This window comes from Oncorhynchus gorbuscha, unplaced genomic scaffold, assembly GCF_021184085.1.
Source record: "Oncorhynchus gorbuscha isolate QuinsamMale2020 ecotype Even-year unplaced genomic scaffold, OgorEven_v1.0 Un_scaffold_3066, whole genome shotgun sequence".
Classification (NCBI taxonomy): Eukaryota; Metazoa; Chordata; class Actinopteri; order Salmoniformes; family Salmonidae; genus Oncorhynchus; species Oncorhynchus gorbuscha.
The window spans coordinates 1-57830 of NW_025747416.1; the positions used below are offsets into that span (position 1 = coordinate 1).

Here is a 57830-nt window from a genome sequence, read left to right on the forward strand (position 1 = left end):
TTAGTATGCTTCGTTTCAGTTACGTATTATAGAACAGGAGGGAGAGGGGCATGTTAGGGAGACAAGAACAGGAGAGAGGGGGGCATGTTAGGAGACAAGAACAGGAGAGAGGGGGGCATGTTAGAGACAAGAACAGGAGAGAGGGGGGGCATGTTAGGAGACAAGAACAGGAGAGAGGGGGCATCGGTGGTGACAATAGCAGAGAGAGGCATGGTAGGAGACAAGAACAGGAGAGAGGGGGGGCATGTTAGAGACAAAGAACAGAGAGAGGCAGTGGAGACAGGAGGGAGGAGGGGCATGTTAGGAGACAAGAACAGGAGAGAGGGGGGCATGATTAGGAGACGGAGCAGGAGAGAGGGGGCATGTTGGAGACAAGAACAGGAGAGAGGGGGGGGCATGTTAGGAGACAAGAACAGGGAGAGAGTGCGGGGCGATAGAGACGGAGGAGGAGAGAGGGGGGCATGGTAGGAGCAAGAACAGGAGAGAGGCGGCATGTGAGGAGACGAGAACAGGGAGAGAGGGGGCATGTTAGGGGCAAGAACAGGAGAGAGGGGGCATGTTAGGAGACACAGAGTAGCAGGAGGAGAGGGGGGCATGTTGGGAGACAAGAACAGGAGAGAGGCGGCATGTTGGAGACATGGAGCAGGAGAGAGGGGGGGCATGTTGGGAGACAAGCAAATCAGAGAGAGGGGGGGCATGTTAGGAGACAAGAACAGGAGAGAGAGGGGGCATGTTAGGAGATCAAGAACAGGAGAGGGGGGAGGCATGTTAGGAGACAAGAACAGGAGAGAGGGGAGCATGTTAGGAGACAAGAACAGAGAGAGGGGCATGTTAGGAGACAAGAACAGGAGAGAGGCAGAGTGAAGAGATGGACAGGAGAGAGGGGGGCATGTTAGGAGACAAGAACAGGAGAGAGGGGGGCATGTTAGGAGACAAGAACACGGAGAGAGGGGGGCATGTTAGGAGACAAGAACAGGAGAGAGAGTGGGGCATGTTAGGAGACAAGAACAGGAGAGGAGGCATGTTAGGAGACAAACATAGGAGACGAGGGGGCATGATAGGAGACAAGAACAGGAGAGAGGGGGGCATGTTAGGAGACAAGAACAGGAGAGAGGGGGGCATGTTAGGAGACAAGAACAGGAGAGAGGGGAGCATGATAGGAGACGAGAACAGGAGAGAGGGGGGGGCATGTTAGGAGACAAGAACAGGAGAGAGGGGGGCATGTTAGGAGACAAGAACAGGAGAGAGGGGGGCATGTTGAGGAGACAAGAACAGGAGAGAGAGGGGGCATGTTAGGAGACAAGAACAGGAGAGAGGGGGCATGTTAGGAGATCAAGAACAGGAGGGGGCATGTTAGGAGCAAGAACAGGAGAGGGCATGTTAGGAGACAAGAACAGGAGACGGAGGGGGGGGCATGTTAGGAGACAAGAACAGGAGAGAGAGGGGCATGTTAGGAGACAAGAACAGGATAGAGGCAGATAAGAGATGAGAGGAGAGAGGGGGGCATGTTAGGAGACAAGAACAGGAGAGGGGGCATGTTAGGAGACAAGAACAGGAGAGGAGGGCATGTTAGGAGACAAGAACAGGAGAGGGAGAGGGCATAATAGAACAGAACAGGAGAGAGGGCATGTTAGGAGACAAGAACAGGAGAGAGGGGGGCATGTTAGGAGACAAGAACAGAGGGAGGTGCAAGAGACAAGAACAGGAGAGAGGGGGCATGTTAGGAGACAAGAACAGGAGAGAGGGGGGCAATGTTAGGAGACAAGAACAGGAGAGAGGGGGGCATGTTAGGAGACAAGAACAGGAGAGAGGGGGCATGTTAGGAGACAAGAACAGGAGAGAGGGGGGACAAGTTAGGAGACAAGAACAGGAGAGAGGGGGCATGTTAGAGACAAGAACAGGAGAGGGGGGCATGTTAGGAGACAAGAACAGGAGAGGGGGGGCATGTTAGGAGACAAGAACAGGAGAGAGGGGGGCATGTTAGGAGACAAGAACAGGAGAGAGGGGGGGCATGTTAGGAGACAAGAACAGGAGAGAGGGGGCATGTTAGGAGACAAGAACAGGAGAGGGCAGAGTGAAGAGATTGGAGAAGGAGAGAGGGGGGCATGTTAGGAGACAAGAACAGGAGAGGAGGGGGGGCATGTTAGGAGCACAGGAGGAATAGGAGAGAACAGTGAAGAGGGAAGGAGAGGGGGCATGTTAGGAGACAAGAACAGGAGAGAGGGGGCATGTTAGGAGACAAGAACAGAGAGAGAGGGGGCATGTTAGGAGACAAGAACAGGAGAGAGGGGGGCATGTTAGAGACAAGAACAGGAGGAGGGAGGGGGGCATGTTAGGAGACAAGAACAGGAGAGAGGGAGGGGGGCATGTTAGGAGACAAGAACAGGAGAGAGGGGCATGTTAGGGACAAGAACAGAGAGAGGCAGTGAAGATGGAGGAGGAGAGAGGCATATTGGAGACTGCAGGAGAGGCAGAGTGAAGAGATGGAGGAGGAGAGAGGGGGCATGTTAGGAGATGAAAGGAGAGGGCAGGTAAGAGATGAAGGAGAGAGGGGGGCATGTAGGAGACAAAACGAGAGAGGGGGCATGTTAGGAGACAAGAACAGGAGAAGAGGGGGGCATGTTAGGAGACAAGAACAGGAGAGAGGGGGCATGTTAGGAGACAAGAACAGGAGAGAGGGGGCATGTTAGGAGACAAGAACAGGAGAGAGGGGGGGCATGTTAGGAGACAAGAACAGGAGAGAGGGCAGAGTGAAGAGATGGAGGAGGAGAGAGGGGGGCATGTTAGGAGACAAGAACAGGAGAGAGGGGGCATGTTAGGAGACAAGAACAGGAGGAGAGGGGGGGCATGTTAGGAGACAAGAACAGGAGAGAGGCAGAGTGAAGAGATGGAGGAGGAGAGAGGGGCATGTTAGGAGATACAGGAGAGGGCATGTGGAGGAAGAAGGCAGAGTGAAGAGACGGAGGAGGAGAGAGGGGGGCATGTTAGGAGACAAGAACAGGAGAGAGGGAGGCATGTTAAGAGACAAGAACAGGAGAGAGGGGGGGCATGTTGGGAGACAAGAACAGAGAGAGAGGCAGAGTGAAGAGATAGGAGGAGGAGAGAGGGGGGCATGTTAGGAGACAAGAACAGGAGAGAGGCAGATGGAAGAGATGGAAGAGGAGAGAGAGGGGGCATGTTAGGAGACAAGAACAGGAGAGAGGGGGCATGTTAGGAGACAAGAACAGGAGAGGGGGGCATGTTAGGAGACAAGAACAGGAGAGAGGGGGGCATGTTAGGAGACAAGAACAGGAGAGAGGGGGCATGTTAGGAGACAAGAACAGGAGAGAGGGGGCATGTTAGGAGACAAGAACAGGAGAGAGGGGGCATGTTAGGAGACAAGAACAGGAGAGAGGAGGGCATGTTAGGAGACAAGAACAGGAGAGAGGGGGAGCATGTTAGGAGACAAGAACAGAGAGAGGGGGGCATGTTAGGAGACAAGAACAGGAGAGGAGGCAGAGTGAAGAGATGGAGGAGGAGAGAGGGGGCATGTTAGGAGACAAGAACAGGAGAGAGGGGCATGTTAGGAGACTAGAACAGGAGAGGGGGGCATGATAGGAGACAAGAACAGGAGAGAGGGGGCATGTTAGGAGACAAGAACAGGAGAGAGGGGGCATGTTAGGAGACAAGAACAGGAGAGAGGCAGAGTGAAGAGATGGAGGAGGAGAGGGGGGGCATGTTAGGAGACAAGAACAGGAGAGAGGGGGCATGTTAGGAGACAAGAACAGGAGAGAGGGGGGGGCATGTTAGGAGACAAGAACAGGAGAGAGGGGCATGTTAGGAGACAAGAACAGGAGAGAGGGCATGTTAGGAGACAAGAACAGGAGAGAGGGGGGCATGTTAGGAGACTAAGAACAGGAGAGAGGGGGCATGTTAGGAGATAAGAACAGGAGAGAGGGGGCATGTTAGGAGACAAGAACAGGAGAGAGGGGGCATGTTAGGAGATAAGAACAGGAGAGAGGGGGCATGTTAGGAGACAAGAACAGGAGAGAGGGGGGGCATGTTAGGAGACAAGAACAGGAGAGAGGGGGCATGTTAGGAGACAAGAACAGGAGAGAGGGGGGCATGTTAGGAGACAAGAACAGAGAGAGGGGGGCATGTTAGGAGACAAGAACAGGAGAGAGGGGGGCATGTTAGGAGACAAGAACAGGAGAGAGGGGGCATGTTAGGAGACAAGAACAGGAGAGGGGAGCATGTTAGGAGACAAGAACAGGAGAGAGGGGGGGGCATGTTAGGAGACAAGAACAGGAGAGAGGGCATGTTAGGAGATAAGAACAGGAGAGGAGAGGGGGGGCATGTTAGGAGACAAGAACAGGAGAGAGGGGGCATGTTAGGAGACAAGAACAGGAGAGAGGGGGCATGTTAGGAGACAAGAACAGGAGAGGGGGGGCATGTTAGGAGACAAGAACAGGAGAGAGGGGGCATGTTAGGAGACAAGAACAGGAGAGAGGGGGGCATGTTAGGAGACAAGAACAGGAAGAACAGGAGAGAGGGGAGCATGTTAGGAACAAGAACAGGAGGAGAGAGGGCATGTTAGGAGACAAGAACAGGAGAGAGGGGGGAGCATGTTAGGAACAAGAACAGGAGAGGGGGCATGTTAGGAGACAAGAACAGGAGAGAGGCAAGTGAAGAGATGGAGGAGAGAGGGGCATGTTAGGAGACAATAACAGGAGAGGCATGTTAGGAGACAAGAACAGGAAGAGGGGGGCATGTTAGGAGACAATAACAGGAGAGGGGGGGCATGTTAGAGACAAGAACAGGAGAGAGGGGGGGCATGTTAGGAGATCAAGAACAAGAGGGGGCACAAATAGAAGACAAAGAACAGGAGAGGGGGCATGTTAGGAGACAAGAACAGGAGAGAGAGGGGGGCATGTTAGGAGACAAGAACAGGAGAGAGGGAGCATGTTAGGAGACAAGAACAGGAGAGAGGGGGCATGTTAGGAGACAAGAACAGGAGAGAGGGGGGCATGTTAGGAGACAAGAACAGAGAGAGGGGGGCATGTTAGGAGACAAGAACAGGAGAGAGAGGGGGGCATGTTAGGAGACAAGAACAGGAGAGAGGGGGGCATGTTAGGAGACAAGAACAGGAGAGAGGGGGGCATGTTAGGAGACAAGAACAGGAGAGAGGGGGCATGTTAGGAGACAAGAACAGGAGAGAGGGGGCATGTTAGGAGACAAGAACAGGAGAGAGGGGGGCATGTTAGGAGACAAGAACAGGAGAGGCGGATGTGGAGACAAGAACAGGAGAGAGGGGGGGCATGTTAGGAGACAAGAACAGGAGAGAGGCAGAGTGAAGAGATGGAGGAGGAGAGAGGGGGGCATGTTAGGAGACAAGAACAGGAGAGAGGGGGGCATGTTAGAGACAAGAACAGGAGAGAGGCAGAGTGAAGAGATGGAGGAGGAGAGAGGGGGGGCATGTTAGGAGACAAGAACAGGAGAGAGGGGGCATGTTAGGAGACAGAGGAACAGGAGAGAGGGGGGCATGTTAGGAGACAAGAACAGGAGAGAGGGGGGCATGTTAGGAGACAAGAACAGGAGAGAGGGGCATGTAGGGAGACAAGAATAGGAGAGAGGCAAGTGAAGAGATGAGAGGAGAGAGGGGGGCATGTTAGGAGACAAGAACAGGAGAGAGGGGGGGCATGTTAGGAGACAAGAACAGGAGAGAGGGGGGCATGTTAGGAGACAAGAACAGGAGAGAGGGAGCATGTTAGGAGACAGAACAGGAGAGAGGGGGCATGTTAGGAGACAAGAACAGGAGAGAGGGGGCATGTTAGGAGACAAGAACAGAGAGAGGGGGCATGTTAGGAGACAAGAACAGGAGAGAGGGGGCATGTTAGGAGACAAGAACAGGAGAGAGGGGGGCATGTTAGGAGACAGAACAGGAGAGGGGGGGCATGTTAGGAGACAAGAACAGGAGAGAGGCAGAGTGAAGAGATGGAGGAGGAGAGAGGGGGGCATGTTAGGAGACAAGAACAGGAGAGAGGGGGCATGTTAGGAGACAAGAACAGGAGAGAGGGGGCATGTTAGGAGACAAGAACAGGAGAGAGGCAGGGAGATGTGAAGAGACGGAGGACAGGAGAGAGGGGGGGCAATGTTAGGAGACAAGAACAGGAGAGAGGGGGGACACAAGTTAGGAGACAAGAACAGGAGAGAGGGGGGCATGTTAGGAGACAAGAACAGGAGAGAGGGGAGGGCATGTTAGGAGACAATAACAGGAGAGAGGGGGCATGTTAGGAGACAATAACAGGAGAGAGGGGGGCATGTTAGGAGACAATAACAGGAGAGAGGGGGCATGTTAGAGACAAGAACAGGAGAGAGGGGGCATGTTAGGAGATAAGAACAGGAGAGAGGGGGCATGTTAGGAGACAATAACAGGAGAGAGGGGGGCATGTGGAGGAGGAGAGAGGGGGGCATGTTAGGAGACAAGAACAGGAGAGAGGCAGAGTGAAGAGATGGAGGAGGAGAGAGGGGGGCATGTTAGGAGACAAGAACAGGAGAGAGGGGGGCATGTTAGGAGACAAGAACAGGAGAGAGGGGGCATGTTAGGAGACAAGAACAGGAGAGAGGGGGGTATGTTAGGAGATAAGAACAGGAGAGAGGGGGGTATGTTAGGAGACAAGAAACGAGAGAGAGGGGGGGTATGTTAGGAGATAAGAACAGGAGAGAGGGGGGGGTATGTTAGGAGACAAGAACAGGAGAGAGGGGGAAAGAGAGACAAGAACAGGGAGAGAGGGGGGCATGTTAGGGAGACAAGAACAGGAGATAAAGGGGGGCATGTTAGGAGACAAGAACAGGAGAGAGGGGGGGCATGTTAGGAGACAAGAACAGGAGAGAGAGGGGGGCAATTAGGAGACAAGAACAGGAGAGAGGGGGGCATGTTAGGAGACAAGAACAGGAGAGAGGGGGGCATGTTAGGAGACAAGAACAGGAGAGAGGGGGTATGTTAGGAGACAAGAACAGGAGAGAGGCAGAGGAGACAAGAACAGGAGAGGAGGCATGTTAGAGACAAGAACAGGAGAGAGGGGGGGGCATGTTAGGAGACAAGAACAGGAGAGAGGGGGCATGTTAGTGAGATAAGAACAGGAGAGAGGGAGGGGTAGGAGACAAGAACAGGGAGAGGCAGAGTGAAGAGATGGAGGAGAGAGGGCATGTTAGGAGCAAGAACAGAGGGGGGGCATGTTAGTGACAAGAACAGGAGACATGTTAGAGACAAGAACAGGAGAGAGGGGGGCATGTTAGGAGACAAGAACAGGAGAGATGTTAGGAGACAAGGGGCATGTTAGGAGACAAGAACAGGAGAGAGGGGGCATGTTAGGAGACAAGAACAGGAGAGAGGGGGGGCATGTTAGGAGAGACAAGAACAGGAGAGGGGGGCATGTTAGGAGACAAGAACAGGAGAGAGGGGCATGTTAGGAGACAAGAACAGGAGAGATGGGGGGGGCATGTTAGGAGACAAGAACAGGAGAGAGGGGGGCATGTTAGGAGATAAGAACAGGAGAGAGGGGGGCATGGTAGAGATAAGAACAGGAGAGGAGGAGGAGAGGGGGCATGTTAGGAGACAAGAAGAGGGGGGCATGTTAGGAGACAAGAACAGGAGAGAGGGGGCATGTTAGGAGACAAGATAAGAGAGGGGGGGCATGTTAGGAGACAAGAACAGGAGAGAGGGGGGCATGTTAGGAGACAAGAACAGGAGAGAGGGGGGGGCATGTTAGGAGACAAGAACAGGAGAGAGGGGGCATGTTAGGAGACAAGAACAGGAGAGAGGAGGGGCATGTTAGGAGACAAGAACAGGAGAGAGAGGGGGGGCAGAGTTGGGAGACAAGAACAGAGGAGGAGGAGAGAGGGGAGGGGGCATGTTAGGAAGAACAAGAGGCAGGAGAGAGGAGAGGGGGGGGCATGTTAGGAGACAAGAACAGGACAAGAACAGAGAGGCAGCAGAAGAAGATGGAGGAGGAGAGAGGGGGGCATAGGAGACAAGAACAGGAGAGAGGGGGGGCATGTTAGGAGACAAGAACAGGAGAGAGGGGGCATGTTAGGGACAAGAACAGGAGAGAGGGGGTGTTAGGAGACAAGAACAGGAGAGAGGGGCATGTTAGAGACACAACAGGAGGGGGGCATGTTAGGAGACAAGAACAGGAGAGAGGGGGGTAGTGTTAGGAGACAAGAACAGGAGAGAGGGGGGGCATGTTAGGAGAAACAAGAACAGGAGAGAGGGGGTATGTTAGGAGACAAGAACAGGAGAGAGGGGAACAGGGGCATGTTAGGAGACAAGAACAGGAGAGAGGGGGGCATGTTAGGAGATAAGAACAGGAGAGAGGGGGGGGCATGTTAGGAGACAAGAACAGGAGAGAGGGGGGCATGTTAGGAGACAAGAACAGGAGAGAGGCAGAGTGAAGAGACAAGGAGGAGAGAGGGGGGCATGTTAGGAGACAAGAACAGGAGAGAGGGCATGTTGGGGAGGAGGAGAGGGGGGCATGTTAGGAGACAAGAACAGGAGAGAGGGGGGCATGTTAGGAGACAAGACAAGAACAGGAGAGAGGGGGGGCATGTTAGGAGACAAGAACAGGAGAGAGGGGGGGCATGTTAGGAGATAAGAACAGGAGAGAGGGGGGGCATGTTAGGAGACAAGAACAGGAGAGAGGCAGATGTTAGGAGATAAGAACAGGAGAGAGGGGGGGCATGTTAGGAGACAAGAACAGAGAGGCAGTTAGGAGAAGATGGAGGAGGGAAGGAGGAGAGAGGGGGGGGCATGTTAGGAGACAAGAACAGGAGAGAGGGGGGGTATGTTAGGAGACAAGAACAGGAGAGAGAGTGAAGAGATGGAGGAGGAGAGAGGGGGGTGGTTGTTAGGAGATAAGAACAGTGAGAGAGGCAGAGTGAAGAGATGAGGAGAGAGGGGGCATGTTAGGAGACAAGAACAGGAGAGAGGGGGGCATGTTAGGAGACAAGGGAGAGGCAGAGATGAAGAGATGGAGGAGGAGAGAGGGGGGGCATGTTAGGAGATAAGAACAGGAGAGAGGGGGGGGCATGTTAGGAGACAAGAACAGGAGAGAGGGGGGCATGTTAGGAGACAAGAACAGGAGAGAGGGGGGGGCATGTTAGGAGACAAGAACAGGAGAGAGGGGGGCATGTTAGGAGATAAGAACAGGAGAGAGGGGGGGGCATGTTAGGAGACAAGAACAGGAGAGAGGGGGGGGCATGTTAGGAGACAAGAACAGGAGAGAGGGGGGGCATGTTAGGAGACAAGAACAGGAGAGAGGGGGGGCATGTTAGGAGATAAGAACAGGAGAGAGGGGGGGGGTATGTTAGGAGACAAGAACAGGAGAGAGGGGGGTTAGGGAGACAAGAACAGTTAGGAGACAAGAACAGGAGAGAGAGGGGGGCATGTTAGGAGACAAGAACAGGAGAGAGGGGGGCATGTTAGGAGACAAGAGGAGGAGAGAGGGGGGGGCATGTTAGGAGACAAGAACAGGAGAGATGGAGGGGGGAGCATGTTAGGAGACAAGAACAGGAGAGAGGGGGGGGCATGTTAGGAGACAAGAACAGGAGAGAGGGGGGGCATGTTAGGAGACAAGAACAGGAGAGAGGGGGGCATGGTTAGGAGACAAGAACAGGAGAGAGGGGGGCATGTTAGGAGACAAGAACAGGAGAGAGGGGGGGCATGTTAGGAGACAAGAACAGGGGAGGCATGTTAGGAGACAAGAACAGGAGAGAGGGGGCATGTTAGGAGGAGGAGAGAGCATGTTAGGAGACAAGAACAAGAGGGGGGCATGAGGAGACAAGAGAGAGAGGCAGGAGAGGGGGGGGGGCATGTTAGGAGATAAGAACAGGAGAGAGGGGGGGCAGTTAGGAGACAAGAAGGAGGAGAGAGGGGGGCATGTTAGAGATAAGAACAGGAGAGAGGGGGGGGCATGTTAGGAGACAAGAACAGGAGAGAGGGGGGGCATGTTAGGAGACAAGAACAGGAAGAACAGGGAGAGAGATAAGAACAGGAGAGAGGCATGTTAGGAGATAAGAATGATGAGAGGGGGGATGTTAGAGATAAGAACAGAGAGAGGGGGCATGTTAGGAGACAAGAACAGGAGAGGGGGCATGTTAGGAGACAAGAACAGGAGAGAGAGGAAGAGATGGAGGAGGAGAGGGGGGGCATGTTAGGAGACAAGAACAGGAGAGAGGGGGCATGTTAGGAGATAAGAGATGGAGACAAGAGGGAGAGAGGGGGGGCATGTTAGAGACAAGAACAGGAGAGAGGGGGGCATGTTAGGAGACAAGAACAGGAGAGAGGGGGGCATGTTAGGAGATAAGAACAGGAGAGAGGGGGGCATGTTAGGAGACAAGAACAGGAGAGAGGGGGGCATGTTAGGAGACAAGAACAGGAGAGAGGGGGGCATGTTAGGAGACAAGAACAGGAGAGGGGGCATGTTAGGAGACAAGAACAGAGAGGCAAGAACAGGAGAGAGGAGACAAGAACAGGAGAGAGGGGGGCATGTTAGGAGATAAGAACAGGAGAGAGGGGGGGTATGTTAGGAGACAAGAACAGGAGAGAGGGGGGGGGAGATAAGAACAGGAGAGAGGGGCATGTTAGGAGAACAGGAGAGAGGGGGGCATGTTAGGAGACAAGAACAGGAGAGAGGGGGAAGAGATGGAGGAGGGAGAGAGGGGGGCATGTTAGGAGATAAGAACAGGAGAGAGGGGGGGCATGTTAGGAGATAAGAACAGGAGAGAGGGGGGCATGTTAGGAGATAAGAACAGGAGAGAGGGGGGCATGTTAGGAGACAAGAACAGGAGAGAGAGTTAGGAGACAAGAACAGGAGGGATGTTAGGAGACAAGAACAGAGAGAGAGGGGGGCATGTTAGGAGACAAGAACAGGAGAGAGGGGGCATGTTAGGAGACAAGAACAGGAGAGAGGGGGGGGGCATGTTAGGAGACAAGAACAGGAGAGAGGGGGGGTACATGTTAGGAGACAAGAACAGGAGAGAGGGGGGGCATGTTAGGAGACAAGAACAGGAGAGAGGGGGGGGGCATGTTAGGAGACAAGAACAGGAGAGAGGGGGCATGTTAGGAGAGATGGAGGAGGAGAGAGGGGGGCATGTTAGGAGACAAGAACAGGAGAGAGCAGAGTGAAGGATGGCATGTTAGGAGACAAGAACAGAGAGAGGGGCATGTTAGGAGATAAGAACAGGAGGAGAGAGGGGCATGTTAGGAGACAAGAACAGGAGAGAGGGGGGGCATGTTAGGAGACAAGAACAGGAGAGGGGGGGGGGCATGTTAGGAGACAAGAACAGGAGAGAGGGGGGCATGTTAGGAGACAAGAACAGGAGAGAGGGGGGCATGTTAGGAGACAAGAACAGGAGAGAGGGGGGGGCATGTTAGGAGACAAGAACAGGAGAGAGGGGTGAAGAGATGGAGGAGGAGAGAGGGGGGGCATGTTAGGAGACAAGAACAGGAGAGAGGCAGAGTGAAGAGATGGAGGAGGAGAGAGGGGGGTTAGGAGACATGTTAGGAGACAAGAACAGGAGAGGCAGTTAGGAAGAACAGGAGGCATGTTAGGAGACAAGAACAGGAGGGGGGGGGCATGTTAGGAGACAAGAACAGGAGAGAGGGGGGGCATGTTAGGAGATAGGAGACAAGAACAGGAGAGAGGGGGGGCATGTTAGGAGACAAGAACAGGAGAGAGGGGGGCATGTTAGGAGACAAGAACAGGAGAGAGGGGGGCATGTTAGGAGACAAGAACAGGAGAGAGGGGGGGAGGATGTTAGGAGATAAGAACAGGAGAGAGGGGGGCATGTTAGGAGACAAGAACAGGAGAGAGGGGGGGCATGTTAGGAGACAATAACAGGAGAGAGGGGGGGGGCATGTTAGGAGACAAGAACAGGAGAGAGGGGGGCATGTTAGGAGACAAGAACAGGAGAGAGGGGGGGGGGTATGTTAGGAGACAAGAACAGGAGAGAGGGGGGGGCATGTTAGGAGATAAGAACAGGAGAGAGGGGGGCAGTTAGGAGACAAGACAAGAACAGGAGAGAGGGGGGGGGGCATGTTAGGAGACAAGAACAGGAGAGAGGGGGGGGCATGTTAGGAGACAAGAACAGGAGAGAGGGGGGCATGTTAGGAGACAAGAACAGGAGAGAGGGGGGCATGAACAGGAGACAAGAACAGGAGAGAGGGGGGGCATGTTAGGAGACAAGAACAGGAGAGAGGGGGGATGTTAGGAGACAAGAACAGGAGAGAGGGAGGGGGGGGGGGCATGTTAGGAGACAAGAACAGGAGAGGGGGGGGCATGTTAGGAGATAAGAACAGGAGAGAGGGGGGGGCATGTTAGGAGACAAGAACAGGAGAGAGGGGGCATGTTAGGAGACAAGAACAGGAGAGAGGGGGGCATGTTAGGAGACAATAACAGGAGAGAGGGGGGCATGTTAGAGACAAGAACAGGAGAGAGGGGGGGCATGGGTTAGAGACAAGAACAGGAGAGAGGGGGGGGGGGCATGTTAGGAGACAAGAACAGGAGAGAGGGGGGGCATGTTAGGAGACAAGAACAGGAGAGAGGGGGGGGTATGTTAGGAGACAAGAACAGGAGAGAGGGGGGAGCATGTTAGAACAGGAGAGAGGGGGGCATGTTAGGAGACAAGAACAGAGAGAGGGGGGCATGTTAGGAGATAAGAACAGGAGAGAGGGGGGGCATGTTAGGAGACAAGAACAGGAGAGAGGGGCATGTTAGGAGACAAGAACAGGAGAGAGGGGGGCATGTTAGGAGACAAGAACAGGAGAGAGGGGGGCATGTTAGGAGACAAGAACAGGAGAGATGGGGGCAGGAGACACAATGAGAGAGGGGGGCATGTTAGGAGACAATAACAGGAGAGAGGGGGCATGTTAGAGACAAGAACAGGAGAGAGGGGGGGCATGTTAGGAGATAAGAACAGGAGAGAGACAATAACAGGGGGGGGCATGTTAGGAGACAAGAACAGGAGAGAGGGGGGCATGTTAGGAGACAAGAACAGGAGAGAGGGGGGGCATGTTAGGAGACAAGAACAGGAGAGAGGGGGGGCATGTTAGGAGACAAGAACAGGAGAGAGGGGGGCATGTTAGGAGACAAAGGAGAAGAGGGGGGCATGGGAGACAAAGAGGAGAGAGGGGGGCATGTTAGGAGACAAGAACAGGAGAGAGGGGGGCATGTTAGGAGACAAGAACAGGAGAGAGGGGGGCAGTTAGGAGACAAGAACAGAGAGAGGGGGCATGTTAGGAGACAAGAACAGGAGAGAGAGGGGCATGTTAGGAGACAATAAGAGGAGGGGGGCATGTTAGGAGACAAGAACAGGAGAGAGTGGGGGCATGTTAGGAGACAAGAACAGAGAGGGGGGGGGGCATGTTAGGAGACAAGAACAGGAGAGAGGGGGGCATGTTAGGAGACAAGAACAGGAGAGAGGGGGGGCATGTTAGGAGACAAGAACAGGAGAGGGGGGGGGCATGTTAGGAGACAAGAACAGGAGAGAGGGGGGCATGTTAGGAGACAAGAACAGGAGAGAGGGGGCATGTTAGGAGACAAGAACAGGAGAGAGGGGGGCATGTTAGAGACAATAACAGGAGAGAGGGGGGGCATGTTAGGAGACAAGAACAGGAGAGAGGGGGCATGTTAGGAGACAAGAACAGGAGAGAGGGGGGGGGGTATGTTAGGAGACAAGAACAGGAGAGAGGGGGGCATGTTAGGAGACAATAACAGGAGAGAGGGGGGTTAGGAGACAAGAACAGGAGAGAGGGGGGGCATGTTAGGAGACAAGAACAGGAGAGAGGGGGGCATGTTAGGAGATAAGAACAGGAGAGAGGGGGGGGCATGTTAGGAGACAAGAACAGGAGAGAGAGGGGGGCATGTTAGGAGATAAGAACAGGAGAGGGGGGGCATGTTAGGAGACAAGAACAGGAGAGAGGGGGGGCAGAGATAAGAACAGGGGGGCATGTTAGGAGATAAGAACAGGAGAGAGGGGGGGCATGTTAGGAGACAAGAACAGGAGAGAGGGGGGCATGTTAGGAGACAAGAACAGGAGAGAGGGGGGGCATGTTAGGAGACAAGAACAGGAGAGAGGGGGGGGCATGTTAGGAGACAAGAACAGGAGAGAGGGGGGCATGTTAGGAGACAATAACAGGAGAGGGGGGCATGTTAGGAGACAAGAACAGGAGAGAGGGGGGCATGTTAGGAGACAAGAACAGGAGAGAGGGGGGGCATGTTAGGAGACAAGAACAGGAGAGAGGGGGGCATGTTAGGAGATAAGAACAGGAGAGAGGGGGGCATGTTAGGAGACAAGAACAGGAGAGAGGGGGGCATGTTAGGAGACAAGAACAGGAGAGAGGGGGGCATGTTAGGAGACAAGAACAGGAGAGAGGGGGGGGCATGTTAGGAGACAAGAACAGGAGAGAGGGGGGGCATGTTAGGAGACAAGAACAGGAGAGAGGGGGCATGTTAGGAGACAAGAACAGGAGAGAGGGGGGGGGAGACATGTTAGGAGACAAGAACAGGAGAGAGGGGGGCATGTTAGGAGACAAGAACAGGAGAGAGGGGGGCATGTTAGGAGACAAGAACAGGAGAGAGGGGGCATGTTAGGAGACAAGAACAGGAGAGAGGGGGGGCATGTTAGGAGACAAGAACAGGAGAGAGGGGGCATTTAGGAGACAAGAACATGTTAGAGAGAGAGAGGGGGGGCATGTTAGGAGACAAGAACAGGAGAGAGGCAGAGTGGGAGATGGAGGAGGAGAGGGGGGGGGCATGTTAGGAGACAAGAACAGGAGAGAGAGGGGCATGTTAGGAGACAAGAACAGGAGAGAGGGGGGGGAGGAGGAGGGGGCATGTTAGGAGACAAGAACAGGAGAGAGGGGGGCATGTTAGGAGACAAGAACAGGAGAGAGGGGGGGTTAGGAGACAAGAAAACAGGAGAGAGGGGGGTTAGGAGACAAGAACAGGAGAGAGGGGGGGGGGCATGTTAGGAGACAAGAACAGGAGAGAGGGGGGCATGTTAGGAGACAAGAACAGGAGAGAGGGGGCAGTTAGGAGATGGAACAGGAGAGAGGGGGGGCATGTTAGGAGACAAGAACAGGAGAGAGGGGGGCATGTTAGGAGACAAGAACAGGAGAGAGGGGGGGGGCATGTTAGGAGACAAGAACAGGAGAGAGGGGGGGCATGTTAGGAGACAAGAACAGGAGAGAGGGGGGGCATGTTAGGAGACAAGAACAGGAGAGAGGGGGGGGGCATGTTAGGAGACAAGAACAGGAGAGAGGGGAGTGGGAGACAAGAGGAGGAGAGGGGGGGCATGTTAGGAGACAAGAACAGGAGAGAGGGGGGCATGTTAGGAGACAAGAACAGGAGAGGGGGGGCATGTTAGGAGACAAGAACAGGAGAGAGGGGGGGCATGTTAGGAGACAAGAACAGGAGAGAGGGGGGCATGTTAGGAGACAAGAACAGGAGAGAGGGGGGTATGTTAGGAGACAAGAACAGGAGAGAGGGGGGGCATGTTAGGAGATAAGAACAGGAGAGAGGGGGGGCATGTTAGGACAAGAACAGGAGAGAGGGGGGCATGTTAGGAGACAAGAACAGGAGAGAGGGGGGGGCATGTTAGGAGACAAGAACAGGAGAGAGGGGGCATGTTGGGAGACAAAGAACAGGAGAGAGGAGATGGGGCATGTTAGGAGACAAGAACAGGAGAGAGGGGGGCATGTTAGGAGACAAGAACAGGAGAGAGGGGGGCATGTTAGGAGACAAGAACAGGAGAGAGGGGGGCATGTTAGGAGACAAGAACAGGAGAGGGAGGGAGTGAAGAGATGGAGGAGGAGAGGGGGGGCATGTTAGGAGACAAGAACAGGAGAGAGGAAGAGATGGAGGAGAGGGGGCATGTTAGGAGACAAGAACAGGAGAGGGGGGGCATGTTAGGAGACAAGAACAGGAGAGAATGTTAGGAGACAAGAACAGGAGAGAGGGGGCATGTTAGGAGACAAGAACAGGAGAGAGCAGAGTGAAGAGATGGAGGAGGAGAGAGGGGGGCATGTTAGGAGACAAGAACAGGAGAGAGGGGGGCATGTTAGGAGACAAGAACAGGAGAGAGGGGGGGCATGTTAGGAGACAAGAACAGGAGAGAGGGGGGGGCATGTTAGGAGACAAGAACAGGAGAGAGGGGGGCATGTTAGGAGACAAGAACAGGAGAGAGGGGGGGCATGTTAGGAGACAAGAACAGGAGAGGGGGGGGCATGTTAGGAGACAAGAACAGGAGGAGAGAGTGAAGAGATGGATGTTAGGAGACAAGAACAGGAGAGAGGGGGCATGTTAGGAGACAAGAACAGGAGAGAGGGGGGCATGTTAGGAGACAAGAACAGGAGAGAGGGGGGGCATGTTAGGAGACAAGAACAGGAGAGAGGTGAAGAGAGTGAAGGAGACAGAGGAGGAGAGAGGGGGGCATGTTAGGAGACAAGAACAGGAGAGAGGGGGCATGTTAGGAGACAAGAACAGGAGAGAGGGGGGCATGTTAGGAGACAAGAACAGGAGAGAGGGGGGCATGTTAGGGAGACAAGAACAGGAGAGAGGGGGGGCATGTTAGGAGACAAGAACAGGAGAGAGGGGGGGCATGTTAGGAGACAAGAACAGGAGAGAGGGGCAGTTAGGAGATAAGAACAGGAGAGGGCATGTTAGGAGACAAGAACAGGAGAGAGGGGGGGGCATGTTAGGAGACAAGAACAGGAGAGAGGGGGGCAGGAGACAAGAACAGGAGAGGGGGGGCATGTTAGGAGACAAGAACAGGAGAGAGGGGGCATGTTAGGAGACAATAACAGGAGAGAGGGGGGCATGTTAGGAGACAATAACAGGAGAGAGGGGGGGCATGTTAGGAGACAAGAACAGGAGAGAGGGGGGCATGTTAGGAGACAAGAACAGGAGAGGGGGGCATGTTAGGAGACAAGAACAGGAGAGAGGGGGGCATGTTAGGAGACAAGAACAGGAGAGAGGGGGGCATGTTAGGAGACAAGAACAGGAGAGAGGGGGGGCATGTTAGGAGACAAGAACAGGAGAGAGGGGGGGCATGTTAGGAGACAAGAACAGGAGAGGGGGGGGGCATGTTAGGAGACAAGAACAGGAGAGGGGGGCATGGGAGAATAACAGAGGCAGAGTGAAGAGATGGAGGAGGAGAGAGGGGGGGCATGTTAGGAGACAAGAACAGGAGAGAGGGGGGGCATGTTAGGAGACAAGAGAGAGAGGGGGCATGTTAGAGACAAGAACAGGAGGGGGGCATGTTAGGAGACAAGAACAGGAGAGAGGGGGGGCATGTTAGGAGACAAGAAGGCAGAGTGAAGAGATGGAGGAGGAGAGAGGGGGGCATGTTAGGAGACAAGAACAGGAGAGGGGGGCATGTTAGGAGACAAGAACAGGAGAGAGGGGGGGCATGTTAGGAGACAAGAACAGGAGAGAGGGGGGCATGTTAGGAGACAAGAACAGGAGAGAGGGGGGGCATGTTAGGAGACAAGAACAGGAGAGAGGGGGAAGAGATAGGAGACAAGAACAGGAGAGAGGGGGGGGCATGTTAGGAGACAAGAACAGGAGAGAGGGGGGGCATGTTAGGAGACAAGAACAGGAGAGGGGGGGCATGTTAGGAGACAAGAACAGGAGAGGGGGGGCATGTTAGGAGACAAGAACAGGAGAGAGGGGGGCATGTTAGGAGATGGAACAGGAGAGAGGGGGGCATGTTAGGAGACAAGAACAGGAGAGAGGGGGGGGCATGTTAGGAGACAAGAACAGGAGAGAGGGGGGGGCATGTTAGGAGACAAGAACAGGAGAGAGGGGGGCATGTTAGGAGACAAGAACAGGAGAGAGGGGGGCATGTTAGGAGACAAGAACAGGAGAGAGGGGGGGCATGTTAGGAGACAAGAACAGGAGAGAGGGGGGGCAGTTAGGAGACAAGAACAGGAGAGAGGGGGGGCATGTTAGGAGACAAGAACAGGAGAGAGGGGGGGCATGTTAGGAGACAAGAACAGGAGAGAGTTAGGGGAACAGGAGAGAGGGGGGCATGTTAGGAGACAAGAACAGGAGAGAGGGGGGCATGTTAGGAAGACAAGGAGGAGGAGAGGGGGGGGGGCATGTTAGGAGACAAGAACAGGAGAGAGGGGGGCATGTTAGGAGACAAGAACAGGAGAGAGGGGGCATGTTAGGAGACAAGAACAGGAGAGAGGGGGGGGGGTATGTTAGGAGACAAGAACAGGAGAGAGGGGGGCATGTTAGGAGACAAGAACAGGAGAGAGGGGGGCATGTTAGGAGACAAGAACAGGAGAGAGGGGGCATGTTAGGAGACAAGAACAGGAGAGAGGGAGATAAGGGAGAGGGGGCATGTTAGGAGACAAGAACAGGAGAGAGGGGGGGGGCATGTTAGGAGACAAGAACAGGAGAGAGGAGGGGGGGGCATGTTAGGAGACAAGAACAGGAGAGAGGGGGGGTATGTTAGACAAGAGATGGAACAGGAGGAGAGAGGGGGGCATGTTAGGAGACAAGAACAGGAGAGAGGCAGAGTGAGGAGATGGAACAGGAGAGAGGGGGGCATGTTAGGAGACAAGAACAGGAGAGAGGGGGGCAGTTGGAGATGGAGGAGAGAGGGGCATGTTAGGAGACAAGAACAGGAGAGAGGGGGGGCATGTTAGGAGATGAACAGGAGAGAGGGTTAGAGACAAGAACAGGAGAGAGGGGGCATGTTAGGAGACAAGAACAGGAGAGAGGGGGGGGGGCATGTTAGGAGACAAGAACAGGAGAGAGGGGGGGCATGTTAGGAGACAAGAACAGGAGAAGGCAGAGAGAGATGGGGGGCATGTTAGGAGACAAGAACAGGAGAGAGGGGGAAGAGATGGATGTTAGGAGACAAGAACAGGAGAGAGGGGGGCATGTTAGGAGACAAGAACAGTTAGGAGACAATAACAGAGAGAGGGGGGGCATGTTAGGAGATAAGAACAGGAGAGAGGGGGGGCATGTTAGGAGACAAGAACAGGAGAGAGGGGGGGCATGTTAGGAGACAATAACAGGAGAGAGGGGGGCATGTTAGGAGACAAGAACAGGAGAGAGGGGGGGGGCATGTTAGGAGACAAGAACAGGAGAGAGGCAGAGTGAAGAGATGTTAGGAGACAAGAACAGGAGAGAGGGGGGGGCATGTTAGGAGACAAGAACAGGAGAGAGGGGGGGCATGTTAGGAGACAAGAACAGGAGAGAGGGGGGGCATGTTAGGAGACAAGAACAGGAGAGAGGCAGAGTGAAGAGATGGAGGAGGAGAGAGGGGGGCATGTTAGGAGACAAGAACAGGAGAGAGGGGGCATGTTAGGAGACAAGAACAGGAGAGAGGGAGTGAAGAGATGGAGGAGGAGAGAGGGGGGGGCATGTTAGGAGACAATAACAGGAGAGAGGGGGGCATGTTAGGAGACAAGAACAGGAGAACAGAGAAGAGATGGAGGAGGAGAGGGGGGCATGTTAGGAGACAAGAACAGGAGAGAGGGGGGCATGTTAGGAGACAAGAACAGGAGAGAGGGGGGGGCATGTTAGGAGATAAGAACAGGAGAGGGGGGCATGTTAGGAGACAATAACAGGAGAGAGGGGGGGCATGTTAGGAGACAAGAACAGGAGAGAGGGGGGGCATGTTAGGAGACAAGAACAGGAGAGAGGGGGCATGTTAGGAGACAAGAACAGGAGAGAGGCAGAGTGAAGAGATGGAGGAGGAGAGAGGGGGGGCATGTTAGGAGACAAGAACAGGAGAGAGGCAGAGTGAAGAGATGGAGGAGGAGAGAGGGGGGGGCATGTTAGGAGACATGTTAGGAACAGAACAGGAGAGAGGGGGGGCATGTTAGGAGACAAGAACAGGAGAGAGGGGGGGCATGTTAGGAGACAAGAACAGGAGAGAGGGGGGGCATGTTAGGAGACAAGAACAGGAGAGAGGGGGGCATGTTAGGAGACAAGAACAGGAGAGAGGCAGAGTGAAGAGATGGAGGAGGAGAGGGGGGGCATGTTAGGAGACAATAACAGGAGAACAGGAGACAATAACAGGAGAGGGGGGCATGTTAGGAGACAAGAACAGGAGAGAGGCAGAGTGAAGAGATGGAGGAGGAGAGAGAGGGGGGCATGTTAGGAGACAAGAACAGGAGAGATGGGGGGGCATGTTAGGAGACAAGAACAGGAGAGAGGCAGAGGAAGAGATGGAGGAGGAGAGAGGGGGGCATGTTAGGAGACAAGAACAGGAGAGAGGCAGAGTGAAGAGATGGAGGAGGAGAGGGGGGGCATGTTAGGAGACAATAACAGGAGAGGGGGGCATGTTGGAGACAAGAACAGGAGAGAGGGGGGGGGCATGTTAGGAGACAAGAACAGGAGAGGGGGGCATGTTAGGAGACAAGAACAGGAGAGAGGGGGCATGTTAGGAGACAATAACAGAGAGGGGGGCATGAGAACAGGAGAGAGGGGGGCATGTTAGGAGACAAGAACAGGAGAGAGGGGGGCATGTTAGGAGACAAGAACAGGAGAGAGGGGGGGCATGTTAGGAGACAAGAACAGGAGAGAGGGGGGGCATGTTAGGAGACAAGAACAGGAGAGAGGGGGGGCAGGACAATAACAGGGGGGGGCATGTTAGGAGACAAGAACAGGAGAGAGAGAGGGGGCATGTTAGGAGACAAGAACAGGAGAGAGGGGGGCATGTTAGGAGACAATAACAGGAGAGAGGGGGGCATGTTAGGAGACAATAACAGGAGAGAGGGGGCATGTTAGGAGACAATAACAGGAGAGAGGGGGGGCATGTTAGGAGACAATAACAGGAGAGAGGGGGGCATGTTAGGAGACAAGAACAGGAGAGAGGGGGGCATGTTAGGAGACAAGGAGAGAGGGGGGGCATGTTAGGAGACAGGAGAGGGGGGGGCATGTTAGGAGACAAGAACAGGAGAGAGGGGGGGCATGTTAGGAGACAATAACAGGAGAGAGGGGGGCATGTTAGGAGACAAGAACAGGAGAGAGGCAGAGTGAAGAGATGGAGGAGGAGAGAGGGGGGGCATGTTAGGAGACAATAACAGGAGAGAGGGGGGGCATGTTAGGAGACAAGAACAGGAGAGAGGGGGGCATGTTAGAGACAATAACAGGAGAGATGTTAGGAGACAATAACAGGAGAGAGGGGGGGCATGTTAGGAGACAAGAACAGGAGAGGCATGTTAGGAGACAATAACAGGAGAGAGGGGGGGCATGTTAGGAGACAAGAACAGGAGAGAGGGGGGGCATGTTAGGAGACAAGAACAGGAGAGAGGCAGAGGAAGAGATGGAGGAGGAGAGAGAGGGGGGCATGTTAGGAGACAAGAACAGGAGAGAGGGGGGGCATGTTAGGAGACAAGAACAGGAGAGAGGGGGGCATGTTAGGAGACAAGAACAGGAGAGAGGGGGGGGGGCATGTTAGGAGACAAGAACAGGAGAGGGGGGCATGTTAGGAGACAATAACAGGAGAGAGAGGCATGTTAGGAGACAATAACAGGAGAGAGGGGGGCATGTTAGGAGACAATAACAGGAGAGAGGGGGGGCATGTTAGGAGACAATAACAGGAGAGAGGGGGGCATGTTAGGAGACAATAACAGGAGAGGGGGGGGGGCATGTTAGGAGACAAGAACATGTTAGGAGACAATAACAGGAGTTAGGAGACAATAACAGGAGAGGGGGGCATGTTAGGAGACAAGAACAGGAGAGAGGGGGGGCATGTTAGGAGACAAGAACAGGAGAGAGGGGGGCATGTTAGGAGATAAGAACAGGAGAGAGGGGGGCATGTTAGGAGACAATAACAGGAGAGAGGGGGGCATGTTAGGAGACAATAACAGGAGAGAGGGGGGGCATGTTAGGAGACAAGAACAGGAGAGAGGGGGGCATGTTAGGAGACAAGAACAGGAGAGAGGGGGGGCATGTTAGGAGACAAGAACAGGAGAGAGGGGGGCATGTTAGGAGACAAGAACAGGAGAGAGGGGGGGCATGTTAGGAGGAACAGGAGAGGGGGGGGCATGTTAGGAGACAAGAACAGGAGAGAGGGGGGCATGTTAGGAGACAAGAACAGGAGAGAGGGGGGCATGTTAGGAGACAAGAACAGGAGAGAGGGGGGCATGTTAGGAGACAATAACAGGAGAGAGGGGGGCATGTTAGGAGACAAGAACAGGAGAGAGGGGGCATGTTAGGAGACAAGAACAGGAGAGAGGGGGGCATGGGAGACAAGAACAGGAGAGAGGGGGGCATGTTAGGAGACAAGAACAGGAGAGAGGGGGGGCATGTTAGGAGACAAGAACAGGAGAGAGGGGGCATGTTAGGAGACAAGAACAGGAGAGAGGGGGGGCATGTTAGGAGACAAGAACAGGAGAGAGGGGGGGCATGTTAGGAGACAAGAACAGGAGAGAGGGGGGGCATGTTAGGAGACAAGAACAGGAGAGAGGGGGGCATGTTAGGAGACAAGAACAGGAGAGAGGGGGGGCATGTTAGGAGACAAGAACAGGAGAGAGGGGGGCATGTTAGGAGACAAGAACAGGAGAGAGGGGGGCATGTTAGGAGACAAGAACAGGAGAGAGGGGGGGCATGTTAGGAGACAAGAACAGGAGAGAGGGGGGCATGTTAGGAGACAAGAACAGGAGAGAGGGGGGGGCATGTTAGGAGACAAGAACAGGAGAGAGGGGGGGCATGTTAGGAGACAAGAACAGGAGAGAGGGGGGGGCATGTTAGGAGACAAGAACAGGAGAGAGGGGGGGCATGTTAGGAGACAAGAACAGGAGAGAGGGGGGGGCATGTTAGGAGACAAGAACAGGAGAGAGGGGGGCATGTTAGGAGATAAGAACAGGAGAGGGGGCATGTTAGGAGACAAGAACAGGAGAGAGGGGGGCATGTTAGGAGACAAGAACAGGAGAGAGCAGAGTGAAGAGATGGAGGAGGAGAGGGGGGGCATGTTAGGAGACAAGAACAGGAGAGAGGGGGGCATGTTAGGAGATAAGAACAGGAGAGAGGGGGGGGCATGTTAGGAGACAAGAACAGGAGAGAGGGGGGCATGTTAGGAGACAAGAACAGGAGAGAGGGGGGCATGTTAGGAGACAAGAACAGGAGAGAGGGGGGCATGTTAGGAGACAAGAACAGGAGAGAGGGGGGGCATGTTAGGAGACAAGAACAGGAGAGAGGGGGGGGGCATGTTAGGAGACAAGAACATGTTAGGAGACAATAACAGGAGAGAGGGGGGCATGTTAGGAGACAAGAACAGGAGAGAGGGGGGGGGGGGCATGTTAGGAGACAAGAACAGGAGAGAGGGGGGGGCATGTTAGGAGACAAGAACAGGAGAGAGGGGGCATGTTAGGAGACAAGAACAGGAGAGAGGGGGGCATGTTAGGAGACAAGAACAGGAGAGAGGGGGGCATGTTAGGAGACAAGAACAGGAGAGAGGGGGGCATGTTAGGAGATAAGAACAGGAGAGGGGGGGCATGTTAGGAGACAAGAACAGGAGAGAGGGGGGGCATGTTAGGAGACAAGAACAGGAGAGAGGCAGAGTGAAGAGATGGAGGAGGAGAGGGGGGCATGTTAGGAGACAAGAACAGGAGAGAGGGGGGGCATGTTAGGAGACAATAACAGGAGAGAGGGGGGGCATGTTAGGAGACAAGAACAGGAGAGGGGGGGCATGTTAGGAGACAAGAACAGGAGAGAGGGGGGGCATGTTAGGAGACAAGAACAGGAGAGAGGGGGGGCATGTTAGGAGACAAGAACAGAGAGAGGGGGGGCATGTTAGGAGACAAGAACAGGAGAGAGGGGGGGCATGTTAGGAGACAAGAACAGGAGAGAGGGGGGCATGTTAGGAGACAAGAACAGGAGAGAGGGGGGGGCATGTTAGGAGATAAGAACAGGAGAGAGGGGGGCATGTTAGGAGACAAGAACAGGAGAGAGGGGGGCATGTTAGGAGACAAGAACAGGAGAGAGGCAGAGTGAAGAGATGGAGGAGACATGTTAGGAGACAAGAACAGGAGAGAGGGGGGCATGTTAGGAGACAAGAACAGGAGAGGGGGGGGGCATGTTAGGAGACAAGAACAGGAGAGGGGGGCATGTTAGGAGACAAGAACAGGAGAGAGAGTGAAGAGATGGAGGAGGAGAGAGGGGGGGGCATGTTAGGAGACAAGAACAGGAGAGAGGCAGAGTGAAGAGATGGAGGAGGAGAGGGGGGCATGTTAGGAGACAAGAACAGGAGAGGGGGGGGGGCATGTTAGGAGACAAGAACAGGAGAGAGGGGGGCATGTTAGGAGACAAGAACAGGAGAGAGGGGGGGCATGTTAGGAGACAAGAACAGGAGAGAGGCAGAGTGAAGAGATGGAGGAGGAGAGGGGGGGGGCATGTTAGGAGACAAGAACAGGAGAGAGGGGGGCATGTTAGGAGACAAGAACAGGAGAGAGGGGGGCATGTTAGGAGACAAGAACAGGAGAGAGGCAGAGTGAAGAGATGGAGGAGGAGAGGGGGGGGCATGTTAGGAGACAAGAACAGGAGAGAGGGGGGGCATGTTAGGAGACAAGAACAGGAGAGAGGGGGGCATGTTAGGAGACAAGAACAGGAGAGAGGGGGGCATGTTAGGAGACAAGAACAGGAGAGAGGCAGAGTGAAGAGATGGAGGAGGAGAGGGGGGGCATGTTAGGAGACAAGAACAGGAGAGAGGGGGCATGTTAGGAGACAAGAACAGGAGAGAGGGGGGGCATGTTAGGAGACAAGAACAAGAGAGGGGGGCATGTTAAGACAAGAACAGGAGAGAGGCAGAGTGAAGAGATGGAGGAGGAGAGAGGGGGCATGTTAGGAGACAAGAACAGGAGAGAGGGGGGGGCATGTTAGGAGACAAGAACAGGAGAGAGGGGGGGGGCATGTTAGGAGACAAGAACAGGAGAGAGGGGGGGCATGTTAGGAGACAAGAACAGGAGAGAGGGGGGCATGTTAGGAGACAAGAACAGGAGAGGGGGGGCATGTTAGGAGACAATAACAGGAGAGAGGGGGGCATGTTAGGAGACAAGAACAGGAGAGAGGGGGGCATGTTAGGAGACAAGAACAGGAGAGAGGGGGCATGTTAGGAGACAAGAACAGGAGAGAGGGGGGGCATGTTAGGAGACAAGAACAGGAGAGAGGGGGGTTAGGAGACAAGAACAGGAGAGAGGGGGGGCATGTTAGGAGACAAGAACAGGAGAGAGGGGGGGGCATGTTAGGAGACAAGAACAGGAGAGAGGGGGGGCATGTTAGGAGACAAGAACAGGAGAGGGGGGGGCATGTTAGGAGACAAGAACAGGAGAGAGGCAGAGTGAAGAGATGGAGGAGGAGAGAGGGGGGGGCATGTTAGGAGACAAGAACAGGAGAGAGGGGGGCATGTTAGGAGACAAGAACAGGAGAGAGGGGGGGCATGTTAGGAGACAAGAACAGGAGAGGGGGGGCATGTTAGGAGACAAGAACAGGAGAGAGGGGGGGCATGTTAGGAGACAAGAACAGGAGAGGGGGGGGCATGTTAGGAGACAAGAACAGGAGAGAGGGGGGGCATGTTAGGAGACAATAACAGGAGAGAGGGGGGGGGCATGTTAGGAGACAAGAACAGGAGAGAGGGGGGGCATGTTAGGAGACAAGAACAGGAGAGGGGGGGCATGTTAGGAGACAATAACAGGAGAGAGGCAGAGTGAAGAGATGGAGGAGGAGAGAGGGGGGCATGTTAGGAGACAAGAACAGGAGAGAGGGGGGGCATGTTAGGAGACAAGAACAGGAGAGAGGGGGGGAATGTTAGGAGACAAGAACAGGAGAGAGGGGGGCATGTTAGGAGACAAGAACAGGAGAGGGGGGCATGTTAGGAGACAAGAACAGGAGAGAGGCAGAGGAAGAGATGGAGGAGGAGAGAGGGGGCATGTTAGGAGACAAGAACAGGAGAGAGGGGGCATGTTAGGAGACAAGAACAGGAGAGAGGGGGGGCATGTTAGGAGACAAGAACAGGAGAGAGGGGGGGCATGTTAGGAGACAAGAACAGGAGAGAGGGGGGGCATGTTAGGAGACAAGAACAGGAGAGAGGCAGAGTGAAGAGATGGAGGAGGAGAGAGGGGGGGGCATGTTAGGAGACAAGAACAGGAGAGAGGGGGGGGGCATGTTAGGAGACAAGAACAGGAGAGAGGGGGGGCATGTTAGGAGACAAGAACAGGAGAGGGGGGCATGTTAGGAGACAATAACAGGAGAGAGGGGGGCATGTTAGGAGACAAGAACAGGAGAGAGGGGGGGGGCATGTTAGGAGACAAGAACAGGAGAGAGGGGGGGGCATGTTAGGAGACAAGAACAGGAGAGAGGGGGGGGGGGCATGTTAGGAGACAAGAACAGGAGAGAGGGGGGCATGTTAGGAGACAAGAACAGGAGAGAGGGGGGGGCATGTTAGGAGATAAGAACAGGAGAGAGAGGGGGGGGCATGTTAGGAGATAAGAACAGGAGAGAGGGGGGCATGTTAGGAGACAATAACAGGAGAGAGGGGGGCATGTTAGGAGACAAGAACAGGAGAGAGGGGGGGCATGTTAGGAGACAAGAACAGGAGAGAGGGGGGCATAGGAGACAAGAACAGGAGAGAGGGGGGCATGTTAGGAGACAAGAACAGGAGAGAGGCAGAGTGAAGAGATGGAGAGGAGAGGGGGGCATGTTAGGAGATAAGAACAGGAGAGAGGGGGGCATGTTAGGAGACAAGAACAGGAGAGAGGCAGAGTGAAGAGATGGAGGAGGAGAGAGGGGGGCATGTTAGGAGACAAGAACAGGAGAGAGGGGGGGGCATGTTAGGAGACAAGAACAGGAGAGAGGGGGGGCATGTTAGGAGACAAGAACAGGAGAGAGGGGGGGCATGTTAGGAGACAAGAACAGGAGAGAGGGGGGCATGTTAGGAGACAAGAACAGGAGAGAGGGGGGCATGTTAGGAGACAAGAACAGGAGAGAGGGGGGGGGCATGTTAGGAGATAAGAACAGGAGAGAGGGGGGGGCATGTTAGGAGATAAGAACAGGAGAGAGGGGGCATGTTAGGAGACAAGAACAGGAGAGAGATGTTAGGAGACAAGAACAGGAGAGAGGGGGGCATGTTAGGAGACAAGAACAGGAGAGAGGGGGGCATGTTAGGAGACAAGAACAGGAGAGAGGGGGGCATGTTAGGAGACAAGAACAGGAGAGAGGGGGGCATGTTAGGAGATAAGAACAGGAGAGAGGGGGGGCATGTTAGGAGACAAGAACAGGAGAGAGGCAGAGTGAGAGGGGGGCATGTTAGGAGATAAGAACAGGAGAGAGGGGGGCATGTTAGGAGACAAGAACAGGAGAGAGGGGGGCATGTTAGGAGACAAGAACAGGAGAGAGGGGGGGCATGTTAGGAGACAAGAACAGGAGAGAGGCAGAGTGAAGAGATGGAGGAGGAGAGAGGGGGGGCATGTTAGGAGACAAGAACAGGAGAGAGGCAGAGTGAAGAGATGGAGGAGGAGAGAGGGGGGCATGTTAGGAGACAAGAACAGGAGAGAGGGGGGGGCATGTTAGGAGATAAGAACAGGAGAGAGGGGGGCATGTTAGGAGACAATAACAGGAGAGAGAGGGGGCATGTTAGGAGATAAGAACAGGAGAGAGGGGGGCATGTTAGGAGACAAGAACAGGAGAGAGGGGGGGCATGTTAGGAGACAATAACAGGAGAGAGGGGGGGGCATGTTAGGAGACAAGAACAGGAGAGAGGGGGGCATGTTAGGAGACAAGAACAGGAGAGAGGCAGAGTGAAGAGATGGAGGAGGAGAGAGGGGGGGCATGTTAGGAGACAAGAACAGGAGAGAGGGGGGGGGGGTGCATGTTAGGAGACAAGAACAGGAGAGAGGGGGGCATGTTAGGAGACAAGAACAGGAGAGAGGGGGGGGGGCATGTTAGGAGACAAGAACAGGAGAGAGGCAGAGTGAAGAGATGGAGGAGGAGAGAGGGGGGCATGTTAGGAGACAATAACAGGAGAGAGGGGGGGGCATGTTAGGAGACAAGAACAGGAGAGAGGGGGGGCATGTTAGGAGACAAGAACAGGAGAAGGCAGGTGAAGAGATGGAGGAGGAGAGAGGGGGGGCATGTTAGGAGACAATAACAGGAGAGAGGGGGGGCATGTTAGGAGACAAGAACAGGAGAGAGGCAGAGTGAAGAGATGGAGGAGGAGAGAGGGGGGGCATGTTAGGAGACAAGAACAGGAGAGAGGGGGGGGCATGTTAGGAGACAAGAACAGGAGAGAGGGGGGGCATGTTAGGAGACAAGAACAGGAGAGAGGGGGGGGGGCATGTTAGGAGACAAGAACAGGAGAGAGGGGGGGTATGTTAGGAGATAAGAACAGGAGAGGGGGGGGCATGTTAGGAGACAATAACAGGAGAGAGGGGGCATGTTAGGAGACAAGAACAGGAGAGAGGGGGGCATGTTAGGAGACAAGAACAGGAGAGAGGGGGGGGGCATGTTAGGAGACAAGAACAGGAGAGAGGCAGAGTGAAGAGATGGAGGAGGAGAGAGGGGGGGCATGTTAGGAGACAATAACAGGAGAGAGGCAGAGTGAAGAGATGGAGGGGAGAGAGAGGGGGGCATGTTAGGAGACAATAACAGGAGAGAGGGGGGGCATGTTAGGAGACAAGAACAGGAGAGAGGGGGGCATGTTAGGAGATAAGAACAGGAGAGGGGGGGGCATGTTAGGAGACAATAACAGGAGAGAGGGGGGCATGTTAGGAGACAATAACAGGAGAGAGGGGGGGGCATGTTAGGAGACAAGAACAGGAGAGAGGCAGAGTGAAGAGATGGAGGAGGAGAGAGGGGGGGGCATGTTAGGAGACAAGAACAGGAGAGAGGCAGAGTGAAGAGATGGAGGAGGAGAGAGGGGGGGCATGTTAGGAGACAAGAACAGGAGAGAGGCAGAGTGAAGAGATGGAGGAGGAGAGAGGGGGGGCATGTTAGGAGACAATAACAGGAGAGGGGGGGCATGTTAGGAGACAAGAACAGGAGAGAGGCAGGTGAAGAGATGGAGGAGGAGAGAGGGGGGGGCATGTTAGGAGACAAGAACAGGAGAGAGGGAGTGAAGAGATGGAGGAGGAGAGAGGGGGGGGCATGTTAGGAGACAATAACAGGAGAGGGGGGGCATGTTAGGAGACAAGAACAGGAGAGAGGGGGGCATGTTAGGAGACAAGAACAGGAGAGAGGCAGAGTGAAGAGATGGAGGAGGAGAGAGGGGGGGCATGTTAGGAGACAAGAACAGGAGAGGGGGGGGGGCATGTTAGGAGACAAGAACAGGAGAGAGGGGGGCATGTTAGGAGATAAGAACAGGAGAGGGGGGGGCATGTTAGGAGATAAGAACAGGAGAGAGGGGGGGCATGTTAGGAGACAATAACAGGAGAGGGGGGCATGTTAGGAGACAAGAACAGGAGAGAGGGGGGGCATGTTAGGAGATAAGAACAGGAGAGAGGGGGGCATGTTAGGAGACAATAACAGGAGAGAGGGGGGGCATGTTAGGAGACAATAACAGGAGAGAGGGGGGCATGTTAGGAGACAATAACAGGAGAGAGGGGGGGGGCATGTTAGGAGACAATAACAGGAGAGAGGGGGCATGTTAGGAGACAAGAACAGGAGAGAGGGGGGGCATGTTAGGAGATAAGAACAGGAGAGAGGGGGGCATGTTAGGAGACAATAACAGGAGAGAGGGGGCATGTTAGGAGACAATAACAGGAGAGAGGGGGGCATGTTAGGAGACAATAACAGGAGAGAGGGGGGCATGTTAGGAGACAATAACAGGAGAGAGGGGGGGGGCATGTTAGGAGACAATAACAGGAGAGAGGGGGGGCATGTTAGGAGACAATAACAGGAGAGAGGGGGGGCATGTTAGGAGACAATAACAGGAGAGAGGGGGGCATGTTAGGAGACAATAACAGGAGAGAGGGGGGGCATGTTAGGAGACAATAACAGGAGAGAGGGGGGCATGTTAGGAGACAATAACAGGAGAGAGGCAGAGTGAAGAGATGGAGGAGGAGGGGGGGCATGTTAGGAGACAATAACAGGAGAGAGGGGGGCATGTTAGGAGACAAGAACAGGAGAGAGGGGGGCATGTTAGGAGACAATAACAGGAGAGAGGGGGGGCATGTTAGGAGACAATAACAGGAGAGAGGGGGGCATGTTAGGAGACAAGAACAGGAGAGAGGGGGCATGTTAGGAGACAATAACAGGAGAGAGGGGGGGCATGTTAGGAGACAAGAACAGGAGAGAGGGGGGGCATGTTAGGAGACAAGAACAGGAGAGAGGGGGGCATGTTAGGAGACAAGAACAGGAGAGAGGGGGGCATGTTAGGAGACAAGAACAGGAGAGAGGGGGGCATGTTAGGAGACAAGAACAGGAGAGAGGGGGGGCATGTTAGGAGACAAGAACAGGAGAGAGGGGGGCATGTTAGGAGACAAGAACAGGAGAGAGGCAGAGTGAAGAGATGGAGGAGGAGAGGGGGGGGGGGGCATGTTAGGAGATAAGAACAGGAGGGGGGGGCATGTTAGGAGATAAGAACAGGAGAGAGGGGGGCATGTTAGGAGACAAGAACAGGAGAGGGGGGGGCATGTTAGGAGATAAGAACAGGAGAGAGGGGGGGCATGTTAGGAGATAAGAACAGGAGAGGGGGGGGCATGTTAGGAGACAAGAACAGGAGAGAGGGGGGCATGTTAGGAGATAAGAACAGGAGAGAGGGGGGGCATGTTAGGAGATAAGAACAGGAGAGGGGGGGCATGTTAGGAGATAAGAACAGGAGAGAGGGGGGGCATGTTAGGAGACAAGAACAGGAGAGGGGGGGCATGTTAGGAGATAAGAACAGGAGAGAGGGGGGGCATGTTAGGAGACAAGAACAGGAGAGAGGGGGGGCATGTTAGGAGACAAGAACAGGAGAGAGGGGGCATGTTAGGAGACAAGAACAGGAGGAGAGGGGGGCATGTTAGGAGACAAGAACAGGAGAGAGGGGGGCATGTTAGGAGATAAGAACAGGAGAGAGATATGTTAGGAGATAAGAACAGGAGAGAGGGGGGCATGTTAGGAGACAAGAACAGGAGAGAGGGGGGGGCATGTTAGGAGACAAGAACAGGAGAGAGGCAGAGTGAAGAGATGGAGGAGGAGAGAGGGGGGCATGTTAGGAGACAATAACAGGAGAGGGGGGGCATGTTAGGAGATAAGAACAGGAGAGGGGGGGGCATGTTAGGAGACAAGAACAGGAGAGAGGGGGGGGGCATGTTAGGAGACAATAACAGGAGGGGGGGCATGTTAGGAGACAAGAACAGGAGAGAGGGGGGCATGTTAGGAGATAAGAACAGGAGAGAGGGGGAGTGAAGAGATGGAGGAGGAGAGAGGGGGGGCATGTTAGGAGACAATAACAGGAGAGAGGGGGGGCATGTTAGGAGACAAGAACAGGAGAGAGGGGGGGCATGTTAGGAGACAAGAACAGGAGAGAGGGGGGCATGTTAGGAGACAAGAACAGGAGAGAGGGGGGGCATGTTAGGAGACAAGAACAGGAGAGAGGGGGGCATGTTAGGAGATAAGAACAGGAGAGAGGGGGGGGCATGTTAGGAGATAAGAACAGGAGAGAGGGGGGGGGCATGTTAGGAGACAATAACAGGAGAGAGGGGGGGCATGTTAGGAGACAAGAACAGGAGAGAGGCAGAGTGAAGAGATGGAGGAGGAGAGAGGGGGCATGTTAGGAGACAAGAACAGGAGAGAGGGGGGGGGCATGTTAGGAGATAAGAACAGGAGAGAGGGGGGCATGTTAGGAGACAATAACAGGAGAGGGGGGGGCATGTTAGGAGATAAGAACAGGAGAGAGGGGGGGCATGTTAGGAGATAAGAACAGGAGAGAGTCAGAGTGAAGAGATGGAGGAGGAGAGAGGGGGGCATGTTAGGAGACAATAACAGGAGAGAGGGGGGGCATGTTAGGAGACAAGAACAGGAGAGAGGGGGGGGCATGTTAGGAGACAAGAACAGGAGAGAGGGGGGCATGTTAGGAGATAAGAACAGGAGAGAGGGGGGCATGTTAGGAGATAAGAACAGGAGAGAGTCAGGAGAGATGGAGGGGAGAGAGGGGGGGCATGTTAGGAGACAATAACAGGAGAGAGGGGGGGGCATGTTAGGAGATAAGAACAGGAGAGAGGGGGGCATGTTAGGAGATAAGAACAGGAGAGAGTCAGAGTGAAGAGATGGAGGAGGAGAGAGGGGGGCATGTTAGGAGACAAGAACAGGAGAGAGGGGGGCATGTTAGGAGATAAGAACAGGAGAGAGGGGGGCATGTTAGGAGACAAGAACAGGAGAGAGGGGGGGCATGTTAGGAGATAAGAACAGGAGAGAGGGGGGCATGTTAGGAGATAAGAACAGGAGAGAGGGGGGGCATGTTAGGAGATAAGAACAGGAGAGAGGGGGGGCATGTTAGGAGATAAGAACAGGAGAGAGGGGGGCATGTTAGGAGATAAGAACAGGAGAGAGGGGGGGCATGTTAGGAGACAATAACAGGAGAGAGGGGGGCATGTTAGGAGACAAGAACAGGAGAGAGGCAGAGTGAAGAGATGGAGGAGGAGAGAGGGGGGGGCATGTTAGGAGACAATAACAGGAGAGAGGGGGGGGCATGTTAGGAGACAAGAACAGGAGAGAGGCAGAGTGAAGAGATGGAGGAGGAGAGAGGGGGGCATGTTAGGAGACAAGAACAGGAGAGGGGGGGGCATGTTAGGAGATAAGAACAGGAGAGAGGGGGGCATGTTAGGAGACAAGAACAGGAGAGGGGGGCATGTTAGGAGACAATAACAGGAGAGGGGGGGGCATGTTAGGAGATAAGAACAGGAGAGGGGGGGGCATGTTAGGAGATAAGAACAGGAGAGAGTCAGAGTGAAGAGATGGAGGAGGAGAGAGGGGGGGCATGTTAGGAGACAATAACAGGAGAGAGAGGGGGGCATGTTAGGAGACAATAACAGGAGAGAGGGGGGGCATGTTAGGAGACAATAACAGGAGAGAGGGGGGCATGTTAGGAGACAAGAACAGGAGAGAGGGGGGCATGTTAGGAGACAAGAACAGGAGAGAGGGGGGCATGTTAGGAGACAATAACAGGAGAGAGAGGGGGGGCATGTTAGGAGACAATAACAGGAGAGAGGGGGGGCATGTTAGGAGACAAGAACAGGAGAGAGGGGGGGCATGTTAGGAGACAAGAACAGGAGAGAGAGGGGGCATGTTAGGAGACAAGAACAGGAGAGAGGGGGGGCATGTTAGGAGACAATAACAGGAGAGAGGGGGGCATGTTAGGAGACAATAACAGGAGAGAGAGGGGGCATGTTAGGAGACAAGAACAGGAGAGAGAGGGGGGCATGTTAGGAGACAAGAACAGGAGAGAGGGGGGCATGTTAGGAGACAAGAACAGGAGAGAGTCAGAGTGAAGAGATGGAGGAGGAGAGAGGGGGGCATGTTAGGAGATAAGAACAGGAGAGAGGGGGGCATGTTAGGAGATAAGAACAGGAGAGAGTCAGAGTGAAGAGATGGAGGAGGAGAGAGGGGGGCATGTTAGGAGACAAGAACAGGAGAGAGGGGGGGCATGTTAGGAGATAAGAACAGGAGAGAGGGGGGCATGTTAGGAGATAAGAACAGGAGAGAGTCAGAGTGAAGAGATGGAGGAGGAGAGAGGGGGGGCATGTTAGGAGACAAGAACAGGAGAGAGGGGGGCATGTTAGGAGACAAGAACAGGAGAGAGGGGGGCATGTTAGGAGATAAGAACAGGAGAGAGGGGGGGCATGTTAGGAGATAAGAACAGGAGAGAGTCAGGGGCAGTGAAGAGATGGAGGAGGAGAGAGGGGGGCATGTTAGGAGACAAGAACAGGAGAGGGGGGGCATGTTAGGAGACAAGAACAGGAGAGAGGGGGGCATGTTAGGAGACAAGAACAGGAGAGAGGGGGGGGCATGTTAGGAGACAAGAACAGGAGAGAGGGGGGGCATGTTAGGAGACAAGAACAGGAGAGAGGGGGGGCATGTTAGGAGACAATAACAGGAGAGAGGGGGGCATGTTAGGAGACAATAACAGGAGAGAGGGGGCATGTTAGGAGACAAGAACAGGAGAGGGGGGCATGTTAGGAGATAAGAACAGGAGAGAGGGGGGCATGTTAGGAGACAATAACAGGAGAGAGGGGGGGCATGTTAGGAGACAAGAACAGGAGAGAGGGGGGCATGTTAGGAGATAAGAACAGGAGAGAGGCAGAGTGAAGAGATGGAGGAGGAGAGAGGGGGGCATGTTAGGAGACAAGAACAGGAGAGAGGGGGGGCATGTTAGGAGACAAGAACAGGAGAGAGAGGGGGGCATGTTAGGAGACAAGAACAGGAGAGAGGGGGGGCATGTTAGGAGACAAGAACAGGAGAGGGGGGGGGCATGTTAGGAGACAAGAACAGGAGAGAGGGGGGCATGTTAGGAGACAAGAACAGGAGAGGGGGGGCATGTTAGGAGACAATAACAGGAGAGAGGGGGGGCATGTTAGGAGACAATAACAGGAGAGAGTCAGAGTGAAGAGATGGAGGAGGAGAGAGGGGGGCATGTTAGGAGACAATAACAGGAGAGGGCAGAGTGAAGAGATGGAGGAGGAGAGAGGGGGGCATGTTAGGAGACAAGAACAGGAGAGAGGGGGGCATGTTAGGAGACAAGAACAGGAGAGAGGGGGGGGCATGTTAGGAGACAAGAACAGGAGAGAGGGGGGGGCATGTTAGGAGACAAGAACAGGAGAGAGGGGGGCATGTTAGGAGACAAGAACAGGAGAGAGGCAGAGTGAAGAGATGGGGAGGAGAGAGGGGGGCATGTTAGGAGACAATAACAGGAGAGAGGCAGAGTGAAGAGATGGAGGAGGAGAGAGGGGGGCATGTTAGGAGACAATAACAGGAGAGAGGGGGGGATGTTAGGAGACAACAGGAGAGGGGGGACATGTTAGGAGACAAGAACAGGAGAGAAGGGGGAGTTAGGGAGATAAGAACAGGAGAGAGGGGGGGCATGTTAGGAGACAAGAACAGGAGAGAGAGGGGGCATGTTAGGAGACAAGAACAGGAGAGGGGGGCAGGAGACAAGAACAGGAGAGAGGGGGGCATGTTAGGACAAAGAACAGAGAGAGTCAGAGTGAGAGGGGGGGGGAGAAAGGGGAGAGAGAGAGGGAGAGAGAAGGGGGAGGACAACGAGAGAGAGAGGGAGACAGAGGGAGGGGGAGGGAGGGGCAGAGACAGAGGGGGGAGGACAAAGAGAAAGACAGAGGGAGGGGGGGGGTGAGAGAAGGGGGGGAGAGACAGAGAAGACTGTACCTCCTGTAGCTGCATGAAGCTGGCCTCCAGGGTCTTGGCTCTCCTCTCTGACTCCCTGGCTGAGGACAGTACCTCCTTCTGGGATGCACGGGAATCCTCCACCTCCCTCTGGAGCTCCTTCATCTGGGCCTGAGTAGGAGGGAGGAGGAGAGGAGAGGAGGAGTGAGGAGGAGGAGGAGGAGGAGGAATAGAAGCCGGAGAGGGAGGAAATGGAAGTCATTAGTGGAGAAATGCTAAACGGACCCAGGATCAGCGTCTACACTGTCTAGGGACAACTTCCCCCTACAGCCAGGATCAGAGTCTAGGGACAACTTCCCCCTACAGCCAGGATCAGAGTCTACAGACAACTTCCCCCTACAGCCAGGATCAGAGTCTACAGACAACTTCCCCCTACATCCAGGATCAGTCTACAGACAACTTCCCCCTACAGCCAGGATCAGAGTCTACAGACAACTTCCCCCTACAGCCAGGATCAGAGTCTACAGACAACTTCCCCCTACAGCCAGGATCAGAGTCTACAGACAACTTCCCCTACACCCAGGATCAGAGTCTACAGACAACTTCCCCTACACCCAGGATCAGAGTCTACAGACAACTTCCCCTACAGCCAGGATCAGAGTCCACAGACAACTTCCCCTACAGCCAGGATCAGAGTCCACAGACAACTTCCCCTACAGCCAGGATCAGAGTCTACAGACAACTTCCCCTACAGCCAGGATCAGAGTCTACAGACAACTTCCCCTACATCCAGGATCAGAGTCTACAGACAACTTCCCCTACAGCCAGGATCAGAGTCTACAGACAACATCCCCTACAGCCAGGATCAGAGTCTACAGACAACTTCCCCTACACCCAGGATCAGAGTCTACAGACAACTTCCCCCTACAGCCAGGATCAGAGTCTACAGACAACTTCCCCTACAGCCAGGATCAGAGTCTACAGACAACTTCCCCTACAGCCAGGATCAGAGTCTACAGACAACTTCCCCTACATCCAGGATCAGAGTCTACAGACAACTTCCCCTACAGCCAGGATCAGAGTCTACAGACAACTTCCCCCTACAGCCAGGATCAGAGTCTACAGACAACTTCCCCTACAGCCAGGATCAGAGTCTAGAGACAACTTCCCCTACAGCCAGGATCAGAGTCTACAGACAACTTCCCCTACATCCAGGATCAGAGTCTACAGACAACTTCCCCTACAGCCAGGATCAGAGTCTAGGGACAACTTCCCCCTACACCCAGGATCAGAGTCTACAGACAACTTCCCCCTACATCCAGGATCAGAGTCTAGGGACAACTTCCCCCTACACCCAGGATCAGAGTCTACAGACAACTTCCCCCTACATCCAGGATCAGAGTCTAGGGACAACTTCCCCCTACAGCCAGGATCAGAGTCCACAGACAACTTCCCCCTACAGCCAGGATCAGAGTCTAGGGACAACTTCCCCCTACAGCCAGGATCAGAGTCTACAGACAACTTCCCCTACAGCCAGGATCAGAGTCTACAGACAACTTCCCCTACAGCCAGGATCAGAGTCTACAGACAACTTCCCTACAGCCAGGATCAGAGTCTAGGGACAACTTCCCCCTACAGCCAGGATCAGAGTCTAGGGACAACTTCCCCCTACAGCCAGGATCAGAGTCTACAGACAACTTCCCCCTACAGCCAGGATCAGAGTCTACAGACAACTTCCCCTACACCCAGGATCAGAGTCTACAGACAACTTCCCCTACAGCCAGGATCAGAGTCCACAGACAACTTCCCCTACAGCCAGGATCAGAGTCCACAGACAACTTCCCCTACAGCCAGGATCAGAGTCTACAGACAACTTCCCCTACAGCCAGGATCAGAGTCTACAGACAACTTCCCCCTACAGCCAGGATCAGAGTCCACAGACAACTTCCCCTACAGCCAGGATCAGAGTCTAGGGACAACTTCCCCTACAGCCATGATCAGAGTCTACAGACAACTTCCCCTACAGCCAGGATCAGAGTCTAGGGACAACTTCCCCTACAGCCAGGATCAGAGTCTACAGACAACTTCCCCATACATCCAGGATCAGAGTCTACAGACAACTTCCCCCTACAGCCATGATCAGAGTCTACAGACAACTTCCCCTACAGCCAGGATCAGAGTCCACAGACAACTTCCCTACAGCCAGGATCAGAGTCTAGGGACAACTTCCCCCTACAGCCAGGATCAGAGTCTAGGGACAACTTCCCCTACAGCCAGGATCAGAGTCTAGGGACAACTTCCCCCTACAGCCAGGATCAGAGTCTACAGACAACTTCCCTACAGCCAGGATCAGAGTCTAGGGACAACTTCCCCTACAGCCAGGATCAGAGTCTACAGACAACTTCCCCTACAGCCAGGATCAGAGTCTAGGGACAACTTCCCCCTACAGCCAGGATCAGAGTCTAGGGACAACTTCCCTACAGCCAGGATCAGAGTCTACAGACAACTTCCCCCTACAGCCAGGATCAGAGTCTAGGGACAACTTCCCCTACAGCCAGGATCAGAGTCCACAGACAACTTCCCCCTACAGCCAGGATCAGAGTCTAGGGACAACTTCCCCTACAGCCAGGATCAGAGTCTACAGACAACTTCCCCTACAGCCAGGATCAGAGTCTAGGGACAACTTCCCCCTACAGCCAGGATCAGAGTCTAGGGACAACTTCCCCTACAGCCAGGATCAGAGTCTACAGACAACTTCCCCTACAGCCAGGATCAGAGTCTAGGGACAACTTCCCCCTACAGCCAGGATCAGAGTCTAGGGACAACTTCCCCCTACAGCCAGGATCAGAGTCTACAGACAACTTCCCCTACAGCCAGGATCAGAGTCTACAGACAACTTCCCCTACAGCCAGGATCAGAGTCTACAGACAACTTCCCCTACAGCCAGGATCAGAGTCTACAGACAACTTCCCCTACAGCCAGGATCAGAGTCTACAGACAACTTCCCCTACAGCCAGGATCAGAGTCTACAGACAACTTCCCCCTACAGCCAGGATCAGAGTCTAGGGACAACTTCCCCTACAGCCAGGATCAGAGTCTACAGACAACTTCCCTACAGCCAGGATCAGAGTCTACAGACAACTTCCCCTACAGCCAGGATCAGAGTCTAGGGACAACTTCCCCTACAGCCAGGATCAGAGTCTAGGGACAACTTCCCCCTACAGCCAGGATCAGAGTCTACAGACAACTTCCCCTACAGCCAGGATCAGAGTCTACAGACAACTTCCCCTACAGCCAGGATCAGAGTCTACAGACAACTTCCCCTACATCCAGGATCAGAGTCTACAGACAACTTCCCCCTACAGCCAGGATCAGAGTCTACAGACAACTTCCCCTACAGCCAGGATCAGAGTCTACAGACAACTTCCCCCTACAGCCAGGATCAGAGTCTACAGACAACTTCCCCTACAGCCAGGATCAGAGTCTAGGGACAACTTCCCCCTACAGCCAGGATCAGAGTCTAGGGACAACTTCCCCCTACAGCCAGGATCAGAGTCTACAGACAACTTCCCCTACAGCCAGGATCAGAGTCTACAGACAACTTCCCCCTACAGCCAGGATCAGCGTCTACACTGTCTAGGGACAACTTCCCCTACAGCCAGGATCAGAGTCTACAGACAACTTCCCTCTACAGCCAGGATCAGAGTCTAGGGACAACTTCCCCTACAGCCAGGATCAGAGTCTAGGGACAACTTCCCCTACAGCCAGGATCAGAGTCTAGGGACAACTTCCCCTACAGCCAGGATCAGAGTCTACAGACAACTTCCCCTACAGCCAGGATCAGAGTCTACAGACAACTTCCCCTACAGCCAGGATCAGAGTCCACAGACAACTTCCCCTACAGCCAGGATCAGAGTCTACAGACAACTTCCCCTACAGCCAGGATCAGAGTCTACAGACAACTTCCCCTACAGCCAGGATCAGAGTCTACAGACAACTTCCCCTACATCCAGGATCTCAGTGTTGTTCCTCTGTGGTGTGTGACTGACCTGTATCTTGCGCAGCTGTTTGACGGCCTCGTCACGCCCCCTACTGGTGGCTTCCACCTGGTCCTCCAGATCATTCACCTCTCCTTCCAGCTTCTTCCTCCCTGCTGTCGCCCCCGCACGCTGCCTCCTCTCCTCCTCCAGCTCACCCTCCAGCTCACGCACCTGGAGGAGAGGGGGAGAGGGAGGGAAGGGAGAGAGGAGGGAGGGAAGGGAGAGAGGAGGGGGGAGGGGAAGGAGGGAGAGAGGAGGGGGAGAGGAGGGAGGAAGAGGCAGAGAGGTTAGATGGCTGTTGCCCCCACACACTGCTTCCTCTCCTCCTACAGTTCACACACCTGGAGGAGAGGAAGGGAGGGGAGGAAGGGAGGGAAGGGAGAGAGGAGGGAGGGAGGGGGAGAGGAGGGGAAGGAGGGAGGGAGGGAGGGAGAGAGGAGGGGAGGGGAAGGAGGGAGAGAGGAGGGAGAGAGGAGGGAGGAAGAGGCAGAGAGGTTAGAGGGCTGTCACCCCACATGCTGCCTCCGCCCTCCTCCAGCCCCAGGAGAGAATGAGGGAGATTAGACACCTCCTCTCCTCCTCCAGCCCCGGGAGAGAATGAGGGAGATTAGACACCCCTCTCTTCCTCCAGCCCCGGGAGAGAATGAGGGAGATTAGACACCCCCTCTCTTCCTCCAGCCCCAGGAGAGAATGAGGGAGATTAGACACCCCTCTCCTCCTCCAGCCCCAGGAGAGAATGAGGGACTGGAGGAATGAGGGTCTCCTCCTCCCCTCCCCTGTCTCCTCCTCCCCGTCTCCTACCTGTTTCAGTAGTTGTCTCCTCCTCTCCTCCCCTGTCTCCTCCTCCCTCCCCCTGTCTTCCTCCCCTCCCCTGTCCCCTCCCCCCTCCCCCGTCTCCTACCTGTTTCAGTAGATGTCTCCTCCTCTCCTCCCCTGTCTCCTCCTCCCCTCCCCCTGTCTCCTACTCCCCTCCCCCGTCTCCTACCTGTTTCAGTAGATGTCTCCCTCCTCTCCTCCCCTGTCTCCTCCTCTCCTCCCCCTGTCTCCTCCTCCCCTCCCCTGTCTCCTCCTCCCCTCCCCCTGTCTCCTCCTCCCCTCCCCCTGTCTCATCCTCCCCCCTCCCCTGTCTCCTTCTCCCCCCTCCCCTGTCTCCTCGTCCTCTCCCTGTCTCCTACCTGTTTCAGTAGTTGTCTCCTCCTCTCCTCCCCTGTCACCTCCTCCCTCCCCTACTCCTCCTCCCCCCCTCCCCTGTCTCCTCCTCCCTCCCCCTGTCTCCTCCTCCCCTCCCCCTGTCTCCTCCTCCCCCTCCCCCCTGTCTCCTCCCTCCCTCCCCTGTCTCCTCCTCCCCTCCCTGTCTCCTACCTGTTTCAGTAGTTGTTTCCTCCTCTCCTCCCCTGTCTCCCTCCTCCTCCCCTGTCTCCTCCTCCCCTCCCCCTGTCTCCTCCTCCCCTCCCCCTGTCTCCTCCTCCCCTCCCCCTGTCTCCTCCTCTCCTCCCCTGCCTCCTCCTCCCCTCCCCTGTCTCCTCCTCCCCTCCCCCTGTCTCCTCCTCCCCTCCCCCTGTCTCCTCCTCCCCTCCCTGTCTCCTACCTGTTTCAGTAGTTGTTTCCTCCTCTCCTCCCCCTGTTCGTCTCGTCCCTGCAGGTCTCTGTCATGCTGTGTCTTCATGGCCTGCGTGTTGACCTCCAGACGTAGCTTAGCATCCTCCGCGACCTGTAGCTCGTCCTCCAGCTCCTCCATCTGGGTCCGCATCTCATCCAGCACCGCCTCCAGACCTCGCTTCGTCTTCTCCAACTCATGGACCTGACCAACCCACAACACAATCAGTCACAATGAACCTGACAACAGGGGCACGAGAGAGAGAGACAAAGAAAGAGAGGGAGAGAAAGAGAGGGAGAGAAAGGGAGAGAGAGACAGAGAGGGAGAGAAAGAGAGGGAGAGAGAGAGAAAGAGAGGGAGAGAAAGGGAGAGAGAGGGAGAGAAAGAGAGGGAGAGAAAGGGAGAGAGAGACAGAGAGGGAGAGAAAGAGAGGGAGAGGGAGAGAAAGAGAGGGAGAGAAAGAGAGGGAGAGAAAGAGAGGGAGAGACAAAGAAAGAGAGGGAGAGAAAGAAAGGGAGAGAAAGGGAGAGAAAGAGAGGGAGAGGGAGAGAAAGAGAGGGAGAGAAAGGGAGAGAGAGGGAGAGAAAGAGAGGGAGAGAAAGGGAGAGACAAAGAAAGAGAGGGAGAGAAAGAAAGGGAGAGAAAGAGAGAGAGAGGGAGAGAAAGAGAGGGAGAGAAAGGGAGAGAGAGAAAGAGAGGGAGAGAAAGAGAGGGAGAGGGAGAGAAAGAGAGGGAGAGAAAGGGAGAGAGAGGGAGAGAAAGAGAGGGAGAGAAAGGGAGAGAGAAAGAAAGAGAGGGAGAGAAAGAAAGGGAGAGAAAGAGAGAGAGAGGGAGAGAAAGAGAGGGAGAGAAAGGGAGAGAGAGAAAGAGAGGGAGAGAAAGAGAGAGAGAGAAAGAGAGGGAGAGAGAGATGGGGAGAGAAAGGGAGAGAGAGACAGAGAGGGAGAGAAAGAGAGGGAGAGGGAGAGAAAGAGAGGGAGAGAAAGGGAGAGAGAGAGAGAGAGAGAGAGAAAGAGAGGGAGAGAAAGAGAGGAGAGAAAGAGAGAGAGAGAAAGAGAGGGAGAGAAAGAGAGAGAGAGAGGGAGAGAAAGAGAGGGAGAGAAAAAGAGGGGAGAGAAAGGGAGAGAAAGAGAGACAAAGAAAGAGGGGAGAGAAAGAGAGGGAGAGAAAGGGAGAGAGTGAAAAGAGAGGGAGAGAAAGAGAGGGAGAGAAAGAGAGGGAGAGAAAGAGAGGGAGAGAAAGAGAGGGAGAGAAAGAGGGAGAGAGAGAAGAGAGTGAAAAGAGAGGGAGAAAGAGATACAAACACACTCAGAGAAAGAGAGGGAGAGAAAGAGAGGGAGAGAAAGAGAGACAGAGAAAGAGAGCAGAGACCAGGTCCTCCATCTCTGCCCTGAGGGCCTTGAGAGAGAGAAAGAGAGGAGAGAAAGATCCTGCTCCTCCAGGGAGAGAAAGAGGGGGAGAGAAAGGCCCTCCCCAGAGCCAGAGAAAGAGAGGGAGAGAAAGAGAGGGAGAGAAAGAGAGAGACAAAGAAAGAGAGGGACGAAAGAGAGGGAGAGAGAGAGATACTTAGGAGAGGAACGAGAGAGGGGATCTGAGAGGGAGAGAGAGAGAGAGGAGAGTGAGAGAGAAAGAGAGGGAGAGAAAGAGAGGGAAAGATGGGAGAGGAGAGGAGGGAGGGAGGAGAGGAGAAAGAGAGAGGAGAAAAGGGAGAAACGAGATAGGAGAGGAGGGAGGGAGGAAAGAGAGGAGAGAAAGAGGGGAGAGAAAGAGAGGATGGAAAGGGAGAGAGTGAAAGAGAGGAGAGAAAGAGGAGAGGGAGATAGAGATGGAGACAGTGAAAGAGAGGGAAAGAGGAGAGAAAGAGAGGGAGAGAAAAAAGAGGGAGGGGAGAGAGTGAAAGAGAGGGAGAGAAAGAGAGGGAGTGGTAGTCCTGGAGCTGACCAGGTCCTCCATCTCTGCCCTGAGGGCCTTGAGGGAGCCCTGATCTCCTCCAAGGCCCTCCCCAGAGCCAGCGCGCGGAGGCCTCCGCTCGGTCACGCTCCCTCAGCATACTTACCGAGATGGAACGCTCCTCTGCTAGCATCTGAGAGAGGGGAGGAGAGGAGGGAGGGAGAGGGGAGTTAGGGGAGGGAGGGAGGAGAGATGGAGGAGGGATGGAGGGAGGGAGGGAGAGGGTAGGAGAGGGGGAGAGAGGTAGGGGGAGGGAGGGAGGAGAGGTGGAGGAGAGGTGGAGGAGGGAGGAGAGGGGAGGAGGGGTGGGAGAGAGTTAGGGAGGGAGGAGAGGAGGGAGAGAGGTGGGAGAGAGGTAGGGAGGGAGGGAGGGAGGGAGGGAGGTGAGAAAATAACCGATTTTCACAGGTGGAGGCAAAGATAATAGCTGTTAAAGGTTGGCAAGACAGCACAAACAGATACGGAACCAGGCTAAGAAATGATATCTGTTGTGTGGAGGGTGTTGTGTTGATTATGATACTTATTGTTACTGACTTCCCTTTCTTAATTGCCCCTGAGGGGATAAATTAAGTTGAAAAGAGTTTAAATGAATTGAAATGAGTTGAATTTAATTGGATTGAATTGAACTGAGTTGAATCGATTTGAGTTTAATGAAGTTGAATTGAGTTGAAATGAATTGAAATGAGTTGAATTGAATTGGATTGAATTGAACTGAGTTGAATCGATTTGAGTTGAATGAAGTTGAATTGAGTTGAATGGACTACTAACCTGGTCAAACTTCCTCTGTTTCTTTTCCAGGTTGGAGACCAAGGTTCTCTGGTTGTCCAGGTCCATCAGAATGTCCTCCAGTTCCTGCTGTAGTCTGATCCTGTTTTTCTCCAGTTTATCATAGGCACACACCTTCTCCTCATACCTACAAACACACCATGGAGGAGTAACATGTATACCTACTATATTATGTATACAGTATGTCTATACAGATGCAGGATCTTCATTTGACCAGTAATGTCGCAGAAAAATAATCCTGCAGCAACAGGGTTTGAACGCTTACAGTCCATAATGTTGCTTACGTGCTCTCTCGTCCCCTCTCTCGTCCTCTCTCTCGTCCCCTTTCAGTCCTAATCCCTCTCTCTTCTAATCCCCCTTCTCGTCCAGCTTTTCTCGTCCCCCTCTCGTCCCCCTCTAGTCCCCCACAAAAAGTGCAATACTGTTAATATAACTGTGTGTTGGTGCAGGTTTTCCAGTGAATTTATTTAAATCACGAAGATCATCTGCTCATTCCTGCTGTGCAGGAAAATTCTCAGCAACAAATTGAGTGATCAAATTAAGATCCTACACATGTTTTATTCTAAATATATATCACTGTTATATACAGTATATTTATCTTCTATGTGTAATTGTCGTACTGTGAGTTGGCAGCCTCCAGGTCTCTCTGCAGGCGTTTCTTCCCCTCCTCCAGGACTTCCACTGTTCCCTGCTGCTCATCCAGATGCTTCTTACAGTCAGACAGCTGACGAGAGAGAGGGGGGGTCAAAGGTCAAACTCTATATTCTCTTTCTGTAACACTACTGACCTCTCTTTCTCTCTCTACTGACCTGCCTGCATGTTGAGGCTGGAGGCCTGTGTCTCTACTGACCTGCATGTTGAGGCTGGAGGCCTGTCTCTCCACTGACCTGCATGTTGAGGCTGGAGGCCTGTCTCTCTACTGACCTGTATGTTGAGGCTGGAGGCCTGTCTCTCTACTAACCTGCATGTTGAGGCTGGAGGCCTGTCTCTCTACTGACCTGTATGTTGAGGCTGGAGGCCTGTCTCTCTACTGTATGTTGAGGCTGGAGGCCTGTCTCTCTACTGACCTGCATGTTGAGATTGGAGGCCTGTCTCTCCACTCCTCTCTTGGCCTCTGTCTCTTCCTCCAGCTGTTCGAGAAGGTTGTTCCTGTCTTCCTCTGTCTGACGAAGACGACCTGACAGGTTCAGCTTCTGACGAGTCTCCCTGACAACAACTCCTGGAGGGGGAGGGGAGGAGGGAGAGAGAGGAGAGGGGGGAGGAGAGGGGAGGGAGGAGAGGGGGGAGAGATGAGGAGAGGGGGAGGGGAGAGGGGAGGGGGGGAGAGATGAGGAGAAAGAGAGAGGGGGAGGAGAGGGGGAAGGGAGGAGGAGGGGAGGGGAGAGGAGAGGGGGAGGAGAGGGGGAGGGGAGAGGAGGGGAGAGGGGGAGAGGGAGGAGGGGGGAGAGAGGGGAGGGGAGAGGAGGAGAGGGGGAGAGAGGGGGGAGAGAGGAGGAGAAAGGGAGAGAGGAGGAGAGGGGGAGGGGGAGAGGAGGAGAAAGGGAGAGAGGAGGGAGAGGGGGGGAGAGAGGAGGAGGAGAAAGGGAGAGAGGAGGAGAAAGGGGAGAGGGGGAGAGAGGAGGAGAAAGGGAGAGAGGAGGAGAGGGGGAGGGGAGAGAGGAGGAGAAAGGGAGAGAGAGGGGAGAAAGGAGAGAAGGGAGAGAGGGGGGAGAGGGAGAGAGGGGGAGAGAGGAGGAGAAAGGGAGAGGAGGGGGAGAGAGGAGGAGAAAGGGAGAGAGGGGGAGAGAGGAGGAGAAAGGGAGAGAGGGGGAGAGAGGAGGAGAAAGGGAGAGAGGGGGGAGAGAGGAGGAGAAAGGGAGAGAGGGGGGAGAGAGGAGGAGAAAGGGAGAGAGGGGGAGAGAGGAGGAGAAAGGGAGAGAGGGGGAGAGAGGAGGAGAAAGGGAGAGAGGGGGGAGAGAGGAGGAGAAAGGGAGAGAGGGGGAGAGAGGAGGAGAAAGGGAGAGAGGGGGGGAGAGAGGAGGAGAAAGGGAGAGAGGGGGGAGAGAGGAGGAGAAAGGGAGAGAGGGGGAAAGAGGAGGAGAAAGGGAGAGAGAGAGGGGGAGAGAGGAGGAGAAAGGGAGAGAGGGGGAGAGAGGGGGGAGAGAGGAGGAGAAAGGGAGAGAGGGGGAGAGAGGGAAACAGATAAACATAAACAGGTTGTGGTAGTGTGTTGTCGTTCACTTTAGCCTCAAACTTAAAATGACTTAAAAAACAAAGTATTAGACAGAGGGGCAACCGAAAAATAAACTCTATTTATCTGTCACTCCGAGAAGGTTTCCCTGTCAGCTGAACATCCCATATCTATTCAGTCTTTCCCCTACCAGTTGTTCTGTGAAGTAAATCAGAGAGTCCTGTAGGTCTGAGTCTCACCCGAGAGTCCTGTAGGTCTGAGTCTCAACCGAGAGTCCTGTAGGTCTGAGTCTCACCCGAGAGTCCTGTAGGTCTGAGTCTCACCTGAGAGTCCTGTAGGTCTGAGTCCTGTAGGTCTGAGTCTCACCTGAGAGTCATGTAGGTCTGAGTCCTGTAGGTCTGAGTCTCACCCGAGAGTCCTGTAGGTCTGAGTCCTGTAGGTCTGAGTCCTGTAGGTCTGAGTCCTGTAGGTCTGAGTCTCACCCGAGAGTCCTGTAGGTCTGAGTCCTGTAGGTCTGAGTCTCACCCGAGAGTCCTGTAGGTCTGAGTCCTGTAGGTCTGAGTCTCACCCGAGAGTCCTGTAGGTCTGAGTCCTGTAGGTCTGAGTCCTGTAGGTCTGAGTCTCACCCGAGAGTCCTGTAGGTCTGAGTCTCACCCGAGAGTCCTGTAGTTCTGAGTCTCATCCGAGAGTCCTGTAGGTCTGAGTCTCACCCGAGAGTCCTGTAGGTCTGAGTCCTGTAGGTCTGAGTCTCACCTGAGAGTCCTGTAGGTCTGAGTCTCACCTGAGAGTCCTGTAGGTCTGAGTCTCACCTGAGAGTCCTGTAGGTCTGAGTCTCACCTGAGAGTCCTGTAGGTCTGAGTCCTGTAGGTCTGAGTCTCACCTGAGAGTCCTGTAGGTCTGAATCTCACCTGAGAGTCCTGTAGGTCTGAGTCCTGTAGGTCTGAGTCTCACCCGAGAGTCCTGTAGGTCTGAGTTCTGTAGGTCTGAGTCTCACCTGAGAGTCCTGTAGGTCTGAGTCCTGTAGGTCTGAGTCTCACCTGAGAGTCCTATAGGTCTGAGTCTCACCTGAGAGTCCTGTAGGTCTGAGTCTCACCTGAGAGTCCTGTAGGTCTGAGTCTCACCTGAGAGTCCTGTAGGTCTGAGTCTCACCTGAGAGTCCTGTAGGTCTGAGTCCTGTAGGTCTGAGTCTCACCTGAGAGTCCTGTAGGTCTGAATCTCACCTGAGAGTCCTGTAGGTCTGAGTCCTGTAGGTCTGAGTCTCACCTGAGAGTCCTGTAGGTCTGAGTCTCACCTGAGAGTCCTGTAGGTCTGAGTCCTGTAGGTCTGAGTCTCACCTGAGAGTCCTGTAGGTCTGAGTCTCACCTGAGAGTCCTGTAGGTCTGAGTCTCACCTGAGAGTCCTGTAGGTCTGAGTCCTGTAGGTCTGAGTCTCACCTGAGAGTCCTGTAGGTCTGAGTCTCACCTGAGAGTCCTGTAGGTCTGAGTCCTGTAGGTCTGAGTCTCACCGGACAGTCCTGTAGGTCTGAGTCTCACCTGCGAGTCCTGTAGGTCTGAGTCTTGTAGGTCTGAGTCTCACCTGAGAGTCATGTAGTTGGGACCCCAGACTGACCAGGTCTTTACTCAGTTTAATGTTCTTCCCCTCCACCTCATTCAGCAGACCGCTCACACTGTCCAACTCAGACTGGAACAGAGGGATGAGAGAAGAAGTGGATGAGAGAAGAAGTGGATGAGAGGAGAAGTGGATGAGAGGAGAAGGGGATGAGAGGAGAAGGGGATGAGAGAAGAAGGGGATGAGAGAAGAAGGGGATGAGAGAAGAAGTGGATGAGAGGAGAAGGGGATGAGAGAAGAAGGGGATGAGAGGAGAAGGGGATGAGAGGAGAAGGGATGAGAGAAGAAGTGGATGAGAGGGGATGAGAGGAGAAGGGGATGAGAGAAGAAGTGGATGAGAGAAGAAGTGGATGAGAGAAGAAGGGGATGAGAGAAGAAGGGGATGAGAGAAGAAGTGGATGAGAGGAGAAGGGGATGAGAGGAGAAGGGGATGAGAGAAGAAGTGGATGAGAGAAGAAGTGGATGAGAGGAGAAGTGGATGAGAGAAGAAGTGGATGAGAGGAGAAGGGGATGAGAGAAGAAGGGGATGAGAGAAGAAGTGGATGAGAGGAGAAGGGGATGAGAGGAGAAGGGGATGAGAGAAGAAGTGGATGAGAGAAGAAGTGGATGAGAGGAGAAGTGGATGAGAGAAGAAGTGGATGAGAGGAGAAGGGGATGAGAGAAGAAGGGGATGAGAGAAGAAGTGGATGAGAGGAGAAGGGGATGAGAGAAGAAGGGGAAAGAAGAAGTGGATGAGAGAAGAAGTGGATGAGAGAAGAAGGGGATGAGAGAAGAAGGGGATGAGAGAAGAAGCGGATGAGAGAAGAAGTGGATGAGAGAAGAAGTGGATGAGAGAAGAAGTGGATGAGAGAAGAAGGGGAAAGAAGAAGTGGATGAGAGGAGAAGGGGATGAGAGGAGAAGGGGATGGGAGAAGAAGGGGATGAGAGGAGAAGGGGATGAGAGGAGAAGGGGATGAGAGAAAAGAGTAGCAGGTTGTCACAAACATGAAATAATAACTGATGATGTCATCATGTAAATAAAAACACACCAAAATCCGCTCCTTCATCCCCAGGTCCTTGCTGTAAAACCACAATACGTTCTCACTTACCAGGTAAACATCAGGGGTAAGCAGACGCCATAGTGTTCAATGACTGTTGTATTTCTGGGCTGTTGTTTAGCGTTCTCAGATGGGTCACCCATACATAGAGGACAGTTGTACTGAGGACAACCCCCTGCTCAACACCCATACATAGAGGACAGTTGTACTGAGGACAACCCCCTGCTCAACACCCATACATAGAGGACAGTTGTACTGAGGACAACCCCCTGCTCAACACCCATACATAGAGGACAGTTGTACTAAGGACAAGCCCCTGCTCAACACCCATACATAGAGGACAGTTGTACTAAGGACAACCCCCTGCTCAACACCCATACATAGAGGACAGTTGTACTGAGGACAACCCCCTGCTCACCATTTTGTCACGAAAAGATGCTCGACTATGCATGGAATTGACAGCCTTGGAAAGACACAACTCTGACGTTTCCAAAACTGCAAAGATATTATCTGTGAGTGCCCCAGAACTAATGCTACAGGCGAAACCAAGATGAAACTTCAAACAGGAAATGAACAGGATTTTTGACGCTGTGTTTTACTAACGTCTCCTTATATGGCTGTGAATATGCTGTGAACGAGCTTATGCGCTCTGCCGTTCCTCCAAGATGTCTGCAGCATTGTGGCGTATTTGTAGGCATATCATTGGAAGATTGACCATAAGAGACTACATTTGCCAGGGGGCCGTCCGGTGCCCTTTTGTCTAAATCGGTGCGTAATTCCCAGTGGCAACCATTGTACCTTGCGTTACAGAAGGAGACTCATACTTCCAGGAACGATACATCATTGAAGAGATATGTGAAAAGCACCTTGAGGATTGGTTCTAAACAACGTTTACCATGTTTCAGTCGATATTATGGAGTTAATTTGGAAAAAGTTTGGCGTTTGGATAACTGAATTTTCGTTTTTATTTTGGTAGCCAAACGTGACGCACGAAACGGACCGATTTCTCCTGCACAAAAAATATTTTAGGAAAAACTGAACATTTGCTATCTAACTGAGAGTCTCCTCATTGAAAACATCCAAAGTTCTTCAAAGGTAAATGATTTATTGAATGTTTTTGCTGGTTTTTGTGAAAATGTGGCCTGCTAATGCTAACGCTAAATGCTAATGCTAAATGCTAATGCTAAATGCTAGTTTGCTATGGTAGAGAAGCATATTTTTGAAAATCTGAGATGACAGTGTTGTTAACAAAAGGCTAAGCATGAGAGCTAGCATATTGATTTCATTTCATTTGCGATTTTCATGAATAGTTAACGTTGCGTTATGGTAATGGTCTTGAGGCTGTAGTCATGATCCCGGATCCAGGTTGGCTCGACGCAAGAGGTTAAAAAAGTTGAACTAATTTCCACTTCGGAGTTTCAGACTTGATTTTCCCTTACGAAAAATGTATCAACCCCTACTAAAATGTCCATGAATTACAATCCACATAATAATTCCAATTTCCTGTTGCTGCGGGATTCTTTTCCTGCTGTAGCAAACTGGTTCAAATTAAGATCCTACATCTGTAGCCAGTGTACCCTACTCACGGTCAACTTAGAGACTCGTTCTCCCAGCTCCCCCCTCTGTCTCTCGCTGTCGTTGTAGCGCGACTGCAAGTCTGACAGCTGACCTTCGACCTTCTTCCTCTTGTGCTCCACCTCCTGCTTGGCGTTGGCCAATGAGTGGAGGTCTGCGCTGAGGTCAGATGACTCCTTCTCCAATCCCTGCTTAGCCTTCTCCAGACTGGCTCGCACCTGGGGAGAGAAGGGAGGGTTGGGAGAGACGGGAGGTTGTGAGGATTGGGGAGGGACAGGAAGGGTGGAGGGAATGAGGGAGTGGGGAGAGAAGGGAGGGTGGAGGGAATGAGGGAGTGGGGAGAGAAGGGAGGGTGGAGGGAATGAGGGAGGGGGGAGAGAAGGGAGGGTGGAGGGAATGAGGGAGTGGGGAGAGAAGGGAGGGTGGAGGGAATGGGGGAGAGAAGGGAGGGTGGAGGGAATGAGGGAGTGGGGAGAGAAGGGAGGGTGGAGGGAATGAGGGAGTGGGGAGAGAAGGGAGGGTGGAGGGAATGGGGGAGAGAAGGGAGGGTGGAGGGAATGAGGGAGAGACGGGAGAGTGGAGGCAATGAGGGAGTGGGGAGAGAAGGGAGGGTGGAGGGAATGAGGGAGTGGGGAGAGAAGGGAGGGTGGAGGGAATGAGGGAGTGGGGAGAGAAGGGAGGGTGGAGGAATGAGGGAGTGGGGAGAGAAGGGAGGGTGGAGGGAATGAGGGAGTGGGGAGGATGGAGGGTGGAGGGAATGGGGAGAGAAGGGAGGGTGGAGGGAATGAGGGAGTAAAGAAAGAAGGGAGGATGGAGGGAATGAGGGAGTGGGGAGAGAAGGGAGGGTGGAGGGAATGGGGGAGAGAAGGGAGGGTGGAGGGAATGAGGGAGAGACGGGAGAGTGGAGGCAATGAGGGAGTGGGGAGAGAAGGGAGGGTGGAGGGAATGAGGGAGTGGGGAGAGAAGGGAGGGTGGAGGGAATGGGGGAGAGAAGGGAGGGTGGAGGGAATGAGGGAGAGACGGGAGAGTGGAGGCAATGAGGGAGTGGGGAGAGAAGGGTGGAGGGAATGGGGAGGGGGAGAGAAGGGAGGGTGGAGGGAGGGAGTGGGGAGAGAAGGGAGGGTGGAGGGAATGAGGGAGTGGGGAGAGAAGGGAGGGTGGAGGGAATGAGGGAGTGGGGAGAGAAGGGAGGGTGGAGGGAATGAGGGAGTGGGGAGAGAAGGGAGGGTGGAGGGAATGAGGGAGTGGGGAGAGAAGGGAGGGTGGAGGGAATGAGGGAGTGGGGAGGATGGAGGGTGGAGGGAATGGGGAGAGAAGGGAGGGTGGAGGGAATGAGGGAGTAAAGAAAGAAGGGAGGATGGAGGGAATGAGGGAGTGGGGAGAGAAGGGAGGGTGGAGGGAATGGAGGAGACAAGGGAGGGTGGAGGGAATGAGGGAGAGACGGGAGAGTGGAGGGAATGAGGGAGAGACGGGAGGGTGTGAGGGAGTGGGGAGAGAAGGGAGGTTGGAGGGAATGAGGGAGTGGGGAGAGAAGGGAGGGTGGAGGGAATGAGGGAGAGACGGGAGAGTGGAGGGAATGAGGGAGAGACGGGAGGGTGTGAGGGAGTGTGTATACTTTGTGTTGTGTGTGTGTGTGTGTGTGTGTGTGTGTGTGTGTGTGTGTGTGTGTGTGTGTGTGTGTGTGTGTGTGTGTGTGTGTGTGTGTGTGTGTGTGTGTGTGTGTGTGTGTGTGTGTGTGTGTGTGTTACCCTCTTGGCCTGTTCCAGTTGTTCAGACAGTTCCTCAACAGTCTGTGTGTGTTTCTGTCTCATCTCCTGAACCTGAGCTTCATGGTTCCTCCCTTCCTCCTCCATCACCTTCTTCAACATGGCAACCTCCTGCTCTCGCTTCGTCCTGGAGAACACAACACACAGCAACCATCAGTGTGTGTGTCCCAATTGGAGCCGTACGGTAGTTCCTGCTGTGCAGCGGTGGAATCCAGTGGTGTCCTCTAGAGGTCACTAGAGGTCACTAGAGGTCAAACTGAGACCGTATGGTCAGGATGTGGTGTCGTCTAGAGATCAAACTGAGACTGTATGGTCAGGATGTGGTGTCCTTTAGAGGTCATTAGAGGTCAAACTGAGACCTTATGGTCAGGATGTGGTCCTCTAGAGATCACTAGAGGTCAAACTGAGACCGTATGGTCAGGATGTGGTGTCCTCTAGAGGTCACTAGAGGTCAAACTGAGACCGTATGGTCAGGATGTGGTGTCCTCTAGAGGTCACTAGAGGTCAAACTGAGACCGTATGGTCAGGATGTGGTGTCCTCTAGAGGTCACTAGAGGTCAAACTGAGACCGTATGGTCAGGACGTGGTGGTGACCGTGACTTGACCGTACCGTAGCTCCTGCTGTGCGGCGGTGGTGTCCAGAGTGTCTTCCAGCTCAGACCTCAGAGCGTTCAGCTCCTCTCCCAGGTCTCTGCAGGCTGCATCAGCCCTCCTCCTGGCAGCCCCCTCTGACTCCAGGTCCTCCTGGATCTCACCTAGTGATCACACACACACACACACACACACACACACACACACACACACACACACACACACACACACACACACACACACACACACACACACACACACACACACACACACACACACACACACACACACACGCAGACACACACACACATGACCGGAGCACACACACATGACCAGAGCACACACACACATACATATGACCAGAGAACACACACTGCTAACCCTAACCTTAACCACACTGCTAACCTTAATGCCTAACCTTAACCACACTGCTAACCCTAACCTTAACCACACTGCTAACCTTAACCACACTGCTAACCTTAATGCCTAACCTTAACCACACTGCTAACCCTAACCTTAACCACACTGCTAACCTTAACCATACTGCTAACCCTAACCTTAACCACACTGCTAACCCTAACCTTAACCACACTGCTAACCCTAACCATACTGCTAACCCTAACCTTAACCACACTGCTAACCCTAACCTTAGCCACACTGCTAACCCTAACCTTAACCACACTGCTAACCCTAACCTTAACCACACTGCTAACCCTAACCTTAACCACACTGCTAACCCTAACCATACTGCTAACCCTAACCTTAACCACACTGCTAACCTTAACCACACTGCTAACCCTAACCATACTGCTAACCCTAACCTTAACCACACTGTTAACCCTAACCTTAGCCACACTGCTAACCCTAACCTTAACCACACTGCTAACCCTAACCTTAGCCACACTGCTAACCCTAACCTTAACCACACTGCTAACCCTAACCATACTGCTAACCCTAACCTTAACCACACTGCTAACCTTAACCTTAACCACACTGCTAACCCTTAACCTTAACCACACTGCTAACCCTTAACCACACTGCTAACCCTAACCTTAACCACACTGCTAACCCTAACCTTAACCACACTGCTAACCCTAACCTTAACCACACTGCTAACCCTAACATTAACCACACTGCTAACCCTAACCTTAACCACACTGCTAACCTTAATGCCTAACCTTAACCACACTGCTAACCCTAACCATACTGCTAACCCTAACCTTAACCACACTGCTAACCTTAACCACACTGCTAACCCTAACCATACTGCTAACCCTAACCTTAACCACACTGCTAACCCTAACCTTAGCCACACTGCTAACCCTAACCTTAACCACACTGCTAACCCTAACCTTAGCCACACTGCTAACCCTAACCTTAACCACACTGCTAACCCTAACCATACTGCTAACCCTAACCTTAACCACACTGCTAACCTTAACCTTAACCACACTGCTAACCCTTAACCTTAACCACACTGCTAACCCTTAACCACACTGCTAACCCTAACCTTAACCACACTGCTAACCCTAACCTTAACCACACTGCTAACCCTAACCTTAACCACACTGCTAACCCTAACATTAACCACACTGCTAACCCTAACCTTAACCACACTGCTAACCTTAATGCCTAACCTTAACCACACTGCTAACCCTAACCTTAACCACACTGCTAACCTTAACCACACTGCTAACCCTAACCATACTGCTAACCCTAACCTTAACCACACTGCTAACCCTAACCTTAACCACACTGCTAACCCTAACCTTAACCACACTGCTAACCCTAACCTTAACCACACTGCTAACCCTAACCTTAACCACACTGCTAACCCTAACCTTAACCACACTGCCAACCCTAACCATACTGCTAACCCTAACCTTAACCACACTGCTAACCTTAACCACACTGCTAACCCTAACCATACTGCTAACCCTAACCTTAACCACACTGCTAACCCTAACCTTAGCCACACTGCTAACCCTAACCTTAACCACACTGCTAACCCTAACCTTAGCCACACTGCTAACCCTAACCTTAACCACACTGCTAACCCTAACCATACTGCTAACCCTAACCTTAACCACACTGCTAACCCTTAACCTTAACCACACTGCTAACCCTTAACCACACTGCTAACCCTAACCTTAACCACACTGCTAACCCTAACCTTAACCACACTGCTAACCCTACCATTAACCACACTGCTAACCCTACCATTAACCACACTGCTAACCCTAACCTTAACCACACTGCTAACCCTAACCTTAGCCACACTGCTAACCTTAACCTTAACCACACTGCTAACCCTAACCTTAACCACACTGCTAACCCTAACCTTAACCACACTGCTAACCCTAACCTTAACCACACTGCTAACCCTAATGTCTGACCCAAACCTTAACCACACTGCTAACCCTAACCTTAACCACACTGCTAACCCTAACCTTAACCACACTGCTAACCCTAACCTTAACCGCACTGCTAACCCTAACCATACTGCTAACCCTAACCTTAACCACACTGCTAACCTTAACCTTAACCACACTGCTAACCCTTAACCTTAACCACACTGCTAACCCTTAACCACACTGCTAACCCTAACCTTAACCACACTGCTAACCCTAACCTTAACCACACTGCTAACCCTACCATTAACCACACTGCTAACCCTAATGTCTGACCCAAACCTTAACCACACTGCTAACCCTAACCTTAACCACACTGCTAACCCTAACCTTAACCACACTGCTAACCCTAACCTTAACCACACTGCTAACCCTAACCTTAGCCACACTGCTAACCTTAACCTTAACCACACTGCTAACCCTAACCTTAACCACACTGCTAACCCTAACCTTAACCACACTGCTAACCCTAACCTTAACCACACTGCTAACCCTAATGTCTGACCCAAACCTTAACCACACTGCTAACCCTAACCTTAACCACACTGCTAACCCTAACCTTAACCACACTGCTAACCCTAACCTTAACCACACTGCTAACCTTAACCACACTGCTAACCTTAACCCTAACCACACTGCTAACCCTTAACCACACTGCTAACCCTTAACCACACTGCTAACCTTAACCACACTGCTAACCCTAACCACACTGCTAACCCTAACCACACTGCTAACCCTTAACCACACTGCTAACCTTAACCACACTGCTAACCTTAACCACACTGCTAACCTTAACTACACTGCTAACCCTTAACCACACTGCTAACCTTAACCACACTGCTAACCTTAACCACACTGCTAACCTTAACCTTAACCACACTGCTAACCTTAACCTTAACCACACTGCTAACCCTTAACCACACTGCTAACCTTAACCACACTGCTAACCTAACCACACTGCTAACCTTAACCACACTGCTAACCTTAAATTAAGACCAAAAACCTAAATTTTTTCCCAGTAATTTATTACAATAAAGACAATTTAGGATGAGACTCATCCCAATAAAGCTCAGTTCTACCTCAAGGACGAGACTCATCCCAATCAACGCTCAGTTCTACCTCAAGGACGAGACCCCAATTAACGCTCAGTTCTACCTAATAATAATAATATAATATATGCCATTTAGCAGACGCTTTTATCCAAAGCGACTTACAGTCATGTGTGCATACATTCTACGTATGGGTGGTCCCGGGGATCGAACCCACTACCCTGGCGTTACAAGCGCCATGCTCTACCAACTGAGCTACAGAAGGACGAGACTCATCCTAATCAAGGCTCAGTTCTTCCTCAAGGACGAGACTCATCCCAATCAACGCTCAGTTCTACCTCAAGGACGAGACGCATCCCAATCAACGCTCAGTTCTACCTCAAGGATGAGACTCGTAACAATCAACGCTTAGTTCTACCTCAAGGACGAGACTCATCCCAATCAACGCTCAGTTCTACCTCAAGAACGAGACTCATCCCAATCAACGCTCAGTTCTACCTCAAGGACGAGACTCATCCCAATCAACGCTCAGTTCTACATCAAGGATGAGACTCATCCCAATCAACGCTCAGTTCTACCTCAAGGACGAGTTCTACCCCAATCAACGCCAACCTGCTACCTTTGACCTTGCGGGTGTCTTTTGGGACATGGATCTCACCTAGCAGCCCCTCCAGCTCCCTGACACGACGCACCGCAGCAACACATGCAGCAGACTCCTCTTCCAACCTGACAGAGAGAGAGAGAGAGAGAGAGAGAGAGAGATTTAGGGCATGAGAAATAATAGCTATTTTATGTGTGTAGATATGCCTAATAACGGTTAGGATTGTCAACGTACAGTCTACAGTCTCTCTCAACTCTTTCACTCTTTGTCAAGTGTGTTCATATGTTCCTGGATAATAAATCTACTGATTGAAGATAGTTCATCCCTGATGATCTGGGATTGATTACCTGGCCTGTGTGGGCCAGTAGCTCCTCCCTCCTTGGCGGCGAGCTGTGCTCTGAGCTCGGCTAGCTGGGCCTGCAGGTCGGCCAGCTGCTCCTGGAGATCAGCCAGCTCCGTCTCCAGCTTCCTCTTGGCCTTCTCCACATCCTGCCTGCCCTTCTCTTCCTTCTTCATACGCACTGAGGAAGAGTAGGAGGAAGAGGGAAAGGAATCGTCATCATCATTGTTCAGCTTTATCCCAGTCCTAACACACAGATACAACCACTTAAGGTCTAAATGAAAGACAGATAATTGGCTGATTACTGACTGACTGATTGATGCCAGGGGTGAGGGTCAGGGGTTAGAGGTCAGAGGTGAGTAACTCACCCTCCAGGTCTGAGATCATAGACTCATGTTTGTTCTTCAGCTTGGTCAGGTTCTTAGACTTCTCCTCTTCCTCAGCCAGGTTAGAGCTGGAGTCTGCTATTCTCCTCCAACAGTTTACGCTCCTGAAGAACAACGGATAAAAGAGGAGAAAAGGTCAGGGTTCAGAGGTGAGGGGTCAGGGACTGTGCTATTATTCCTCCAACAGCTTAGGCTCCAAGAACAACACACAGCAGGGAGAAAGGTTAATCAGAGGTCAGAGGAGAGGGTCAGGGACTGAGTGCTGAGCGCCTACATGAGGAACAGGAGAACAGGGAGGAAGATCGGTGTGTGGGTAGGTGGGTGAATGGTGTTTATTGAGACAGGGGTGTAGAACAACATACCTTGAGTAGTTTGTTATTCTGGTCCTCCATGATGACAACGTCCTCCTCCAGTTTTTGACCTTCCTCAACAGTCACCTTCTCCAGCTGCAGCTTCTGACGAGAGTCCTCCTCCTCTGACAGGTGGGCCTCCATGGCCTAAAACACAGAGAGGAGAAAGGGATGAAGAGGCGAGAGAGAGAGGGACAGGAGGGCGATATATAGGATAAGAGTTTGTGTGTTTTCTGTTCCCAAATATAATGTTTTAAT

General features: G+C 53.3%; 1 protein-coding gene across 1 annotated transcript; it reads right to left on the minus strand.

The window, feature by feature from the left end:
* Positions 1 to 35357: 35357 nt before the first annotated feature.
* On the minus strand, positions 35358 to 56778 carry LOC124027278 (myosin-11-like; the record flags this gene model as incomplete). Its single annotated transcript, XM_046339738.1, has 13 exons — positions 56759 to 56778; positions 56554 to 56621; positions 52455 to 52599; positions 51827 to 51971; positions 50090 to 50296; positions 47391 to 47538; positions 44756 to 44907; positions 44309 to 44412; positions 43671 to 43815; positions 43009 to 43035; positions 40944 to 41156; positions 39365 to 39526; positions 35358 to 35486 (listed from the first exon to the last, which is right to left on the minus strand). Coding segments are annotated over exons 1-13 (1665 nt in total), but the record flags the coding sequence as incomplete, so codon positions are not given.
* Positions 56779 to 57830: the final 1052 nt, after the last annotated feature.